The 72,089-nt window shown below is 39.8% G+C and overlaps 4 protein-coding genes across 13 annotated transcripts in view; 1 reads left to right on the forward strand and 3 right to left on the reverse strand.

The window, feature by feature from the left end:
- Positions 1–5,718, reverse strand: part of ehbp1 (EH domain binding protein 1) — a 103,371-nt gene extending 97,653 nt beyond the window's left edge. For 5 of the 7 annotated variants that reach the window (XM_068326705.1, XM_068326702.1, XM_068326706.1 and 2 more), the window contains exons 1-2: positions 5,368–5,716; positions 4,397–4,847 (exon numbers count right to left, since the gene is read on the reverse strand). In XM_068326705.1, coding sequence (XP_068182806.1) covers positions 4,397–4,500 — 104 coding nt within the window. In that variant the 5' untranslated portion in view covers positions 4,501–4,847; positions 5,368–5,716. Of the gene's footprint in view, positions 1–4,396; positions 4,848–5,367 lie in introns of all 7 variants that reach the window. The other 2 variants (XM_068326704.1, XM_068326703.1) reach the window with 2 other exon arrangements.
- A 10,169-nt stretch (positions 5,719–15,887) lies between these two features.
- On the reverse strand, positions 15,888–37,451 carry b3gnt2b (UDP-GlcNAc:betaGal beta-1,3-N-acetylglucosaminyltransferase 2b). Of its 4 annotated transcripts, none has more exons than XM_068327486.1 (4): positions 37,298–37,451; positions 25,344–25,421; positions 24,954–25,132; positions 15,888–20,168 (listed from the first exon to the last, which is right to left on the reverse strand). In XM_068327486.1, exon 4 carries the CDS (start codon positions 20,151–20,153, stop codon positions 18,957–18,959), a length of 1,197 nt encoding a protein of 398 aa, XP_068183587.1. In that variant the 5' UTR covers positions 20,154–20,168; positions 24,954–25,132; positions 25,344–25,421; positions 37,298–37,451; the 3' UTR covers positions 15,888–18,956. The 4 variants fall into 4 exon arrangements, with proteins under 4 accessions (XP_068183587.1, XP_068183585.1, XP_068183586.1 ...); XM_068327484.1 differs by having other exon boundaries at positions 25,344–25,494; XM_068327485.1 differs by lacking the exon at positions 24,954–25,132.
- A 15,801-nt stretch (positions 37,452–53,252) lies between these two features.
- Positions 53,253–55,827, forward strand: LOC137604145 (protein FAM161A-like). Its single transcript, XM_068328091.1, has 4 exons — positions 53,253–53,434; positions 54,145–54,371; positions 54,459–54,614; positions 54,699–55,827. The coding sequence occupies exons 1-4, from the start codon at positions 53,327–53,329 to the stop codon at positions 55,555–55,557; spliced, it is 1,350 nt and encodes a 449-aa protein (XP_068184192.1). The 5' UTR covers positions 53,253–53,326; the 3' UTR covers positions 55,558–55,827.
- Positions 55,828–65,072: 9,245 nt separating this feature from the next.
- Positions 65,073–72,089, reverse strand: part of LOC137603547 (contactin-associated protein-like 4) — a 32,668-nt gene continuing 25,651 nt past the window's right edge. Inside the window, exons 18-24 of the mRNA XM_068327115.1 lie at positions 71,825–72,064; positions 70,703–70,936; positions 69,491–69,624; positions 69,183–69,270; positions 68,513–68,728; positions 67,638–67,709; positions 65,073–66,321 (exon numbers count right to left, since the gene is read on the reverse strand). Coding sequence (XP_068183216.1) covers positions 66,134–66,321; positions 67,638–67,709; positions 68,513–68,728; positions 69,183–69,270; positions 69,491–69,624; positions 70,703–70,936; positions 71,825–72,064 — 1,172 coding nt within the window. The 3' untranslated portion in view covers positions 65,073–66,133. The remainder of the gene's footprint in view (positions 66,322–67,637; positions 67,710–68,512; positions 68,729–69,182; positions 69,271–69,490; positions 69,625–70,702; positions 70,937–71,824; positions 72,065–72,089) is intronic.

The following is a 72,089-nucleotide window of genomic DNA, read 5'->3' on the forward strand; positions in this document are numbered from 1 at the left end:
AAAACCATTGTGTTTGCTTAGGTTCTGAAAAAGACACTGTAGATCAGTGCTGCTTTATAAAGCTGCTAGATTTAGATTATTATAGTATTACAAGATGCAGATTTTGTTAGGTTTAAGCACTTTAAACTATGAACTTGAAAAACAGAAGTATCAAAAATCAATCATTATTTATTGACTTCCTGAACATGGAATTACCAAAAAGCAAAAAGATTTCAGCTAAAATCTTGTATTGATTCAATTGAAATATTTTTGAACAACCAACAAAATCAATTATTAATTTAGATAACTTGTAATCATTCTGGTAATTCTTTTGGACAAGTTGATCAAAGATTTGAGCCCCAAGAACGTGTTTCCGAACTTCAGTTCCATCAGAATTGCCGAGAAATTTTCATTTTGATTCCACATATTGGTTGCTAAATAACATTCCATTGTGCTCAAGCTAGTAATAATAAATTTTATTTATAGGTACATTTCTCGGCACTCCAGGACACCGCACAGACATGTTAGGTCTGAAAAGATAAAACAGAACAGGTTCTGTTCCACCCAAATGCCATGGCACTCAAAAGCTGCAGCTTCATTTCATTTTTAACACCTTTCCTGAATGTATCTCATGCAAGAGATGAAGCACACCTAACATGATTCAACACATTCACATACACAATGTACAAATCACCGACATTTGGCGTGCTGCCCTGGTCTCCATCGTCCTCACCCTCCTTCTCTGTCAAGGACTTAAATGGTTGCAATGGCGGGACACAGAACGCCAATCCAAGTTCATCTGTTCTTTTGTGAACAGTAACTGCTGACGTGTTTCTTGTCACACTAAGTTTGGATTATACTTAACAAAATTGAACCTGAATGACAGAATATATTGCAAGCTACGTGTCGGACCATGTGACTGAAACTAACCAACCAATTTAGGCTCTTTTGGTGCACACCCGCAGGCTTGAATAAAAACTGCAGGAGAAGCCTGCAGCGATAACTCAAATCGTGAGGTTTCATGCAAAATTTGTGCGCAAAAGAAAATATTGAACCATACTCAATCGGTGCCATGATTTCACTCAAAAAACAACAGGAAAAAAAACCCATTTCAAGGTCTTGAAATTTGAACAGATCGGAGAGACACATCAAACAGGTTTGGGGGAAGATGTTTCTCCGGCAGACGTGATGGATGCTTTTCAAAATGCACACATGTTCGACAGAAGACGGCATGTCACAGCCTGACACATGCTGTTCAAAAAAACAGTGAGACATTACCCAATAGACTGATGCCTGCCCTATTTTCCAGGATTGACATCAGTTTACATGCTTTAGCAAATTTGGTGTTGAGTATATTAATTCTGTGACGATATGATAAGTAGGCAACCAAGAGAGCTATCGTTGAGCTTATGGAAAATTGATAGAATCATATGGATGAATGCTAATCTTCTGTCAATTGTAGAAATCAACCTTGGACCGAAGCATTACAGTATATATACAGTGCACTGTTTGGCATGGATTAGTCCTGATGCACAATGCTGTCTCCTCCCATCCCGCCCCAAGAAAGAAAGGCATAATATATATTTTATTCATGGAATTTACACAATTCACTTTCCAACAGAGCATGAATATCTTTTATACATTGGAATCCATACAATGGACTTGACTTGACCCTGGTGTGGGCGTCTCTTATCCATGCTTGTCACACAGGCAGGCAGAGTGAAGCAGAGGAAATGGTCAAGTGACATTAACCTGGGTCGAGGGCAAAGTCGGCATGTTACAGGTACAAAACAAATAACACACACAAAAAAAAAACGGTTAAATATCAACACCAAAGTACAAACTAGGCAAGAATATCTGTATTTCTCAAACGCGTCTCTATTCCACTTGCCGCTATCCAACCTGAACCTGGATGTGGCGAGGACGCTAATAGCTCACCTTCTGCTGAGGGGACGGAAGCTAGCCCTGTTCAGAGCACTGACACAGCTTTTATGGGCATGTATTGGAAAAACATGAGCTTTACAGTATATTTCAATTTAGTAATAGATCAATATACAAAAATCAACTGGTTGGATAGCTTTCTGATGCAGCCAAGCTTCTTGAAATTCTCTCTGTATGTCTTTATTTATTCGTCATACAGTTGGTTTTGTCACATTTCTTATGAACTACCAAGAAAAACACTTTTCCTGTCTCCTGAAATGGCTTACCCTCTATAAACACTGATGTTTCATTCTGCCTTCAAGCTGTGTCAGTTGTTCACGATGCTTTAAATCACATACAGCACAATAAGAACAATTAGACCAGTGTAAAACGTTTTACCCTTTCAGAATTCAGGAAAAGCTGCAGGTTTTCTAACGTCACCCCTGAAGGCTTTGAGACTTCAGATCCATTTTAGCTCTAGGGACTGTTTCCAGTCTCCATGGATGGAAACTTTCCACTCTAACAATAACATACCGTACCGATGAAGTCCAAGGATGGCTGAAACTGAACGGTAACACTTTCTCATATGCGTTGAGCAAGGCGTTGCTCACTTAAGCACATTTGCTTGAACACAAGCTGAGGAAACAGGCTTGTATTCGGCCTACACACACACACACACACACACACACACACAGGATGGAACGTCTTGCTTCAGCAGATATGTAAATACCAAGTTATGCAGTATCACCTAAAATTCAAATGAGTGTTAGTGCCGCAAACAAGCAAGAGGCTGACGAATGACAAGATGGACCGCTTATGATCTAAATCTGACAGAATGACAAATATAAAGCCGACTAGCGCCAAGCACCATTTCAACTTATTACGATCAGCAAAGGCTGACTTGATTTAGATTTTATGTTCTTTTCACATTTAACAAAAACTAGTCGTGAAGTAGATATAACTAAATTATTAACCAAATGGTCATGTGAATATCTCTTCCGCTTAACAAGATAAAAGATCCCTGCTCCAATTGCAAAACAAAAATGTATTACTAACTGCATTCTGAGCCCACCCACCCTTTGCTCGAGGAAGAGATGTACATTTTTGTCATTCCATTCTTCAACACGTTAACATCTGTCCCAGGTCTAACCTTAACGGGGGCCTGGATAGTCACGTCTCCAACTGCTTGAGAATCCATGTCTGCAGGCATTACATGTGTAAAGTCTTTTCTCTCTACAGCGTTTCTTCAAATGTCCACGGTTTCACTCATTAAATGACAGTCCTGCAGGCTGAAGTGTAGAATATAACCGCCTCTCTCCACTTAAGACTTCTGAAGACACATTATCCAGCCCCTCAACAACCTTGTTGCTGTATACATTGTTCATTCATTACTACACCGATGTACTTGGACGGTACCTTCATACGGCGAGGCTGAAGCCACGAGAAAATCAGCTGCACTGAAACAAATCAATTCCAAGGGACAACATTTTTCATGATGTAGAGCTGTGAATTGATCTCGACTGTTCTGTTGATAACAGAAAACACGAATCAACTACTGGATGAGAGGTTTTATTCTTGTAATATGAGAATAGCACATTCTGTTTAATGCAGCGATGAAGTCAGTGAAGAAAGTTCAATAATGAAAGGGTTCTACGTGAAACTGATCTGAGCAAGGTATGTGGATCATTGAGAGGAACCTGGTCATGATTTATGGAAAGAGAAACTGGTGTCGAATTCCCTAAATACAGCCCTTTGGCATCTTCAAAACGAAGCAACTCACACCAAGCTAATCTGCATGAATAAACACACCTACAAGTTAGAAAAATGTGTTATTCATTCTAGAATTAACCACCTCTTTATAACATAACGTATGTATTTTTGTACACTACGGCTGCAAATGTTTCTAGCAGTGGTCACATTTTATTTAGGGTGGAAAAATGTGAAACAGTTCCAAATTTTAACTTAGAGGAAAGAATATTTTGCTAATAACAGGTAATAGACTAAGTGCTAAGTGTGTCTTTTTTTCCACACAGCAGCTTAAGTTTTAAATGAGTGAATATGCAAAAAAGCTTTAGCAACGTGGGATCTAAAACGAAAAAAATAGTTATCAACTTTACTAAAGGACATTTCAGCAGATCCAACATGAGCTCAATTCAGGCCTTTAGGTCACGGGAGACACAGAATTTCTCTCACTGCCAACTCACGACGCAAGCAAAACAAATCCAACATCAGTGCAAGCAAAAAAAAAAAAAATGTTGCAATTTTACAAGGCAGTCGGCCCCTCCTAGCTGCAGACATGCCTGCACACCAAGAAGACTGTGTGTATGTGTGCGTGTGTAAATTATGGCCACCAGAAATGAGCTCAGCATTCCAACACACACACACACACACACACACAAACACACACACACACACACACACACACACACACACACTTTTCATGGGACTTAAATGACAGCACTATGGTTGTCGACGATCCAACCCTAAAAAGACTCACCATTTCTTTGTACATTCCACTATCAGCTCCTGATATGAAGCCACAAACTGGAATTTGGAAGCATGCTTCCCCACACGCTGCAGTCTCTTCCAAACCGAAGCCATGTTTCTTTGGGAAAGGGGTAGTTTCTGTGCACCTATCCCACTCTGGACTTCCTTCTTTGGGCTTCGTTCAGACGAATTCTCGCTAGTATTCAGAAGCTCTGGTGGATATCTAACCAGTGCAGATGCATAGCAAATGTTTTACCGGAAGCACATTGAAAACAACCAGATAAAGCAGCACACCCAGTCGTGGCGGTCGAGCTTTTAAATGCTGCTTGATAAATCCACATGAAAGGACGCAGAGTCTCTGGAGAAGTGATCGAGCTTTGATTTCGCGGCGCCCATGATGAAAATTAATCCATTATTTCGACAGAGACAGGGAGTAGCCCAGTGGGTAGGAACACATCTTCCTGTAAATAGAAAAAAATAAAAAAAACACACGATCAGCAGAGATTCAAACTGCAAAGCTCCGGTACTAAGGAGAATCTCTCTTAACACCAAGTAAATGTTGAACGTCCCGGTGAGGAGATGCTTTGTCCGTTTAGCAGTTATCCCATTACTGCCTCGTACAGCGGTGTAAATGTTAATGTTATCAGTGCTCGTTGTCGGCTATTTGCTGGCGTCACATGCTAACCTGTGATGTCAGATTTGGAAAAAATATGAATTTATGTGTAGGGACAGTAACTGAGATGTGATGACATTACATTAGAAATAGCCTCGGGAAGGACACCATTTATAAAATTTGCATTCAGGAGCACAACTAGAAACCCGGACTAAAATAAACAAGTTGTAAACATTGAATATTTGATGGAATGTCTCTCAATCCAGGGTATAGTCAGAGCCGCTGCGCTCCGCTAACCGGAACGATTCAGCTGCTAAGCTAACGACTTAACATGTGAAAGTAGGTTAACTGTGACTGTTAACATTCACCTTACTGTGATATCCACGGCATTATCATCGGCGTTGACAGACGGCGAATTGTGCAGCAAACTACGCCGAGCGAACGCAGCCCTCTTGCAAGCTAATTACTGTATCACCTTCTTTGCGGCAGTACCGAAGACAACCATACACCTAGCTAGGCTGCTAGCGACGACGGCTAATCACATCACACGAGCGCTGACACATTTGTTCCACAGGTAGTTTCTGGACTTTAGGACTGAGACGGAAACTATATTTACTTGAGTTTGTCCCATAAGTTGGTAAAGTAAAATATTCCAACCCCCAGTCAGGAGTTCCCACAGGAAAGTCGTCCAATTGTTATTGATAGTTTAACGCTCTGTACCTTTGATGTAGGTAAAGTGTAATAACATTTAAAGCACTTCCTTTTGTTGCTCTTCAAAATAAAATGTTCTTGACCAGCCACACAAGAATAACGATGGAACTTAGACTCAAATATGTGATTATTATGAATACTTTGGGAATTATATTCACAATTTCATTTTCTCTCTTCAAAATAATGAATGGTAAACTGACGCAAAGTTTTCTTTCGAAGTAGGGTATTTTGTTTTGAAGGCCAATGCCGTGTTTTCCGATCTGGAGCGTGGTTCATGCTGTTGCCTTGACGGAGATATGCCTCTCCATCGTCTCGCTTGCAGGACGACGGAAGCCTGAAGAAACGCCTCCAGATTTCAGCCATTGGTGGGATTCTTGTCTGTTTACATATTGTACAGATTCATGAGGGATTTCTGGGTTGTTGACATTAGTCTGGTCAAACCCAACATCCGCTCAAGACAATTCTTACGTGGGAAAGTAGATAAGTACTAACTTGGAGTTTTCATTGGATTGATTTTCACTGTCCTAAGGATTGAACATTTATCAGTCCTGTATTGTGCAGGAATTGGAATGAGTTTACGAAAGTGACGTCACGGCCCACGTTGTCTCTTGTGGTGGTTTCAAATCAGCAGCGATGGTCGGTTATAGTAAAACCAAATACAAACACAAATCTGCCATTAACGTGGGTGTCACAAAAGAAGTGGAGCACTTCACTAAGGCCCCCGCCGCTATTTGACAGGGTTTGGTTTTGAATATTTTTTAATCAAAAATCTGATTAGAATATTAACATAAATCACAGGAAAAAAAAATAAAAGCATACAGAGGAATTCCACATTGGGCTGGATTAATTCACATTTCTGTCTCTAAAATCATTCTGAAAATTTTGAGTTTTGTCTGCATAATCAATTAAATTCAGCTCTTCATCGATGATTTTAAATGTCACTCAGGTACTGTCTGTGAATGTCTGTCACACCCAAAAACCATGCAGGATTGTGCCATCTTTTATCACCAATTCTTACGGTAGCACAAATGTGCCTCAGCAGTTGACATCAAATAAACTCAATAATATGTTATTTCTGAAAGATGTGTGCATGAATGTGAGGGAGAGGGAAGCCACTGGTTAAACGGGATGAACACAAAACATCTGGTTCACCCATGACACTGTAGGATCAGAGCTCACCCCTCAGGCTTGCACTAATGAGGATCAGACTTCCATTTCCTGGTTCTGTCCCATTAATAAGTGAGTGTTAACCTTGAAGCCCTGGATGCCTGGGGTGGGGTCTATTTTACATGTAGAGAAGACCTAAAATACCTACCTTCCATCTTGCAAAACTTCCAGATAGCAGGGGAGGCAAGAAAAATGACAGCACCACAGAGGAGTAGACAATATGTGGCCGATTAACTTAAACTCCAAGAAAGATATGGGTGTAATAACAGGAAATTGGCGCTGTATCCATTTATATGTTGCTTAATGTGATATGCTGCCAAGAAGCTGCTGGCTTAACTTCCTTTATCTACTTATTTTGAAGGGGCTGGATGGTTGAGATCTAACTTGACTGCAAACAAGCCCAGTATGATTCTTATCATGAGAGCAACAGAATTTAATATAACTAAAAGCCAGCAATTTTAACTTTCTTTTTTAAAAAAGAAAGAAAGAAAGAAAATAAACTAAGCTGTTTTTAAGTACCTTTTTTTGCTATTATTTTGAGATAAATCACAAAAGTATTATGATTTTTTTAAATTTATTTTTTTAATATTTAATATAGTCCTGATGAAAATGAAATAAAAAGAATCAACCACTTCCACTTCCAAATCAGCTTTCATAAAGGGACTGTAGATGGATGTTTTGACACCCCTCATGTCTATCTTAGCATCACAAAGCGGTTTGTCAGGCCGCCTTTCCCCGGGATATTGTTTGTCATTTGAAAACCTTTCAGGGTTGAGGGCCTGAGCTGATGTGACGGCGGGGGGCCGGCTGATCCTGCTGCTCTGTGTTGCCTGTTTACATTTTACTCTGACAGATTACAGGGAGCCCCCCTTTATGTGTCAAGGAATGCTTTGATGTGACAAATGACCCGGTCCTAAATGACGCTTTGTGTGTCTGTCCACATGTCAGCAACGGTGTCAATTCATTCATAAGACAGGAGGAGGCCAGGCCTGCCAGTGTGTGCCTGTGTGAAAAAACTGGTATATTATATTGCTGTATTGTAGGACAGTGAGAGAGAGTGGCAAAGGTCAAGTGGAGCCCCGAATGCTCCACCCAAACGCCTCCCCTCTCCTCCTTGTCTCCTGTCTGATTTATGAAAACAAATTATCATCTGCATCCCGTTCCCAGATGAGGATTTTGTAATAAAATTTGTATTCAGTTGGAATGTCTTAATTACTGGGAAACTACAGAGACGGTACATCAAAAGCTACGTTGTAATCACTACAGGAACATGAATGCAACACAGGGGACATTTTTATTCTTCTCATCCTAAAACATGAGCAACAGAGATGAGTGCAACCCATTCTACATCTCCACCCCCCCCCCGCAAACTGAAATTTGCCTTTTTCTGGATAGAATATTTCTTGATATATTTCTCAGTACTGTTGCTCTTCTAGCCAAAGAAAAAAGTCTCTCCAGGATTAGTAGTTATGTGATTTATGGGTGTCAAAAACAGATTAGCTCCACTGTTCATGCAGTCATTTGGCCAAATTCTGACACTTGCTTTGTGTGCGTGTGTGTGTGTGTGTGTGTGTGTGTGTGTGTGTGCGCGTGTGTGTGTGTGTGTGTGTGTTCTGATTTGTTTTGTCTTGTTCCACAAAAAATTTCATCACTCAACAGAAGTCTAGTCCATACACCAAAATTATTGCTCCTGCAATAGCCCGCAACAGATGTTTAACGCTTAGCAAATGCTTTGAAGAGTATTGCAGCTCTGATTTTGTAGGCCTGTTGCATGGTGGGCATTTATGAGTGGTCGTACAGTGGCTTTTTTTTAATTGATTGTCATATTGTCTCTCACTGTGCAGACAGTGGAAGTTTTACACTTGACAATTCGGTCTATTTTCCAGCGTGGAGAGCCAACCCAAACATGTCCTCTAGAACCTAAGCTGGCTCTTCAAACACAGATACCAGCGGTTGGTTTTAGCCCACTTGAAAAGACCTGTTGACAAAGCAGAGTCCTTTAGATACAAGCCAAGTGAGTCCAAAGCACTTCAGCGCAGTACAGATAGCCAACAACATCACTGCTGAATACTGTTGAATAAAAAAACAAAACAAAAAACCTCCAGCTCTCTGGAAGAATTTGTTCTTGATATTCAATTTTATTTTAAACAAAGAATTCCTTTGAGAATAAGAATGTTATTTTGGTATTAAAAGTAGAAAATAAGAAACACACGTGAAGAAATTCCTTAAAAGTGAAAGGGTTGCTTGACCAAACTTATTGCTCCCGGGCACATCGCTTCAAGGATAAGCCTGCTGACATCCTTATTCTTTCTACTGTCAACAGGTCCTATGTAAAGACCAAAATTGACAAAGAAGTGATTCTGCTTCATAATCTGTCCGGTCAAAGCCTGACTCTAAGCCATGGAGCCCCGCTGGAGGCCAAAAGCTTTCAAAACACACCAGTAAGTCACAAGTTTACATGGGTGACGGCACAACTGTAGTTTAAGGCCCAATATACAGGGGAGGAATATACGGGTGTCCTGTAAGCAGGCAAACACAACTCTGTCTTAAAATGATGACAACACTGTCAGGTTTAACAAATGCCTTTCATGACTTCTGCACATCAGACTTTTTTGGGGGGTTTATTCACACTCCTCGAGTACAGATTTGCTGAACTACAATCATTTGTTCATCTTCTCTCCACAGTTTCCTCTTTGTGGAGCCAGATAAGCATCTCTTGCTTTGAACTGCACCATCCTGACTCACGTATGTTGGTGCTCTGTCTGTCGGGTGCTCGGCCACAGGAAGCCTCTGTGTTTATGGAAGGATGGTTAGATTTGGAGATGGATGAAGGGAGTGGTCGTTTGCTGCCATTAAAGCCACAACTGGGTCAGATCTGATTCAGTTTCAAATTTCACTTCAAATTTAACCAAAATACTGATTTCCTCTTCCTCTTGTCACCTCTTCTTATAAGATGTTCGACCAATCCTTGTTGTTGGATAGCCGTTCTTCAGTGTATCGTACACTTTGGGAAACACACTTTGTGAAACACACTTTGGGAAACAAGAGAGTTCATTTCATGCTGCAAAGTCAACTAACCTATTAGATGTTTGATAGAAAATACAACAAGTGCTTCAACTAATCGCTTAGAACATTGTTGGGGTGCTGGTTGGACAAAAGACCTCGGAACAAAATGTTAATTCTGCATTTACTAACAATAATTCCAAGAGATCAGTTTGTGTATACGATTGAAAACAGGAAACAGATGCAATCATAACAACATAAAAATTTTCTCATGGTTTACTGACAGCTGCAAGCTCACACCTGCTCTCTCTGTGTTGCCAAATCTCCTCCTGGGAAACAGGTATTTCATCAAATGAAGTATTGTTAGACGAGTGGACAGGAATGGAGTACAAGCATGATGAATGTCAGATTTAAAGTGAATCAGAGGGTAAACTTGTGCCTTTTAAAGACGACTGAAGATTTCTAGAATAGATGATGCCTCTATTACCGAAGGGAAGTCACACAAATGCAGTCAGAGCGTCTCTTTTGCTATCTCTATATCGCTCTGAAATTTGGATTTAAATTAATCTGTTTTGCCTCTGCTGAGGAATCTTTTTTTTTTTTTTTTTTTCCAGGAGGCACAAATTACTCATTTACACTCATCCAGGCGGTTATCAGATCCACGCCTGTGTGAAATTAAACCCACATTCAAGTGGGGGGATCTGGTCTGTGCACAAACTGCACAATGATTCCAGGGTCTGAAGAATCACTCTTCCTCAGGAGATACACGGAGCTGATTACATAAGGCCTGCTGGCTGCTGATAGACGCGGCCGGTACATCTCATTCCCATTTTACGCTGACGGTGAGAGCAGTGCAGATACACTCCGGCCTGTATTGCTTCACAATGATTACAAAATAAATGTTTACTCAAGCGGTCATGGTTTGAAATCCAATGATCTGCTGAGACCCGCAGTGATGAGTTAAAGGAGCTCGTGATGAGTTTTCTGAAACTAGCAATGATAAAAAAAAATATCCATTCAAGCTCATCGTATTTTAGGACACCAGTTTAAAGCATATAATAATTGTGTTTTCATTTGAATCAATCAGGGAGGACAAACACAAGACAGAAAGAAATCCACCTTTAATTTGACTTGAAGATATTCAGGTAAAAAAAAGAAGTATGGGCTGAAAATATGGATGGAAAAGTGTGGATGGTGGTTTTAAATCAACTCTCTGGATGGACAGGTTTATTCACACACCCTGAACAAAGGATAAATGACTCCCCGATAGCCTTCTGGGGGCTTTTTTGGAACTTGGTCTACAAGGTCGAGTTCAGAATGACTTCCTTGTGAGCTCCACCACCACCAGTCTAAAGTAAAGTCCATTTGCTCTTCTAAATGCATTACTAATTAGCATCCGGGTGGCTGGATGAAACTATGAAGGAATCCATCAGAGAAGTAATTAATCAACCCCCCTGAGGCTGAAGCTTGATGTTTTAAGTAAAGTGTCTCAAAGACTGTTTGAGAAATACACACAAGATTTACTAGAAGAAACAGAAGCATACAGAAACTTTCAATCCAAGATGAATGAGAAGCAAATGCTTGGAAACTAAACTAAAAGCAATGAGTTGTTAGTGTTTCACATGTCACCAAAGGCATAAAATAAAGCACACTCTTACTGTAATCTAAGGAAGAGTTGTTTAAAGTCATTCAAAGGCTCTGAGTCTGTTCTGTTGGTACAGGTCGGCCTCTTAGAGCATGAATAAGACTACATTTTGGGGCAGAAACTCTTGACACGTTGACGGATCGCCTGCATTAAAGCAGAGATTAAGGGCTGATCTGAAAATGCATCCAGATGTGAAGACCGCTCGACACCACCGTGGGCTTCACCGCCTGTTAATGACTTCTTGTCTGAAGCTGCTGATTGTGAGGGATGGCTGAGAACTCACGACATTGGAGGGAGATGAAGACTTGCATACGTTCAGAAGTTGTTAGCCATCTTGAAGTGGAGCAGTATTTAGACCACATTTCTTTTCTATCAACATAACAGGGTGCAAACCATTAGAGGATCTCCAGTCAGCAGTTTTCTTGTAATGAGCTCTGACGCTGCAGAGCAAGGTTTTTTTTTTTGCAACAGTAGCTTGTCGGCATAGAAGTTAAATATCCCACGAGAGTCTGCGCATTTCACAGAGATGAAACTCTACTCTGATGTTTATTCTTCAAACGGCGGTTTGTCAGAAAAACACACAGAAAAAAGAAATTGTATCTTCAGGTATTATGTTTAGCTGAGGAAACAAATCCTATTTGAGCTGCAAATTTTAAATCAAATGGCTCATGAACAGATTTTTATCAAATAAACCTGTCCCTCATTTAATAACAGTTGTGAAATATGTCAACATGAGCTGCTGCAGCATCTTCCTAAGGCCAAGTTAAACATTATATGAAGTTTCTATCAGTAATAATAATCATATAATTACGTAGATTCAAAAATAATCATTGATCATCCTTGAGTGCTTTTATGAGCGGTTTGGACTGAAGTTAAATTTTGCCTTCATTATGGAACAATCTGCAGATTATTGTCTTGATATGTAAAAATCCAAAGCTCCAGAAATCTGAAGGTCAGACTGAGGGTTTCAAATATGTTGCTTCGAACCACCATCGGTCCACACCCAAAGGTTTACAGTTAAGTTTTTAATAAGAGAAAGAAAAGCACCAAATCCTCTCATTTAAGAAGATAAACATAGACATGTTTTAGTCATCGCACACAAATGTTATGTTTTTGTAGATGCAGATTTCAACCTGTAAAACCTGTTAGAGCTTGAATGTTGGGTTAAAGATATGAGCTTTTGGTCATGTGGATGTTTCATAAACTTGACACCTGGCTGACTGGCTTCATGAAGCACTGCAAACATTGGCGAAGGGATGATCGATTTGTTCTGGAGTTTATTATAAGGATATTCCCTCCTTGCCTGTCCAAACATATTGCAGCCAGGAGTGTGTGTGTGTGGGAGGTGTCTTAATAAGTCCTGGCCGTCTTTCCATCAGGACAAAGCACAAACTCGGTTTATTCATTAATTTGAGAATCAGAGAGATACAAGAAAAGAGACGAAAGAAGGATGTAATATGATCCAATTTGATTTTGATTGAAGACGGATATAAAAGTAGAAAATATGCATTTGGCTACGATCAAAGAAGCCCAAAGTGAGAATCAGAGAATCCAAGAGCATCCATCTTCCTCTGATGAGGATTTAAGTAAGAAGCAGAAGAATGAAACCAGTTGGAGGAAGAGTAGCTGAACGATGAAGAAAAAGAAGATGAAGAGTTGGAGCGCAGCAGTGGGAAGTCTGGTATGTTCCCCCGGTTGATCTCCAGTGCATCAGATCTTGCCGGCACCCCTCATTGCTTGCAGGTGTAATAACATGGGCTGATCCAGCGCTGGGGTGGGTTGGGGTGAAGGGGTTCAGTGCCCCGCAGACAAGATATTTCTGCTTCTCTCTCTCCCTCCTCTTCCATGAAAACCAGCAGCTCGTCTGCGGTCAATGGTTTGAGAAAGTGAGTCGTTCCAGGCGTGTCGTTTAGTTTTTTTTTAGTTTTTTGCCTTTGACACCAGTGATTAGGAGTCGAGCTGAGATCCAGCCTCCGCTCCAGCGCTGCTTTATCACCACTTTTATGGCTGTATTATATCATCTTCATGGTTCTGTCCTGAAGCCATAAAAGTGAAAGCAAATGATCTTTCTATGCGCTGCGAGGGCCCGGGTTTAAACTAACAATGTTAAATGCAATATTAGTAGAGCTGCGATTTGAAATGAAGATGTATTTTGGCGTTATTGATCTCCTGAGGAGGGTTAGGGTCCCTGTTGCAGGTCAGAGGTCAAACGTCACCTTTAAGGGTGGTTTTTCCATGCTTTTAATACATGGCTGCAGTGGCAGCGTTCTGGATAACAAGTTTCTCCTGTCTGGTAAAGATGATTACTTGACTTGTGTGCCTGGGGTTATTGAGCTATTGCACATTATAATGCACACACCGATCATAGATTGTGACTCGGTGGATGCGATCACTGCTTTGGTTTTGATTATTCCCTGTGTTGTTTTGTAGTAAAGTCCTCTTGTAATAGTTCTTTCTTCCACTCTGATTGTTTCCTACTGGCTGCAGTTGCCTCCTCCTCATCCTCCTCCTCCTCCACCTATCACCTGTCACCTGTCTCCAGGCTCTGAAGTGTTGTTCCTCCTCGGTTTCATGCATGCTTTCCTACCTGCAATCTGTGATACGCTTGTGTAAGAGCCAACGACTCCCTCTGTGCTCCTTCTGAAGCTCTGCAAACAGACAATCAACAGTATTTAGCTCAGTAAACAGAAGCTTCCCTGGTAACTTCATCAGGGTAATTTAATTTATTATGTTCCCCTCAATAGACGGCTCTGTTCTAAGTGGCTTTATAAGTTTACTCAGCATCAGTAACAGACAGCTGACTCAGAAGCGGTCTGTGCAAAAGCGGATGGAATAGAAATTAGGACACTTTAAAAAAGGGGGGATATTCTGTCTGTTTAAGGGAGGAAGGAGCGTGATATGATCAAGACGGCATGGAGAGGAAATTAAAGATGCTGGCATAAGATAACTGATCTGAGATTAAGAGATGATTAAACATTTTTTACATCATGAACACAATGCTGGAAGTTATTTTTTAAATCTTTTTCCAAACTGGCATCATAAACATTATTCTACATAGGTTGCTCAGAGGTCAAAGACCCTTTTAATTCTTCATCAGAAAACAGTGGAGTTCCGATGAAACCCCTGAACAGAGGTTTGCAGAGTGTTGTTGAAAGAGTACGCACATTTTTTTCATTTATTTATTTTTCTGTATCTGATCAGAAACACGAGGAACAACCTGTCACATGGTGGCATTTAAACACCATCTAATAGACATTTCCTGCAAGTTGGTGATTTAGCTGGAAAAGTGGAGATTTGAATCAGGGTGGTGACTCACTCCTTCCATGTCACATCCTTCACCGAGGAAACCTCCACGCTCACTGTGACCGGCTGTTTCCTCCACTTCACTCATTCCAGGTTGGAAAATCTAGGACTTTTTTTTTATTGGAGGAGACCCAGTTTGTTCATTGAGTAGAAATGAATCAGCATTTCCCCCAAACTTTTATTGTGGCATTCATGATATATGCAGACATATAATTCAATCTGTGCACCAGCAATATTATTCATACTTCTGTTTTGGTGTGTAAAGATGTAGAAATTTATACAGTGTATATATATATATATATATATATATATACACACAGTGTATATAAATTGCATAATTGCATTCATCATAATGACAGATGAGGATCTGCTGAAGTCCGGCGGGATCCTCCACACACAGATCTGCTCATCACGGTGTGTGTGCGCAGAGAAGAGGATGACATTTATCATCAGCTTCCCAGAACTCAAGCTCCGGTTTATCATCTTTGCTTCCTGGCAGCGTGCTGGTGACGTCATCCCCATAGTCAGGATGGGGTCAGCTTCCCATCTTTAACTCGTCATCCGCCCTGGTAACATGTCCTTCAGGGTGAAGCCACTAGATGTTGCACTAGAGTTTAAAATAATTAATAGTGTGCGCTGCATAAAATCTAAAGACCACCATATTATTAAGCCATTTCATGTTAGGTTGAGCTTATTCTGGGTTCAATGTTTTTTTCCTACACTAGGACTGCCCGGTAAATTATAAAAACCTGGGTGTGTGTTCAGTCTTCACCCTACAAACGAATGAACATACCTTACTGTACCTAAAACCACATCTACAGAAGGGAACGCCGTATTCCCCTCGCAACTGCTGCCCTCTGTTGGTCACACGCGTTCACTGCATGATCCAACAAAACATTAGATGTTTGAAGTTGGTGAAACAATGTTTTTCTCCCTTTAAAATCTGTCAGATTACAAGTCAAATATGCTGGAGAAAAGGTTTAGCATCTATCATTTTTACCCTGACTTTGATTGTAGTTTTACCTGATAATGTGACACAAATAACACATAGGACAGACATACAAGAACAGCAAAATACAACTTTATTGAGATAATCATCTTGTATGAAAACAGCAATCATGTCTCACCTGTTTGAAGGATAAACTTGAACATACAGTACAAACAAACATCAGGCACACATTTGGTAATCCTTTACTAGTGCAGGTGTGTAACACTAATGACACATTTCTGAAATACATTTTAAAAAAGAGGGGGTTAACACAGCAACGCACAACAAAATAAATTACTTAAGAACTGGTTCAAAAATGACTTTTTTCTCTCTAGGTAACAAAATACACATCTTTGATGCTGATTAATGCAATAAACTCAACCACAGTGACACAAAATAAAGTTTTTTGGGGGGAGAATTGAGAGGAAATTTGTCCTGAACATATTTGCATTTAGTCCAAACAACTAAGTTTTTAATGGATATGCATGTCAGTAATAATTTAACATCCTTAATCATGTTGACCAGTACGTTGCCTTGTGGACTGCAATTTCAAAGCAAGCATAAGAGTGACATTTCCTTCAATGCAGCAGGACTTTTCTTGAACCAACTTACATTTCTTCTTAAATAACCACCTTAAACTCTGAAAAAAAAATTAGATATGACACATCTTGGCTACTACTACTGTCAAAAGACAAAGCTGAGGTGCGTCTAGAAAAGAAACTCAGACGTGGGGACAAGGGTAATCACAAAATGCAAAGCGAGAGAAGAACGACAGATGTCAAGATTTAGAGGAAGCTTGAGAATATTTAAAACATGTAAACATTTCAAGTAGCCACATACTGTGTAGAGTGAGAATGGGGTGAAAACAGAGAATATATCTGACCCCAGAAGTGAATAGGTGACGTTTCTGTGATGTACAAAGATGAAATAACCCCAAATTGATCCTTGACTCTTTTTTTTATTAGCTCTTTTATCTGAGTTCTCCATATGAGGATATCCAGTCGATTGGTAAACCCCAGGGTAAATCCAGATCAATAAGCTCGCATTAACTTTCTTTACTGTGTGGCACACCAAACAAACACCGCTGTAGAAGAAGAGTAACCACACAAACTAGTCACATGACAGCGGCACAGAAATACAGCAGCTAAGCTGCCAATAAATGACATTTTGGAAGGACTGAACAAAGACCAAATATATAAATATATTAAATATGAAGTGATTGGGGTCATAGATTTCTCAGCGCCTCGATAGATCTGACTTTTGATCTCCCTGACCAGCAGGGGAGTTCTAACTGAGACACTTCTCTCGTAAAGACAAACGTCAATGTAACACTTCTCGGACTTTTTCCATCAAGCTTTGAGAGAAACAAAGAACTTCTCTGTAGTCATATTATTCTCTGAGACAAGTACAATCACACACACGCGTTTGAAAACTCCATGTTTCAAGCGTCAAACTCTGCCACATAAATGGAGCATATTCGGTACTTAAAAAACGTCGAGTATAAGATGCAGCATTTGCGTTAAAGCAATACAGTAGTGAGTATAGCAGTGACCTTCAAAGGGTAAAAGATTGACTGATTCCAAGATGAGTTATCCAACATTTTATACATTCATTAACAAGCGAGTCCTCGAAGGCATTAAAATAAATCAGAGTACATATCCGGAGCTTTGAATTCTCATACATTTGCAGTAAATTCTTATGGCAATATCACAAGACAACAGGGGGTTCAGACACTAAGAAAGCAGCTGCTACAAACTTTGCATGCATGTGTAACATAGCATAGCATTTTCAAGTGGAGCATTAAAAACGAGTAAATTTGTCAAGTAATTAAAGACTATGTATCTTTGAAATGATCCACTCTGCTCCATCTATGTTTCGCAGCATTGTAGACCCTGATATCACAGTAAAGCGACATTTAACAGCATTCAGGACGTCCAAACATCAGCTGCACACGCTGTATAAGGCAAGTAACATACAGTATTTCAGATCAAGGCTCTACTCTGGCACCTTGATGCGAAATATCTTTGAAAATACACTTTGGGTTTACAAAATACGTCAAAAAGCTTTTTAATTAAAGCGAGAACCTGAAGCGGAAATAAACAGCATTTGGATTTTTTTGCATCCATGACAAAACCAAACCCAGACCTGCTGAGCCGTCCAGAACTCTTCTATTTGTTTCCTGGAAGTATGTGCTCAAAATTCAAAACTCAGTTTAAAGGTGATACATCTACCAGTTTAAGCAGGTATTATGGGAGGAAAAAGAAGTCATCAAGTAAAAAGTGAAACCAACAGATTTGAGCTAAACTGAGAAAAGGAGAGAAAATTGAGAAAAACACCTTTTCGAGACATACAAATGATTTGTAGTAACTTGAAGTTAGTTAGACAAAGAGCTGTGAGAATCTCAGGAACCAGTCAAGTAAATACTTAAATGAGTATGGATGGAAATAGCAGCACAAACTAATCTCCAGCAACACATACTGGGGAGTGTTCACCAAAAAGCACTTTTTTAAAACTAGCAGCATTAAACGGCTGCATGTGGGAACCACTGGTTGTTACTGGTATCAGTAGGTGAAGTTCCAGAGCTTCACTCACAACGGTTTGAAATGTGATGAGTATTAAAAAAAAAGAAACAAAAAAACAAAACAAACCCACTACACTTTTAATGACTGTCTATTTCCTAAACACAACAAAAGAGTTCTGGGTGGACATCCCAGTTCTTAGTCTCCTCATTTACACAGTACAGCATCAGGAAGCTCCATCACAGAGCCGACACACAGTGTTAAAGCATATGAAAGGCCATATAAATAGTCAGAATATAAATACGTGCACACCAAGAAAGACACAGTCACTTTGGATGAAGCTCATCCGACAAATCAAGCAACGTCGACCCGACTGTGGAAATCTTACATCAAGTCAAAATACTCTGGTGGCCAGTTTGAACGACGCATCATTCCTCATTCTTCAGAGGTACGATAGATCATATCCTCCAAGGCGATGCGATAGAATATTATCTTAACTCAAAGCTGCCAGCTTGTAAGTCAAAGAATCCTGTTCAAAATAAACCATTCGTCACTCAACCTCTTTGGAACAACCTCATCATATAGTCTTCACTGGGCCTGACGGCCTGCTGCACCGCGGAGTCAGTGACAGTTCAGGGAAGGGCTACTGAGCCAGTCCCAGATCTGGATCATCTCCTGCGGCGTCCTCGAGTGAACCAGCATCAAACTCTTGTAGGCGCAGGCGTTTGACCTGTACTTCTCCTCGATGTCAAATGTCCTGAAGCCTTTGTGCTTCTCAGGTGCTAGCCCTAGCTTCCTGAGACACATGCCTGTGTAGACATCATCTATTGGGTAGAGCGTTACATGTTGGGACACATTGTGCAGACGAGCGGCGAGGTCACCAGAGTAAAGGTACCCGCCTCCTCCTGCGTATGGAGGGTACGGCCCAACGAACAAGCTCTCTGGGACAAAGTATTTGACCTTCTTGTCTCTATGTGGCCCAGCGTTCGTGATCACATCACCCACGAACAGGTCCTTGGCTTTGGGGTTGGAGAGGCCCTTGAGGAAGTCCAAGATGTGGTAGGTGTTGACGAAGACATCGTCGTCGCCTTTGAAGATGAAGCGAGCGCCAGGACAACGGGTCTGGATCCATTCGAGGAACAGAACTTCCTTGACAGTCAAGTTGAAAAATGAATCTCTGTAGTCCCACTGGATTATGTCTTTATGGCGAGCGCTCTCATAGTCCAAGATTTCAGACAGGTCTGGGTGGTGGTCGCCAGCTGTGGTGTCACCAAGAAGAAATATGGTAACCACCGTCTGGTTGGCTAGTACACCTGTCCGCCCCCAAGACTGACGGATGGCCTGGCGGCGGTCAAAGTGAGGAGCAAGGGATTTGACAGCCAAGAGCAGGAATGGTTGCTCCTTACAGATATCAGGCTGATCCACCAGTATTGGGTAGGAGCGGCAGTGCATATAAAGCAGGAAGTCCTTGAAGCGCTCTGGCAGGGAGTTGTAGTCTTTAACCTGAGTCATAACCCCGACGTTAGGTTGGCAGGGGTTGGCAGATGATAAAACGGTGTCGTTGAACCAATCCGGAGAGAAAGTGGTGTTGAAGTTAAGTGTCAGGATGGGATTGTTCTGAAGGTCCAAAATCTGCTGCTGGCGATTCCAGTACGCCGGGCTGGGAGCCAGTTTGGTCCAGAAGGGCTTGGAGGGGATTTTAAGCTTCAATTGTCCACTTTTGTCTCGGCCGCTGTTTCGAGAGATGAGGATGAAGATGAAGAGGTTTATCATCATCACTGTCACCACAAGCTTCAGCCTCATCCGCAGCACCGCCATGACAGTTTCCTGCACCTGTCACCACAAGAGCAGACGAACAAACACAAATAAAAATTATGATTGTACTGATATGATCCAGTTCAACACTGTGACACAAAATCACATGGAGAGACATGAGTATTTCATTTATCGTTATTAGTGGCAATAAATAAATGGATGAATGAAAATCTAGAGTGTGAACTCTGTCCTAGGAAGTTACATCAGTAGGTAGAACAGAAACTCTGTTCTAACCACTGCGAAGCCATTGCCCCATGTCTCAGTCGGATACACTTAGTTAGGACGGCCCTTGCCAACGGACTTAAACTCATTAACCACAAATCCTCCTATCAGCCCTTGCTGCATTCCTATCCTACCTACGCTGTGATTGTTTTCATTGGTTGTGGAACTTTAAAAACAATGAAGTCCTTCTACAAACCCTGCTAATCAGCAACCAAAAAGATGTTGTTCAGGTCAACCAGCAGGGTGTGCACGTGTGCTCATGCACGTTCAGTCTTGTACCAAAAGGAGAGACTTTCAACACAAAATAATTATTAAGCTGTATGAATGCCTGGAACTGACTTCAACAAGGTTCACTTCAGGTCAAGCTATACGATCAACCTGCGACAATGTATAATGTGAAACGTATAATTACAGCCATTATCCCTACACATTTTGAACAACTGTGTCCTTTGTTGGCCAATGCTGAAATGTCGCAATGGCTGAAACAATTGTGCAGGTAACTGGGGATATAGGGTCACCTGTAGTTGTGTCTAAGCTCTTATGCATGTCCAGTTTAGACCCATAATACTTCTGCTACTCATTTAACCACTCTTAATGAGGACAGTTTCATAATATGCATCATCTTAAAGGGACAGTAAAGTCAAAATGAACACGGGGTATTATTTGAAGTACCATAACTAAACAAACGTTTTGGTGGCATTATTATTTCTTTATGATCAATGAGAACCTTGAACAAACAAAATATATCATAAGTTGTGATGCGCTCCCTCACAGAGGAAGTGACACAATCGTAGACATCGGGGTGAATCCATATCAGCACCATTGTATAAATAAGCCCCAACATAGCAAGCCAACATTATCAGAACAATACAGAATATCTATATTGTTACCATGACATCACTACCATGTCATAGAAATAGCTGCTTCCTCGTTTTTTGTTATTTTTAATCGCATTTGTCTTGTGATTGTGAGTATATAAAGTTTTCAGTTATGGCTCAGAAAATAACCTTTCAGTCACTGTTAAATGGGAAAAAAATGACAATGACAGAAATTAGGACAACATGTGAATAGTGGGTGCAAACACACAATAAAGCCTTTCAGCAGGTTTTAGTTTCCTCGGGTTTCTACTTTGGCAGGCTGGAAACATTTTCTTTGTCTTACTTTCTTTTCTCTTCTACAATTAATGAGCTTTTATTTAAAATTATTTTTTCAATAATTTTCTTGGCCACATGATCAGAAAAAGTCGATGGAGAAAAAGAGGGCTTCTTTTGCTCATATCTCAAACTATTTGTTACTAATTTTGTTTTTCTGTGTTTTGTCTTTTGAGCAAATAGGTATTTGTCTAAAGGTATTACAGGATTTGAAGTACAACAAGATGTTGTGTTTAAAGAAAATCCTTCTTAATCCTTTCTCAAAGCGCTCATGAATAGGTGATAAAAACATAAAAGTACAAGCTAGCCTGTTGCTTTTGCTTAGACACTGAGCTAAAGCCAAAGGGGGACTCTGGAAGTCAAATGTGTCTGGAAACAGTCAACACTAGGGGACAAGGGTTGCAGGAGGCTACTGGTTTCACAGTATAAACTTAATAGGTATCATACTATGAAAATTTACTCTTTACACGCATTACTAAATGAAAGCAGTGTCGCAGTGGTGCCTCTCGGATGCCTGTCAAACTCAGCACAGAAGTGAGATAGATAACACTACAGAATGAAAGTAAAGTCAATAACGTGAGACAACTTTGGACACCTGAGAAACCACAACAATTTGGCCTTGACGATGACCAGAGTGTCAGAAATTTATGCCCAAATTTGAGGTGGAGTATCTGACTCAATAGCTGTCCTAAACTGAATTGTGATGATCAAAATGCAATAAAAAAGAAAACCAACATGAACACACACAAAAAAAAATCAACTGCCATGTAAGTTTTTGCTCTCTGATACTGTTAGAAATATAACACTAAGCATAAAAGTGCGCTGATGCTACCTGACGAGGTCAAACAAATAAAACCCCCTCACGCTTCAGTGGGTTTACCTTCCTCCAGACCACTGCCTATATCCTTCCTGCTGCTGTATCATGTTGCTCTCTGCCTCCTAGCAACAACTCTGCACCTCTTCTCCACTGTTTGCTCTCTTTCTTATTTTCACGTTGAGCCCTCTTCTGATCTCTCCCCCTCGGCCTGTCCGCTTTCAAAACTTCCGTTTTACTCGGGCTCAGAATCAAATGTTCAGGATTATCAGTGTTACATTTCTAAAAAGGACAAGCACAGACTTTGTCTTTCTTCCTTTTCATTAGAATGAATGCAGTCTTCTGGGGAAATGTGTGTGTGTGTGTGTGGGGTGGGTGGAGGTGGGGGAGTCCTGACTACAGAAAGAAAACAACATGTTGATGAAACCACAGCTTCCAGGTCTTGTAAACCATCAGTAGAGAGAGGCTAAACACACATCCACCTCCATCAGCCTGTAGGCGTTCCACTCCATTATTTAAATCCATCTATCACTGCTTTACTCTCATTTATGCATATACAGCATGTGGACACAGAGCACACACTGTTAACATGAAATAGACATGAGTTGACACACAGGAAGTACAGCATACTGGTACTTCACAGTGGTATAGACGCTCATAAATTCCAAACAGACAAGAGGGAGGGGGTGGGGGGTGTTTGAACGATCTAAAAGGCTCATTCCTCACAACAATCTGGCCTTTTCAAAATGTTTTCAAGCTAAAAAAAAGTCACATATTTGCATTAGCTTCATAACAGTAAGGTTTTGTTTTTTTGTCATTTATGAGGATGATAACATGTTAAACAAAAATTCTTTGTCTATGAAATCTACTTGAAAAGTACAAAGTATGAATCACAATAACGACAAATAACTATGACACTTCTGTCCACTGAGTTTAAGAGATGATTTCACTTTATGTTGAGTGTGCTGGGCATTTGTATTGGTTTGGTTTGATTTGGTGCATTTAACCTCTGGTAACCACGGAAATGAACAAGGCAGTCAGAGACTGCAACATCCCGTGAAGGGTAGGTCAGGGTACCCTGAAAATAGTACTTGACAAGTACATTGCTTTCAGGGTAGGTCAAAGCACTACCTTACGGTCTTACTCACACTGGCCTTCTCCCTTGTCTTTCTGTCTTGTCCGGTTCCTGAGTGTACAAAAGTTGAAATTTGAACTTGACCTAGTTTTCTCAAGGTCATAGTTTCATTTTCATCCCCTTTGCCGCCCGTGTCATGTGTTTTTTTTTTTTCATACTTCTATCTGCAATGATTGCGAAGATATTTGGTGGACATAAGAACGAATGAACGAACGGACGAACGAACGAACGAACGGATAAACACACAAACACTGAAAATTACAATACATCACCGCTTTGAAGCGGGATGTAATTACTTCCTGTTATGACATTATGACAAAGGTGACTTCTCACTTGGAGATGTGTCGAACTAACTTGTATTTAGTTAATTCAGTGTTGGGGTTGAAAAGCAGCATTGAATGTCCAGTTGTTTCATCACACAACCCGTCTTCATGCAACTTATCTTCCTTCACGTTGTACAGTATTAGATATGAGTATCATACGAAGGATACTCATTAACAAAAAGTCTGCTAATTTGGTGTAAAAATCAGATTGCCCGCCTATAAAAATGTAATTTTTTGTGTCTTTCTCTCTGATGTCCTGTACATGAACTTAGTCTCCAAAACTTGCTTTGTTTGGTTTGGAAGGGTTGGCCTCAGACTGGGACTGGGTACTGGTTCGGATTGGGTGCATCTTGGCCCCAATCAGGAAGTGGCCTATTGCAGATGAAACTTGGAGCTGTGAAACTAGAAATGTAAATGTAACTCTGTACAGCATGGTTGGAGTCAAAGAGACCAAAAGTGTAAGAAGCAATCAGTTTAAGTTTTTGCGGTCTAATCCAACACATTTTGTACAAATGTTGTGCTCTTTAATTCAGTAATAAGGATGAAAACCTATCTATATCCACAGCGCTTCCTTATGAACAGCCCACGCTTTCTCTCACAACTCAATCAACACAAATAATGCCATGGAAGTACACATTAAAAAAGTAATGATTCAACATCCTCTGTCGAAACTTAATTTAGCTAAAATTTAATCCTATTAAAATTCAGCGATCTCATCAATTTATGCTGCAGGGCCTTGTGTAATTCTAGATGATAAATAGGTAAATAAGACATAAAACATGAAATTTCCCGCTTTGTTTTTTCTTGCATGTGAGGTAATTGTCATCTGCATGTCCGTAAAATCCTGCCTACGAAATAGCCAGGTTGGTCATCAAGGAAATAATGAAAGTTTTTCATGACTACCTTATTCTATTTATTTCTTAATCCCCAGGTTATCCTAATAATAACAGAAGTGCAGCACCAGCAGACAAATGAAAACAACTTCTCGAGGTACGAAGAAATCTTGCAAAATCAAACATAAACTGGGAGATTGTATTTTGAAGTTAATATTTAGCATATCATCCCAAAAAAAATTAAACTGCATTAATCATTGAGTAATCCATTTAACCTGTCATTATTCACAGCTACAAACAAGAGAAACAACACTATAGGCCAGACCTTAGCAACAGCAGCAGGACAGATGGAGTCTGATGCTGTTTGTCTTCATTGATCAGAAGGTGTGTCCCACTGATTACATCTGCAGCTCACTGTCCTGAACAGTGCCTGTTTGTGTTTGACAATTGGTCTTCTTCTGATAAAACATTCACTCAGGTGAGGATTGTCACCTGAGGTGTCATCTGTGGGGGATGGGTGAGAGGCTGAAGAAAACAATGCCAGTTGTGGTTTGTGTGATTTTTTCGTTCCTTTTGAAATGGATCTTAATGACACTAACAATAAGCATAAGTGCTTTTACAGGTAAATTTTAAAAAATGCAAGCAGGCTAAAATTTGATTTACAATTAAATCTGAGTCACTTCTGAAGATGTGAGTGCACGGTGTGGCGTCTTACCTGCAGGTGAGAGTGACTCCTCAGCTTGTGTCGTCTTGGTGCCTCCACTCAGCTCTCCTGGCCATATTTAGCTCCCCCCTTTGGAGAACAAACCAATGAGGGAAAAGAATAGATAGGGAGGAAGGTGAGCTGGAGGGGAATGTGCTTTAACCTGAAAACATGTAGGGGAGAAAAAGGTGTGTCAGCTTTGAGGTGTTTTGTCTGAATAAAACGTTTTTTTTAAATATGTGAACCATTGCCTTAGCTATTTTTTTAGGAGAAAAACATTACAAACATGTGGGAGCTATGCTGTCTGTCATACATTACAATAAACTAAATATCATTGGATTTTACTGGATAAAAGAAAACAGTAAAAGATGACACATTGGGCTGTATTAATATATAAAACGCATTTTTCTTCCATTATCTAACCTCAGTCAATCAAAAAATAATCAACCAATCAATGTTGACAATAGATCATTACAGCTAAAAGTAAATGGTTGTGAACAGACAGGACAGTGTGTGAATGCTAAACACTGACTATAATTCAGCCAGAGGCTGACAGCGCTGTCTCAGCAGGATTAAAAGTGATTCAGACTGAACGAAATAAAACCACTCACACTGTCCACTTTTTAGTCTAACAGTGGTTATAAGTAGTTTATGCTAGCTACAGCTGGGAGCGGGCTTTGTCCGAAGAACACAAAACACAAAAGCTCAGTGTTCATTCAGCTACCGTAGACACTTAATGTTATGTCATCATAAGGTTGGAATTTACATAACCTGAATTTCCAGAGGAACATTTGTCAAGGCACAGTACTATGTCAATTTATAGAGGGTCAAGTGTCAGATGTTCCCATGTAAAAATATCAGTAAACTATGTCTTGATGATAGAAATCATGATAGAAACAGTTAAAAGAAGTATTCACTTAAAGGTCAACTCTTTTTCTTCAATGATTTCATTCCTCGTTTGATTGCTTTATTGTTTTATTACATAACGCTTAAAAATGGTGGTGTATTGTAATTGTCAGTGTTCGTCTGTTTGCTCGTCAATTCTTTTGTATGTCTAACGAATGGACGAACCCTTTTGGTCGTACCTGACTAAACCACCGAATATATTTGCGCTGCCGTTGCAGATAGAAAGATGAAACGAAAAGCAAATTACTCGGGCGGCAAAGGGGATGAAAATGAGATGGTGACCTTGACCTTGAGGAAACTAGGTCCAGCTCAAATTTTAACTTTTGTACACTCAGGAACTGGATAAGAAAGACGAGGGAGAAGGCCAGTGTGAGTAAGACCATAGATCAAAGCTAGTGTTTTGATCTATGAAAGTAGGTCAGAGCACTAGCTTTGATCTTTGACCTATGCAAGTAGGTCAGGGTAAAATTTTGAATTCAGGGGTGTTGCGGGATGTTGCAGTCTGTGGCTGCATTGGTTCTTGATATTATTTTTGTCTTTGTTAAGTAAAATAAATGAACTCATTCATTCTCATTCATTCATTCAATTCAATATTCAGGACATTCTGATTGGGTTCATGATTAGAATAGGGGTAAGTGCAGGTCTTTCTTACTGCCTAGCTTAAAAAGCATGAGGGATTGCTGCCTTTATCAGGAGATTCTGGTGGAATCACAAGTGGCCTTTTTAACACAAATATGTATTCTAATGGAAGCTTTCAAGGATTGTCATTAGCGGAGAGAGATTTGTACTTCCCCTAGTCATTTTCGCTCCATGGGCTTTCTTTTGTGTGCATGAGCTTCTCTCACCGTCATAGGCATGCTGCTGCATGCACATCTGCTGTGCTCCACTTCCACTGTACTGCACAGGGATTTCTAAATTAGTCCATGTATAATGGTTCTCAGCTATTTTCATGGGAATCATATCCAGAAAAGAAGCCCTATTATTTCTAAGGCCCTGCTTAAACATTGTATGGTGGGTATATATCTTAAAGCCCTCCATACATCAAAATAATCCATTTTCTCATATTTTTTTATGTGTGGAAAAACACAAAATAAAAATCTCCAATTAGTGGCCTTTAAGTACAGACTTAGAAAACCTTAATCAAGCCCTGTGGATAACCTGCTATTTTTAAGCACACGTGATCAAATAAAAACAAGGCACGTGAAAATGTTTCATTTTAACTGAGTTGAAATCAAATGCAGGATAAAACACCATGCTGGTAAAACCTGACTAAACCATGAATGCATTTCTTTTAGATGTTGACATATTGGGTGGCATGTGGCTCAGTGGCTAACGCTGTTGTCTCACAACAAGAAGGTTCCAGTTTTGATTCCATTCTGTGCAGTTTGCACGTTCTCCCCGTGCCCGAGGGGATTCTCTCCAGATTCTTCCCAGCTCCAGCAACACGCAGCTTAGGTGAATTAGTCATATCGAATTGTGTGAGTGTGAGCATAAGTGAATTTTATCTTGAAGGATTGTGATTAAGCAGGACCTGAACTGTCAATGTTAATTCTAACAAACAGTATGATGAACTATGGTGGGATAGAATAAAACTATGGAAATGCAATAATAATTACTGTGATGCTTTGATAAAGACACAATCAGAATCAGCATACTTTATTGATCCCCAAGAAGGAAATTGCCTTTTGTTATGGTTAAAGTGAATGTCAGAATAAGAAAGAATTTAAGAATCAAGGCCTAAAAAGAAATAGTGATAAATACAGAATAAAATAGGACCAATGCAGTCACAGACTGCAACATCCCGCGACACTCCTGAATACAAAATTTTACCCTGACCTACTTGCATTGGTCAAAGATCAAAGCTAGTGCTCTTACCTACTGTCATCGATCAAAACACTAACTTTGGTCTATGGTCTTACTCACACTGGCCTTCTCCCTTGTCAGTCAGTCATTTCCTTAACCCGCTTAATACGCTTACGCAGGTCGCGGGGGAGCCGGTGCCTATCCCGGCAGTCTCAGAGCGTGAGGCGGGGGACAGTCCGGGCACGACACCAGTGTACCACAGCTTCTCCCTTGTCCTTTATCTTATCCTGTTCCTGATGTGTACAAAAGTTGAAATTTGACATTGACTTAGTTTTCTCAAGGTCAAGTTCATCATCTCATTTTCGTCCCCTTTGCCACCCGAGTAATGTGCTTTTTGTTTCATCTTTCTATCTGCAACTGTTGCGAAGATATTTGGTGGACATACTAACATATCCTGCATTGAAAATTGATAATAAATAATAATGTGGATATTGTGGCCGGCTATAAGACACAAACTGGACTTGGGTTTGGACTTTTTACGAAATTTTTCTAACCGGACCTCCGTGACTTTTAATTGACCCTCTACACCCCTGGGGTAGAGGGTCCTCCTGAGGAGAACTTTGTTGCTGGGCCTTCATTGAAAAGGTGGATGAGAGAGGGACTGAGAGCCAGGAGACCCAACTAATGTTACAAACATGTTTACAAAAGTGTTGACGGTTCTGTGAATAAAATACATGCCATGTTACATATATTGTCTGTACGCCTTGCTTTTGGGTAAGTGCTCCTAAAGTCTTTGCTGGTGCTACTAACTTCTAAATAAACTTCTAAAGTTTATTTCAAGGTCTGCTAACTAGTCTGTTGGCATCCCACACCCTCAGACCACTGCCTCACCACAGCACGGAGGAACGCACTGGCCACTACAGACTGGTAGAACATCCTCAGCATGGTGTTGCAGATTTTTAAGGACCTCAGTCTCCTCAGGAAAAAGAAACGTTGTTGGCCTTTCCTGTCAAGGGCATAAATGATGTGGAAATCCCACTTTGTACACACACTCAGTAAGGTTTTGTTAATCATTAGAGCACTAGATCTCCTAGCAAATGAGAGGTCAGCAGGTAACACACATATCACCTTTCACAGCATACTGTTAATGTACAAACTGTCTGAAGAATTCCCTAAAAGATTACCCAAAATCTGTTAACGCAAATACGAGCAAATGAGTTAATCAATAACAGAATAACTCCGTAGTTTTAATGTGCACTTACTGAATCTACAGTAAATATGTTTTGTTTCCTTTACCTTTCACTTCGTTTGTGCTTCTTTTCCTTCACAAAAGAAAAATAGTTCTGAGACTAACAGCCTGTTTGACAAGTTCTGAAGCTTTCCACAATAATTAATAGCATATAATTCTATTTAAAAAAAAGAAACAATGACACCGGGATTTTTGACATAAAGCTATGGTAGCATTACCCCATTTTTAAAAACGCCTTTGTTAGTTTTTCCACCAAAGATTTTAATTTTCAAACCAGTTAACAGGAATTGTTTTTGCTTTTCATTGAAAAACTCGACATTTGTTGTTGTTTTTTCCACCAATGAAAGTCCATTCCAATTTCTAATTTCTAATTTAGTGTTTTGGCAATGCCAGTCTTAATAATAAAGGCATGTAAACTATGATAAACACAAAACCTTTAGTTATATTACAGAAGTAACTAAAATAACTAAAAAGAACTTTATCTACCAGTAATTTTTTAAACTGTCACGTTGACATGACCCTTAAAAATCTTGTTACTAATGACCGTACATGTTGCAGACTTTTTGCACCACTTCTGTAGCTACAGGGCACAAATAATTAAGTACAAATATCAAGGAAGGGCAAAGTTTTCTGGCACGTCAGACGATTTCTGGCTCATGACTGATAAGGAGGTGTTAGAGCAGAGAAGTGTAAGCCACTGAGGTCACATCAAGCCTCTTTAACTGACAGGGCTTTGAATAAATATGGAATAATGACTGACCAATCAACGAAGCGTTAGAAAGGAGAAACAATAACAAAAGTAAAGTCAAGAATTCAAATGAAATATTTCAGCTATGCACTGAATATTTGAAGCATTTTGCTTTTAACCATTTAGTTGTGGTTGCCTCCCACAAACCAAAAGTTGGATATCAAGATCTGGCTTTGAATTCAACAAGTCCCAAGTTACAGCCTCCCTTCAAGCTATAAAATGAGTCTCATGTTCTACTTCTTTCATTCAAAAACAGAGTTTGACGCAAATTCTTCAAACAAAGAGAAAGAAAGCTTCTGTCTGAACAAAATTCCATGAATAGTGCCAAAACTAATCAAAGTGAGGCCAATAACTACAAGATCTGGGCTTGTGCTAGCCATTAGCCACTTCGCCTATGGCGAAATGGCGTTCTTATTTTTACGGAAAAAAAGCTAAAACTTACAACTTTTTCGCTCACTAGCGCTAACGCCACTACTGCCGCTAGCGAGCGGCAGTAGAGGTGTTGGACACAGAGTGTGGCTTTTTGTGGCTTGCTCAATTCTTTTACACTGAGCCACAGTGGCGTAGTCATACTAGCTCCTAGTGCAAGCCCAGAAGATGTACAGTGTTAGGACCGCTAAAAACGTGTGAAATGTATTTGAATTGTGTCAATCAGTGTTTCCTTAGATAGTGACAGAAATTGCCTTCTGACTTGCTTTTAAGAAAAAACCAATGACCTTATTCATGTGATGTTTATTAAGGACAGTTATTCACTTTTTAGATAATTACTACAAAAGATATTTTGGGCACTACTTGGCTTGGCTAAATAAAAACAAAAACAAACACTAAAAAAACGGTGTGGCACGAGTAAATGTGAACTTTATAACATGATTCAAAGAAACTGCCACCAATAAAGGTGCAGTGTATGTGGGTGTGTTTCTGTGATAAAGGTCCCACTTTGTCCATTCCACGTGGTAAAGGTTTGTGGGCTCAACTGGTGATTTCTTTAGCTTTTTAAACTGGTTATAGTGGTTTTATGCTATTTAACAAGTAGACTATGAAGCACACAGCTCAGCAAGTCTGAGCATTCATCATAAAGTTGTACATTAAATTTAAAACAGTTGCTTTTTTTTCTGAAAGATGGTTATGTCCCTTTGCAATGTTTTTCATATGACAACTTTCAGTCACTCTGACAGCAAGCTGAACATGCAGGCCAAGACTCAAACGTGCCTGTGACTGATTGTGTTTGGCTCAGTGACAGTTTAACAACCTTTAGCGCTAGTCAGATGCGTGACAAGTTGGGTCACCTGGGACAGCCTGTTATGCTTCTTTCCTCTCCATATCATTGAAACGAGATCATTTTCTAAATAAATGGTTGACCTTTAGAGTAAAACCATTTTATAAAATGTAAAGAGAAATAAGGAGAACCTTCCATCAGCTGACAAAAATGTTAGGGCACACATACTTAAAATAGAAAGGAATTTTGAATTATCAGCAAATACTTGTCACAGACTCTGTAAGATAAAGGTCATCTCTCTCTGTGGTGGGACTCATTCACTTGCACTCAATACAATCTAAACTTAAAGATATGTGTACATGTAAATGTTTGTGTACATACATGCCGATGCTTGGCGAATGCAATAAGCAAATACACCGACTGGGCTTGCACTAGGAGCTAGTATGACTAAGCCACTGTGGGTCAGTGTAAAAGAATTGAGCAAGCCACAAAAAGCCACAGTCTGTGTCCAAGACAGTGGTGCATGGGTGGACGACCAATGCTCATCACGGGGGGGTCCGGGGGGCCTCCCCCGGGAAATTTTTTAGAAAATGGGGTTGTTTTCCTGCATTCTGAGGGCAAAATCTTCTGTTTAGTTTACCTACAAAAATACACTAAAGTCAACAGTTCAAGCTGAACTATCTTTATTTCTGTCCTACTTTATGCTGGTATGAATGTGATATTCAACAATTGAAAACTTCCATTCACTATGTGAAGATACAGTCATACAAAATATTACTCAATGTTTACTTGTAAGTTTTACTTTACTTTCATTTACCTTCTGATTGGTCTGTCACCACTCCTCCCCCCTCTCAGCATTCTCCACTGTGGATACACAGTCTAAAAACCTTGTAGCCAATCTGGTATTTACTTCGCCTATGGCGAAGTGGCGAATGGTTAGCGCAAGCCCAGCACCAAGACTCAGTGTGATAATGAAATATTCTGAGAATATATTAAAAGATTAAAAGCTACAACGACTAACATTTTACAAGATTGATTACAGCATCATGTTTTATGATGATATACAAAAATAAGCACGATTAAAATGAGAGAAGATGGGACAGAGAGGAATCATTGTTCCTCTGACCATTGTAATGGCTCAACTCTTTAAATGTAAGAGTTAAATAAACTAAAACTGATCATCTCTATTGGTGGGTGAAAAAAACCCTCATAAACTGGCTGTATGGAGGGCAATTAGAAAACAGTGTGGAAATCTCAATAAAATGGGCCTCCTGTGGGAACATTTCACAATGTGTTAAGTGTATGCTTTAAACATAGTAGTTTAAAAAATATGTGACTTAATTATATTTGTAGAATTTCACCAAATTCCACGTGAAATTGATATTTTCACTTAATTTATGTACCTTTTACGCCAAGTATTTCAAGTATATTTGAAGTAATGGGTCTCCACTAGTTCTTGTTGCCATGCTTCAGAAATTTGTAGTGAAACACTGACTAGTACCCATTTTCCTGACCATTGACATGACACTATTGATGTGAAAAAATTCTTTTTTCAAAGCTTTGAAAATTCAGGAACAAAATTCACTTCAATTGTGTTGGCTAAATATTTCCTTAAACTACGTTACATATTCTATATTAAACACATGTACAGTATTTTAATTTGTCAGACACTTGGGGACAGAGGAACAAGTTGTTAATACATCACCTTTTAAATTGTTATGGCAAACATTTAAATGCTTCCATATCTACAAAATATTTTATAATACTATAATCACTGTCATGAAGTTCCATCTGTCTGCCATCTGGTGCTGAGCACATAGACATATAGATGATAAGAAGGTAAAAGTTTAAAAAGATTTTGAGAGCAATAAGAATGACAACACCGTAAAATATGGAGACAAAAGACAACTGAGTGCTTAATGGGCAACTAAAAGAAGTATCAAGGTGTGCAAAAAAACTGGCAAATGTTCATAAGTCAATGTCATTACACTGAATAAAGCAAACCAACCTTTCTCCTTACAAAACACAATGAGCAGCATCCAGACCACATTTCAAAACAGGGTAATAAAAGGTCTATATGGTGCAGCTAGAGTCCATCCCACTGTGTCAATGAAACTGCACTTAATCTCAACTAAGATCCACATTACATTATGATAATGAGGTTATAATTTCCCTGTGTATTGAGTGCATGTTGGTAATCAAGTAAAAAGGAAATTCACCATAACTCATAGATAATGAAGCTGTAGCCTTGGGTAACCTTACAACAACAAGCCTCTACTGTACAGCTTTTATCAGAAATAAAGATACTGACCTCAAACAGTGTGCAAGTAAAGAACAATTTGGGAACAAGTTAAGGTTAGGGTTGAACAAGTTTGAGTTGTTTTTTTTACAACACTTAATAGTGAACTACAAACAGATGAGTATGTTTCATATCCTCAAGTGGTGAAGGCAGGAAGAGGGTATAGGGCAGAGAGGAAGAGTGCAGACAATGGTGCAAGCAAGGTTTCAACAGACTCACAGAGTCTGCCCCAGATACATTTTAACTCTCGTTATTCTGGTAAGGACTTAGTTAGCCTGATGGAAAAACACCAGCTTCCTCTGGTGTTAAATATACAACACGAGCAAGTGAGGCTTTCTATTTGCTAACAGAAGAGAAAGTTATCTGAGGCCTATTTACACAACCTATTCTGGTCTGACTGATGCAACTTTATTTCATCCTGATATTTTATATGAATGCAATAAAGGCGTAATGAGGGGCTAGGTCATTCCACCTGAGATGCCACTAGAGGTTCTGAACTGCACATGGTAGAAACTCCAGAAACTCGAGTAGCTGTAGCTAGCATCAGTTAACAGCTAACTCTCAGAGAGGAAAAATATCCACACCTATCTTCAAATTTCACAAGATGTAATAAAACTTTGAAGCTTCTTCCATTTACACTATGATCAGAGGACAGGCTCAACCACGTTACATGAAGGGAAAACATTTTTTTCCCATGTTAATCAATTTGTTACAGAGCACTTCTAGATGTACATATTAGTCACATTAGATGTTACACATCAAACCTCTTTTGCTTGTGAAATCTAAGCTTCCTGTTTGAAATCACACACTAGAGTAGCATTGTTCCACCATTCCCTTATATTGTGTAATCAAGCAAAAGGTGTTGTGTGGTCTACGATGTGCTGCTGTTCCACAGTCTCAGTGTAAAAAAGGCTGATGACCTGGTCTGGAGTTCCCTAGTAATCAGTAAAGCATATGAACAAGGCTGCACTCGACAAACCAATTGATGGCTGGCTCATGTATGCAATGTATGCTATATTGCTATAAAAAATCTTCCATAAGCACAAGCACAAATAAACACTATTACTTTCCCGTAGTTTGTGAAAAACAAGGGGACTTACAAGTTAAAAACAACAACACAAATAGGTCCATGTTAAACTGGAGAGGAATACATTCTAAAATGGGTTGCCAAAAATACTTGTCGGCTGTTCATATACCTCAGTGGTTTGAGTAAAGCCTATGTGTAGAAAACACATGATATGTTTGTGTGTCAGAGGGAGAGCGAGCCAGGGGGGTGCATGGCTCCTAAAATAGAAAGTTAATAGGGAGGTGGGCAATGTTGGTATTGTGATAAGTGAACTAAAATTGTAACAACAGAACGAGTAATAGAACAAAATTATTTCAACACCTGAAGCAATAGTGCACGGTTTATTAAAAAAGAAATCTTGCTGGAGGGCTCCACAGCAATTGCAAGTATTTATCTTTAAGAATATCTTTACTTCAGAAACACTAGGACCATTCACCCACCTCTATGTGATAGTGTCTCAGAACAGTGCAGAATCACGTCAGCATGCAATGACAATGATGGGATTGTAGTACAGACCTCATGGGATACCCTTATAATTAGTATCACTCCTGGGTATATCCACTTCTCATTTTGAGATGTGCTAAAAAAATTGACCCAGAAATTACACTTTTAATGTGACTGACACCTTACATTCACTCATCTACATAAATGGACACACGCCTTTCAGAAAGACAGGCTACTTTTACCAGTGAACCCTCTGAAGGACTAGTTAAAATTATGATTTCTCTTGCATCTGGCATGGCACACCAGAGTCCCTCATCCTCTCTGCAACACTAAAAGTCATCTTAATAAAGAATCTCTGGAATGCTTTGGACAAAAGATGGTAGATAGAGAAAAACACTTTCAAAATATTTGATTTAATCAACAGATGGATGCATGTCCAGTGAGTGAGGGTGTCCTTGAACAGGAAACTGGAGCTCCTGTCTGCTCTTTAGAGCTGGAGGAGAACATCAGCCAAAAGGAAGCACTCTGCAGAGAATTACTGGTAATTTATTTAGAGTGCTCCCTGTACTTGACTGGTGTAATGTTGTTCAGATGACAAAAGAACAGATGTTAAAAAATATGACCAGCACAACCTAACCTAACAATACAGTAAAGCTGTTGCTACTGTTTGAGGTCTTGGATCATGAAATACTACAGCTCTCACAAAGTAGATGTCCAAAATCTCTGAATTTGAATTTAAGTTGCTAACAAAATGCACGCAGCACATGAAATCAATGTTTAGATACAGCTCTATTTAGGACTACTTCTATCCAAATAATACGTCATGCAGGCAGATAACTTGATTAACTGCACATCAAATCAAAAGAAAATAAGGGGCTCCTTATCACGACTAAGAAATAATGAACAGAGCAGGATGTCCTGCAGCCTGTACCACATGTATGAATATGATTTGAAAACTGTTATGTAAAAACAGAGCTAAACTACCAAGTATATTATTATTTTTCAAGATCTTTAATTTTTTACATGTTAGAAAAAGGAACTCACAAGTAGAAAAACAGCTTTTGTAACTTCTTTGTGGAATTAAACATGAGTCTTTTCTTCTCTTCATTTTGCCAGTAGTTTCATAATACAGTATTCACGTCTTATTATCATTTTGAGTCATCTCCATTTAACAGCAGTAGAGACACAGGACCACTTATCCTGAGTGGTTCCAAGTTTTCTGTCTCGGTACTAGAAGACAGACACACACACACACACAGACACACACAGACACACACACAGACACACACAGACACACACACAGACACACACACACACACACACACACACACACACACACACACACACACACACACACACACACACACACACACACACACACACACACACACACAATCTCTGGAAAATGTTGCTCATGTGATTGGAAATTTATCTTGCAGATATCAGAGGCAACCGGATCGACAGTAGAAAATTACGTTCTGAGCATGTGGGGTTAAAAACCCCGATTAGCAAACATGAATGTGAAGTAACACACACACAAACGCACCTTTCAGTTTATATTCTCCCCGTTACCCCGTTCAAATATTGGAGTAGCATTAGTCATTTGTTTGGTTCTCTAGGGTTTCAGTTTCTTGTCAACTCAGTGTTTGCGTTGACTAGGGCGGCAACTAATGGTTATTTCATCTCTGATCCATCTATTAGCTTCAAAAACCTGAAGGTACTCAATATACACAGGAAATTTAGATAAGAGACAACGCAAAAACTATCCCTAATCCAGACAATATTTGAATTTGAGAAAAAAACACCTTGACATATTTGACATTTTATTGGTTTTAATGTATATTAAGTAACTCCAGTCTATTAATCCATGTCCAGCTAGTGACTTCTATGGGATAATGACAGCTTTTATACTGCTAATGTTATAGCATATCGTGTTATCCCACACTGCATTATGAAATTTATATTCAATAGTTATTTTTGAGTTTTTCTGACTGTCAGTAACCTTTCTAATGACAGGTATGACCTTAAAAAAAAAAGACTATCCTTGTTCCTTAAACACAAACATGCTTTATCTGTAAATCGAGTCGCACACACAGGAAGGTAAGTGAGCTAACTTACTCGACAGGTTAGCTAACTACTGAGGGTTTGATCGTCAACAAAGATAGAAGCATTAGTTCACATTACTCAGCCTTACGATACTGCCTGGAAACTCTTCCGCGCTTCGGGTGAACTCACTTGTTTTTAGCCGTCCTGGTAAGACAAAAGTCACTCCAACAACCTAGGACAAGTTAATCCATCCATACGTCCTTCTAGGCGTCCCAGAAGACGTTGATTTACCGTGGGTTTCCCTTGTTTTCACACGGAGACAACTCCGCTCTGACGGACTGACTTCGCCTATCAACGAGAATGACGCTGCACTGCTGCGGTGGGCGGGGTCAGGCGCGTAAGCGCTCCAATCAGCACCTGAGGAGCAGAGGCCAGATAAGGCGGCGTCGCCGCTTCCACGCGGTGGCTTCACGGGACAGAAAAGATTCCGTGATCGGTTTGTTTATTAAACATTTTTGTAAACGAGACAACACTCAAACTCCCACCAACTCTTTCGTGTTTCTCCACTATGTCACTGCGCCCAAAAAGAAGTCCCATGATGGCTGTACAGTCACATTATGAGTCATTAACCACCAAAACCCGCTGATGTCAACTATAGTTTAATGACTGATTAATAAAAATTTCATTGATGTCTATTATCTTGAGGATCTGGTTCAGTACGGAATGTACAACAAATTTAACACCTCATCCAAGCTGTAAGACAATATAATTTATTTCACAGTGGAAACTTCATGACTCATGTACCAGACCTGGGATTCAAAATAGATCATGATCAAACATTTCCCCCGGTATTGGGTGCTTTATCCAAGAGTTTGGAAGCAAATATCTTGCTATTGCCTCTATCCCACAAAGGTGAAGAAGAATAATTGAAAAATAATTCAGATGCTGGCCACACAGGATCTATCGGGATATATGAAATCCATCCACACAACACAAACAAACCAATACTGGGAGGAGGAAATAACTGACTCTAACATAGTCTATATTGTCAATATGGGTAGCACAATGTTTACAATGAGATCAAATAGCTCATGTGTGCGCTCCAGTGTCAAGGTGACTCAATGACAAACAATTGAACTATCTTAGTGCCTGCATAAAAAAAAAAATCATCATCTGAGTGATCTCTGATACTACCATGTTTTAACTCTTAATAATAATAGAATGAGTTCTGCTTGCTGTGGTAATACCTGTTCCATGTAGTCTCAAGAGAGGTGGGGCACTCAAGTCACGTGACTTGATCCAAGTACCAAATTTCAGGGGCTTCAGCTTCACTGACAAACACAGATAAGACTCAATCATAAGGAATATACTGTATTACTATACTACTGGTACCACAGTCTGAAGCTCAGAAATTAGTGATACTTCTGCAGCAGTTTGTTAAAGTTGGAAATAAAACATCTAACTTTATTTTTATTTAGAAACTTTGGGTAGCTGACTTGATATGTGACTTGTTTGATTCATTGCTTGACTCAACATTTTCCTGCCGTATTTTCCCACAGTAACATACTTGTGACCTACTTGTTCATGTGTATCAACTCCCACTCTTGCCATTAGAAGCAACAGTACCTTCCTGACATAATATTAGTCCAGTTTCTGTACAAAAATATAGTTAATCAGAAATTCTTCTTAGTCGTTAGCATTTAATTAATTTGAATGGGTCACAAAATGTAAATTGTTATGTTTTTGAAAGGATTAAAAAAATTCAGCCTAATACAAAATGCTACTTCCTGACATAAAACTAGGACTGAAGCCTTGCTTTTATTCCAAATGAAACTATACAACTATACAGGTATTAAGACAGCATTTGGAGTCTTAATAGCCATGAATCTCTTCAAGCTAGTCCTTCAATAAAATGGAAGATCCTGAAAATCTAACAGATAATAAATTTGAACATCTTATTTTCACCAAATTAATTGAATTAATTGGATATATCTTGGTTCTAAATTGTCTATCCACAGTATAGAAGGTTGACGCGGACCCCATATCAATACATTAACTGTGGAACTAAAAACAGGGAGGCAATGAAAGGTAGAAAGAAGGATATCCTTAAATTCATCCCAGGTTACTTGTCCTCACAATGTGTTTATCATGTATTGTTTACTCTATTACAAGAACAAGGAGTTCAGGTTTATCTTGTTTTATCTATGAGCTAATAAGCACCTGGAGACTTCTCAGATGACACTCAAGCTGCACTACCATTAATATTCAACTGTATTGTCTGTCTTTTGCTTGAGTTTCATGTTTTCTTCTTTATTTTTATACCCAGCACCAGTACTGGAGGGTATAAAGAACGCACTAAGACAGCAGCTGGAAGTTGGAGTTATGGGATCTCTAAACAGCAGGGAGCCAGTCACCATTCTGTCCTCCTCTAACAGCCCCAGTCAGGACAAAAGAGGTCTGTTGTCTGACAGCTTCATGTCTTTTTGTGTTGTAGACCAACAGCTGCTCCCACAAACAAAGCGACTGATAACCAACCTGTGCTCATAAATAATAACTCAGAGATTAACATATGATATCATGCAATACTGTATATGTTTTGGTCAAAAACTGAGAGTACATTTCAATATTTCAAAACCTGTTGTGGTTCTGTAGATTTAGTTTTAGTTGTTGGTTGTGCCAACATTAACAGAATAAAAGTGGGGCTTGTTTACAGCCAAGCTGACCAGCGTCTACATCCAAAATGAATCAATTTGATGAAACTGAAGTTTACTGTAAACTAATAAAGTGGTCAAAACTGCCATGTCATGTATGGCTCCAAGTGATCTCCATAAGGGCCTGTGAAACCAGACATAGAAACAATAGAAATAAACTTATGATGGTAACAAAACTGTATCCTAGTCCCCTGTGCAGGCTCCTCTGGGCATCAACCTCCAAGAGCTGCAATAAATACACATAAACACTTTGTATTTACACTAATTTTGCATTTGATGTAATTTTAAGAACATCTAAAAGCTGGTTGTGTTTGCTCCATATATATTTTTTATTGTTATCAAATCTCATGAAAAGATACAACTCAACAGACCTAAGCAGATCTAATTAGCTTAAACCAGCTGAATTACTTTAAGATGAGTAGTATTACAGCCTCAGATATTTCAATTGGCTCCGTGTTCAATAGGGTGTTAGTTTGTTACCGATAGAGCCTTGTGGTTCCGACTTCCTCATTTTTTTTTCACAGATGACAATGAATGGTTAGTGCCCTGTTGTGAGTTGCTGTTGATTGTTTCATGCACATTAGAGGCAACCCCCCCCCCCCCATCGTGTCACCAGAGAAGAGGGCAAGGTGTTAATCCTGGCTCCATTAATGAAACAGGATAGAATGACCACAGTGTCCAGAGTGTGTGAAAGAGCTCACTGACAGCCAGGACTCAGGTGTCTCTTCCAGTCACCTCCCAGAGTCAGTCTCAGGTGGTCAATGAAGTGTTGATTACTCCCTATGTATATACCTGTATGTGTGTTATATTCCCTGTGCATGCTGTGTGCACACACAGACGTAGACATAGACTGCTAGACAAAAGTACAGTTTTGAACTATCTAAACTAACACTAAACTGTTTATTTGTCTTGTCTTGTAACTATTTTTTTCTCGTTCCTATGAGACTTTCAATGAAAGCTATCAGTGTAAACGCAAAGGGCACGGCGCTTCTTTGTTCTGTTGTTGTCATGATAGCAGGGCAATGGAACACAACAAAATTTTGATGCAAGTTTGTGTAGCCTAGTTAACAACCAGGGAAGCATATATGCATTGACATGCACATGCATGCACATATGCACACATGCTTGCGCACGCACACACACATACACACGCACACAACATAGAAATAGTGGAAATGGCTCAAAACTGAAACACTATCTATCTGCACAATCAAACTAATTTTACAAGCAAACAGCATTTTGACCAATGTGCATTTTTCACTGACTTCCAAACTGATCTATTCAGATTCAGATGATCACTATCTCATCCTTAAATGGAATGTTTTCATCTTTAGATACCACATGTGAGATGTTTATTTGCATGAAACACCATTTTTTTGTGATAACATGTGATAACAATATAATTTTTTTTGTGTTTTTCAGTGCAGACACCACCATCATTCTCATCAAGTCATTATGCAACTGTTTTCATCTTAAATCGATGTGAAAGTGCTGAGAAATGAAACTGAAAGAAATGAATGAATCAATTTTAACACAAAAAACACACACACATTTTGAGCACTTGGTAATCTCCTAATGTACAAAGTTCACATTTACCATGTCTTGCTCATATTTGCCACAGTAGTCTCTTGCATTAAAAGGTTATTGCATTTAATTTGATTTTTTTATCTTTAGAAGATGGGAATATTTCATTTCATATTTCATATTTCACACAGCCTAATATTATAATTTAAAAATGTTCATTGATTTCAGATTTAACACAGTCAGGCTCATGGGTGTGTGCCTCGGTTTCATCTTTAGAATTAGTTTCTAATGGATGCCTTTGTATGATCTGTAGATGCATCCCATGCAGAGTGAGGTCATCTAAACAAACACCCACAAAGAAGAGACCCCCAGCAGACAGACCCTCCCAGAGGCAATAAATAAATGAAGAGTACCGGTAGTTGCTGCAGGCTTCTTTTGAGGCAGAGAGGAGGAGTAGCAAATTGGTATCAGCACACAGGAAATGCTCCGGTTTAAATGACAATCGCTAAACCTTAAAAAGGCAATCATTCAACAGTTTGACATGAAGGGCTGGCTGAAGTTCTTTGTCATTTGTCTGTTGGTAGTTTCTGTTGGGAGAACAATAGTAACTTTGTAGTTCTAACCCGGAACCTGGCAGTGATATCCTTGGGTCCTGTGACTCTGGGTCCCGAGTGTCCATCAGTTTGTTCCCCCAACACAACCAAAAAAACATTTTTCATCCACTTGGCGCCAACAGATCAGAAGGCGATGTGACCACAGACAGCTCAAATACACATTGGACTGTTAGATCAGAAAGCAAATACAAACAAGAATCCAATGACAGCAAAATTACTACCAGATATCTGCCATACATCAATATAGGTGCATTTAATTATTCAGGAAACAGAATTCTACTCAGAATCAAAGAAACAATCATCATTACTAGAAACACTATTTTCTACCACAGCAAGTCTTTTGACCGGTAAATTATTAATAGGCAATCAGACAAAATGAGTGACCACTAAATACAGTAGCTGTTATTGGTATGCACCCTCATTATCACCACACACCTTGAATATACAAGTATCTCTGAGCCATCATCACCTATGAAAACCTGTCCATGTTTATCTGATCTATGCTAGATATGCTGTGCTGAGTGAGCGCTAAGGCATTTTCATCAAATGTTTTTCAAATCCTGCTTAATCCTGATTAACACAGACAAGGACAAGGTCACAGACAATGTCACAAAGATAATAAGAGACAACAAAATGTGTCGGGGATTATTGAGAAGACAAGACTCTAAATTTTTATGTATGTAGTAGCTGGTTGTTTGTGGTTTCAAGATCCTTACTGAAATTCCAGACCTTTATTGACTATACTAAAACACAAATAACCAAAACTCAATACACTCCAGCAGGCAACAATTCACCTTCTACATAACATTTGTGTAAATTCTGTGCTTACTAGCTACTTTGACATTAGATTTTAAAAAAAAGCACAAGCTCAGCTTTTTAAATAAGCCATGCTGTTGCAGGATTTAGGTTTCAACTGCTCTTAGGGGTTTTTTTTGGAGCTGATTAGATGCACTCAGGTTAGAGTTTGCTAGGAATTATGAGGTCATTATGTACCTTTATATGTAATAAAATAATAGTAAAATGAAACCAACACACCAGTAAAGAAGTCCAAATCAATGTCCTGTTTCATCTTCTGCATTTAAGATTCTCTGTCTCAGTGAACAGTGTCAGCATAGCTGCAGGTGATGGGATTAGATAACAGTATTTAATTACACAACAAAAAAAACATTGGCTTTCCTGTTTCTTGCCAGATGTGTCCTTGACGTCTCCAGTCTCACACAGACTCTAGGTAGAACCTCTTGCCAGGTCCAGTACCCTGCAAAATAAAAGAGAGAGCAATAAGTTCAATACAAAATACCTGGTGTAGTCAGCTCTGACCATATCCACTTGTTCTGATTGGTTTAAAGAATAAACATTTGACTTCTCTGTGAAAGACAGAACTTTTCACAGTTTAGGAAAGTAGAGAAGACAGGAATTTTTTCTCCTAAACGTTATAAATTAAATGAGGAAGGCTAAAGCAACCACCAACAGAGTACTGAAGGGTAGGGCACACTTCAAATTCCAATTTTCTTTAAAAAAATATTGATTTGAAACCCCCAAATGCCACATTTATCATCTGAATCCTACATGTGTGACTCCATTAAAGTTTTGTTATTGTTTATCATGTTGGCATTATTACAAAGGAACAATGTTTAATCCATTATTGGACACAAGCACATGTATTTGGCTGTAAAAGACTGTCATAGTTTACTAATACATTGTTTTTACATTCTTAAATGTAAAGGTTTATTTTTGTTCTTGTTGGATTGTAGCTTCTTTGGTAACATTGTCTTTCAATGGAAGTTCTCTCATGTGAATGAACATTTTGCTCAGCTGTGTGTTAATGGTGAAGAGATTATTACCCAAAGTCAATACGAGAAAGCAAAAGGGTGATCTTTATTCTGGCTGGACAGTTAATCATTACATATCCGCAGCTACTGTACATAGTTACAGCACTAACGATCTGCACAGGATGTTTCTTTGCTGGTTAAAAAATTGGGTAGCTACAACACCAGGATCATTTGATAGATAAACACATCCTATAGATTTCATAGTGATTTTTGCCTTCCTGTATTTGCCAGTTATTTTTATTCCCACCCTTGACACTAGTTTATGATCTCTAGATGGTGAGATCCAATAGTGTACTGTAAATCCACGAGGGAAAACTCGGCAGGATGTGTCACTTATGTTTGACCCACGGGGTCATGGGATGCGATCTGATGCCTTCCACTATGTAACTTCTCATGACTTCAGTTTTGAAAAGTAGCACGCAGAAGTTTGTCTTTCCTAATATTGCCACTCTCTGCTGAAACCACGGGATACATCATGTGGAAAGCAGAAGTGAAAGTCCAATTTTTCTGTTTATTAAGACGGATATAAATCATCTTTACAAGCATTTTGTTGCTGAATGAACCACTGATGTCATTCTGCTAATGCCTGCCTGTGACGTAGCTGGATACCGTGTTGGAATTGGTTGAGTTGTGTTACAATTGAAATAAATACTTAAGAAGGTTAATGCTACATCACAAGCTTGACCTCCTAACTTTATGAAGCTCTCGCAGCCCCAGATCCACTTTTGTGTCCGGCCCGTTGCCCGGTCACACTGTGTCTAGACCATAGCTGTCAAGTAAGCATAGCACTTGCGTGTTGACAGCATTCATGTGACACTGAAGTGTCTGCATTGGTTCTGCCACATCCACAAATCTCAGCAGACATGAAGAAGTTAAATCCTCTCTTCAGTGTGCAGATTTAGGTTGAAATATGTGAAATATGTGTATCCTGACCTATTTTTTTGAAATAGGTTACAAGTTTTGGTCAAATTGAGAATTTCTTGAGTCTGTAAATATACAACGTACAGTCTACATTCTGAGACACCAACAATTCTATAGAAAAGTACACTATCAAGACGATTTAGAAGCTGCTAAATTAAAATAAAATAGATACTCTACATAATAATTTTATGATTCCTGTCTCAATAATTCTGCAGGCTAACAGATATTTTATGTTAACTTCCGTTCTCTCTTCCAGAGGAGAAAAAATTGTTGCTTTGGACTCAAAGAAATCTAAATAGTTTATTCTGTTTCATTTGCAACCAATTTAGCATTTGAACTGATGACTAAAGGATATAAATTTGAATGCAGTCAACAAGCTTGTTGACTGTTGGGTGAGAGTACCAGACCGACTGGTTCGTGATTCAAACATGAGATTTACGGCTCATTTCTTCATGGGTATTGACATTCAAATACAGCACACACTGTGAAACAGCAGGGCAAAATATCTGAATTCATTCGATTTAATCACAACAGCTTTTATCAATAAAACCACACACCTAACTGAACAGGAAACAGCTCAGAACATCGACTTTCTCTTGTGAACCTAATGACACTTTTCCCTTGTGTCTTAGGTATTTTATCCCGTTAGATGTTGGATATTACCATTTTAAAAGTATAATTTGAAATTTGGTTTAGTTAGAGTTTGGCTTCAACTAAGGCCCGATTTGAGAACGCAGACTGGAAAGTTTTTAGGGAAACAGCTCCTAACGTCTGTCACTTATGAACTGAGATATACGACATAGCAACTGTGACCATGAGGAAGTGAGTTGGCAATGTCATTATTTAAAACCACGTGTCCCAACCAGAAACCATGTCTGGAGAAATAAATCCACGCACTGCTGAGGGCACAAGACTCTCGGGATGTCACAAGCTGAGCTTCCTCTCACCTTAACGGTTAAAAAAAAAGGGGCGACGTGCCCAAAAAGATTCCAAACTTTTTCTGTGATGCCAGACACTCGAGGACATATACATTATTGTTTGGATTTTCTTGATACATTACCGAATTCCTCAGTCTGTGCAAAACTCAGACAACCATGAATTCGAAGAATGTAGATTTCCAACCTTATCAATTACCCGATCATTAGTCTCTGAAAATTTTTCCACATATTTTGTTTATTGGTGTCTCATCCCTATCACGAGGTTAATATGGCTAACATGTGGAAATGTGATGGTAATTGAATAAAAATAAAATCAGAAACATTTTTTAAAAAAAAGGTTTTTAATCTTTCTTTAATAAGAATGTGGAGTAATGTTAGCTGGTTGTAGAGATATAAAAGAGAGAATGCTATTGGAAAATAAAAAAAAATAAAAAAACCCACCAAAAAGCTATTCATGGTTCCTCCTTGTGCTCCGTCGATGGCTTTTTGTAACTTTATCTGCCTGACTCCATATTGGAAATTTGAAACTGCCCTGAGGTGCAGAGAGGGACTGCATATCTTACAAAAAAATGCTGAGTCTGTGGGAACAGGGCAATGCCAGAGAGAAGCGTCTTCGGTGCTGGCTAATGTTGTGTAGTAAAATGTCCATTTGCTAATGGATCCTACCAGTGTTGTTCTGCCTGTCCTTGACTGAAAAACTCTGGCATGTTGTCAACTCAGATCATGGAGTCTGAAGTTGTCCACACCCTGCAGGGAAGACACGGACCTGAATAAGTCCCTGAACAAGGGTGATGGCGTCTTTTCAGTGGACGCCCATCACCTTTTTTCCACCAGTAGTGAGCATTTAGCAGGCTAACTTGAAACAAAGTAAGCATGGCCATTGTGACTATGTAATAATGCTAATGTTAATAGAACTGAGAGAATTATCTGTTTGCAGACAATCTGTTTTTCTGCAATGCAATTATTAGCGTCACAACCAGCAAGCGAGGTCTTCCTGCATTTTCCTTCAAATGGGAACTTAATAAAACACGTGTTAAAAGTTCTGTGTGAAAATCATTTGACACATCAGTTGCACTTGGTGTGTGTGTGCGTGTGTGTTTATAGAACTCTACTGCAAATGTCTTTACTTCTCTTGAAACGGAAACCAGAGCAGTGCCTGAGAAATGAAACCGGTTCATTCTGAAAGTTACACACGTTCACTTTTATTCACTGTAAATGTGTCTGTGTGTACAGTGTGTGTGCGTGTGTGTGTGTGTGTGTGTGTGTGTGTGTGTGTGTGTTTGTTTGTTTGTTTCATGTATGGCATAAATGATTGAGTTTTTGTTGACAATTAATTTTATGGTTGCTCAGCAGCACTCATAAAGTTAAAGCAGCAGGATGAATGCTTTTAGTATCATGTTACTTGCTTTAATTCCTCTCTCAGTCTCATGCTACTGAGCCTTCAGCGCCTCACATTTCACTGAAGTGTTGGATCTCATGCATCTTGAATTTTACACGCTCTGCTAATTTTAAACAACTGTTTGAGCTACTGATGCTGGATTTTGAGCTTAAAAACTGTCCCCAGTGAAAAATTGGACAATTTAGAATTATCTGGGGTGTTTTAAGTTGAAAACGATCATCTTTCAGGGTAAACACTTTCAAAAACACAGAGTTTGTCTCATGCATTTAATAAGAATCTTCTTGACGGTCATTTTAAGATGACCTCCGCTGTCAACACGGACCAGCGTAATAGCGTCCGGCCCAGACTTTGTGGCTTCGCCAGCGACACGTAGCGAGGAGCCAAGTGGTCTAATCAGGGCAGAAAGAGATCAGCCAGATACTGCCTGAGAGATCAGGGGAAGAGATGAGAGGAGCAGCACGACTGAACCACAGCGTGAAACCCTGCTGGAACAGCATCAAGGCTCTTTTGTCAAGGGCCAGAAACACAACAGAGCTGCAGGCACATATTCTACACACACACATAGACACACATAGACACACACACACACACACACACACACACACACACACACACACACACACACACACACACACACACACACACACACACACACACACACACACACACACACACACACACACACACACACACACACACACACAGGAAAACATGAGCCTTCTCAACAGAGACACACAAAACCGCTCAAAAGTGCATTCTGGAATATTTACACACAAACAATTTGAAACCATCACCTCTAATAGTCCACTTCCTCTACAGCACCCCCCACCCCCCTCCTCTCCCTCTTCTCAGGCTTCTATCAACATTTCAATGGGTGTGTATCTGAACAGCATACATCTTGGAGGGACTCCTCATAGAACATCACACTCATTGTCACAAGACGATGTCGCCTTTCGTCAATAAAGCAATTTACTAAAAGAAACAGAACAGGATATGCAGGACACGGTCACTTCAAAGGGTCAAAATCCATTTGATTCTGATCGGCTGTTGGTGTAGCTTAAAGGAATATTATCAGATTATAGAAACATGCTCATTCACATTGTTGTGAATATCATATAAAATTCCTTTCCTTTCTCAGCCTATTCCTTTACGATATGCTAAGCTAACCTGCTTTGACTCAGTTCACATTCGCGCCATGAACAAGAGAGGCATCATTTTCTCATTTCAGAGTGTGTGAGTGTGATCTGTTTGATGATCAGATTATTAGAAAATATAACAGTAAAAAACCGATTGCTCAAGCTGAAATGAATGTTTATGCATCTCAGTTAAAGGATGTTGTTCTGTTAGTTCCTCAGTGAGAAACAAAATCACACTCAAAGAGACAAAACTAACAGAAAAGTGTTCAGCAACACCAACATGTGTTGTCAAATGTAGATTTCATCCTGTTCGTGTGATTATCTGATCAGACGCAAAATAGAGAATCACATCCGCCTCAAGTACTTGTTTAAATAAAAGAGGAAAATATTATCAATGCCGCCTGACTGAATATGTGTAATAGTTACGGCTTTCATGCGGTCTAATTTTTTGGGCTGAAAAGAAAAGAAGAAGAAGAAGAAGAATGTTGTTCATATTTGAACTCAAACTGGTCTTTGATTCGATGCCTTGAGGGCCGTTTGAGGACAAGACCGGATAGATGTCATGTAAACAAAGGCGGCGCAGAGCAAACCTCTTTATGAAATATAGAGAAGAGAAAGTACAAGCATAAACTGAGAGAATACACCATACAACAGCCTGGAGTTTGTATGTGAGTCCCATTTGTTTGGAGGAGCTCCCGCCATGCCTATAAATGGGAATCCCTCTCTTGGAGCTGCTCTATCTCTTTCTCTCTGCACCTAAAAGCCTTTGTCTCTCTGTTTCATTTGTTTGAGATGTCTGCTAAACAGAGATTTAACACTGGTGGCAGAGCCGGTAAACACTAAAGTATTTGGAAACACCCCCCCACCCCCATGGCTGCACACATCTGAACTTTTTTTTTTTTTTTTTTTACATACCACAGTTTGAATCAGGCAAACCCAAAATCACTTCGACAACCTCTCAATAATTCAATTAAAAGAAAGTCCTTGTTGAGACATTGCGGGCTCTCTTTTAGTCCTAGTTAACCTTTTGGCCTCTGGATGAAAATCTGCTTAGACAGATCAGCCTCTTTAAATGTAATATAACGACTCTACTTCCAAGTTAGCTTCCACATTTCACCTGCTGAAGTTTGGCACATAGAGCTTATGTGCAGTGGGTTTTTACAGCTTTGATGATGGGAATATCAGGCAAGCAGTAATTACAGTGTGAAAACAGTTAAGTTGTTGCATGAAAGGAGCACAAAGAAGCTGTCAGGCTCCGTAAGGCACGGCTTATACCATGAGTGACTTAACAACACACATCAGATCTACTGTTGTTGTAAAAATATTCATTAAAGAGTGTAAATGTTATCTACTCAGGTTACATTCGCTGCTGGAATGGCTCACTGTTCTGTCACTTCTCCACTTCAGCACCGTGCTTCCCCTTTGGCGGTTAGCTCAACGCACAGAATTCAAAAGCCGCCTCTGTTTCCTCACTTGAAAGGTCATTTAACTCCGGCAGCTTCTGAGAGCTCCGTCTGTGTGACTTTCAGAAATAATTATCCGGTTCACCCTCATATAATCTGTGAGTGAAGTTTGCTGGATACGCAAGTAAGGCGGAAAAATACCAGCGCATATTCTGTAAGGTTTAAAGTATGAGGTAAGAATGTTTGACAAAAGGAACTCTAAGAGCTGCAAAGGATTCAGCACTGCGTGTCAAAGCTGAGTATGTGATGTTAAATATTTACTTGTCTCTATGAAGGACGGTCAAACACTTTGCTGAGATGACATAAGCCTAGAAATAAAACATTCCAGTTCTACAAATGTAGAAAAAATGTAAGCGGCCTGACTCTTCGTCTGCAGAGGAAGTGACGACTCACCGCAGTGAACAGAAAAACGCATCTGTACATAGAGCTGCTTTTACACTCGATGATGCAATTTAGCTCTAAATACGTGACTGAAGAGGGTCTGCTTCCACGTTCGCCCCTCAATGCTGTGGTAAATCAGTACGAGAAGGAGGACACAAAGAAATTTGAAAGCTTGCAGAACACGCTGTTGTGTAATTACTCAAACTTGCTAAACTGGAATGCAAGGTCAAGACGTAAAGAATTTTCACACTGCAAATATTTAACTGTGCTCCTTCACGAGGGTTGTCAAAAGACATTCTGGGAGATGTAAGGTAAAGCCATCAAAGCTGCTGAACCAGATTTTTGCCTCAAATGCATTTACTCTCACAGATACGTATATCCATTTTTTTTTTTTTTTACTACATCCAATTTATTCAGTGTCTCTTTCGTGTACACGACGTCAGTGTTGTGATGTTAAATTGATTAATACATTAGAATAAATGCGCTTTACTTTAAATTGTTGATGTTTCTGGCTTGATTTAAAGAATGTGCATCTAATTATCTTGCAGAAACTAAAAGCTGCTTGTTTAATTTGTTTTCTGACATGTTCTTCTGCAGGGGTTTTCCTACATATAACATATGCGTCTTGTTGGTTGAGGTGAGGCGAGGTGAGGGAGATTTCCTCCTCACCACAAGCCTCTTTCTGAAAGTGGTGGTAGTGCTACATTCTGGAAATAGGTGAAGTTGGTTTAACGGTCTTGACACACACACACACACGCACACACACACACACACACACACACACACACACACACACACACACACACACACACACACACACACACACACACACACACACACACACACACACACACACACACACACACATTAACTGATAGAACAAATAAAATGGGAAGTTTGAATTTTGCAACAACTTTAAAAAGGAAAGACGAGGGTGTGTGAGTAATCCACTGTTAAGCAAATCCTCATCTCTGCTCTCTCTGAAGGAAGATTTCACAACCAAGGTGACAGTTATGCCAAACTGATTCTGCTGCTAAACCATCATGAAGATCTCATATGATATGATGTTTGTCATTTCCAGCATCTGGTCGACGACATCAAAACTGTACTCATTGAATAACAGTCGCACTGGATCATAAACCCTTCAGTTATTTGTTGGTTTAGTAAACAACTATTTACTGAAGTTGCAGCAGGACTCTGTTCAGTCACAACGCTCCGTGTGGAGGCGGCTGGCCTTGCTTGTGATAACTGTTTATTCAGCCCCCTCTCCAACCGAACACTACCGCCATTCATCCCACGCCAGCACACTGAGGACCCTGCTGGAAAACTGAACACACACATACAACAGACATTCACAAATACTAGATGTCTGTACTGTAGACTGCTGTGTGTTTGTGGGACATGTAAGGATAAAAAGCAGCTAATATTTAATCATCAAACAAATGAACTTGATATGATTCTTTGTTCTCTTTCCAGCATTTTGAAGAATGAAGAGTTTCTGAATTGTATTTTTATTAAACTCATATTCCTTTTTTATCCTCTGTGATTTGCCTGCATTCCTTTTTTTGCCCAATGCATGCTGGGATATGTTTTATTCCATAATCTGTTGCAAGCGATGGGATTTTTTTCCAACGCTTGCAACTTTCAACTTTGTTCAGTTATTTTCAGACTGGAATCTGAGAGGATGTAAAATATTTTTCTTAGAACTGCAGGTATAAAATACAGATAATATATAAAATACTACAATTCTCTTACAGTAAATTGAGAAGGAAACAACATAAGCCATACAATAATACATGGAAAATAACCTTATTTTAACCAAACTATAAACTTTTTCTAACGTGATGCATACACATCAACGTTAAATCAATATTACCGGTAACATGAAAATGAAAAGTTTCACATTCGTGCGTCTAATGTCTTCACGCTAAAATGCAACAGCACCACCGTATGGACAGATGGTGAATCACATTCATACTTATTCGTTATGCAGTTAATTGTTATTTGTCTTGACTTAAGGTCGGACTTGTTGTTTGTTTGCGGCTGCTGGAAGAACAAATCCACGAAGTAAATCCACCTCCAATTGATCAATATATCCACATTACAATAAGCAGCGAATACAAACAAATGCACAGTACACAAAATGAAATGACAGAAACATTTCTTAATTTTATGATGAGTAACACCTTGAACACTTGGCATAACTTTCAATATGTTACAATTTGCTTTAATGACTCTGAAACGTTACTTAGTCCCCTTTTCTCCTTCAGTTCCTGATCTCCACGGAGGCTGTTAGGTAGATGGACGGGAGATAAGATAGAGGCAGACAGGAGACAGATGGGGAGAAGAGTCGTGGCACGAGGGGAAGACTTGAACACTTGAGATGACAGTAATGAGAAGCCTCAGTAAACAGATTAACACAGTTGGCTCTTGGCTACATTTCTTCTCTATCCAACTTCATCTGTCAAATCCAAAAAGTCCTGCAGCTGAACTGAGGCCAGGTTTCTCGTAACTTAATCTCGGCAAAAACATTTAAGCAAAGGTTTGGGAGCTTTCTACCTATGCTCCTGGACCATAAAGGTTTGAAGTTCCAATGAACAAGTGGCTAGTCCTAAAGGATTCTGCGTCCATCCTCTTCCCCTGGAAGGAAAACAAATTTAGCTCACAGAACACCACAAAATAGTCCCAAAATAACTGTCTGCTTGTGAAATTCCACCCTTTACTAGGCTTTTTCAGGAAGATTTTCCATTACAAATCCTCTAGGAAATTGCTTATTATTCTCGAAATTACCTCAGAATCACTTTTGTTTAGACCCCAACTATTTTAGATCTGCCCCCTCCAAATTTTCACTTCCATTTTTTCATATTAACACAATAGAATAATTTCAGATATCCAATTCTGGGAAAATTAACATAAAAATGAAAAGAATTTATATTTTTTAAACAGATTTTGCTTTTGAACTATTACAATATGTGTGTAACTGTTAACACTTGTTGAAATTAAGGAAGTTAATCCTTAAATTAGATTGAGAGCATCCACGCAGACATCTCCTTGACTTTCAACCATGTCTTCAAGTGAAAAGCTTCAGGCCATATGGACCATCTGGCACCGGCCTGGCGAAAGCAGGACTCCTTCAGATTGTAAGAGGATAAAGCTTTCAGTGAAGAAGTATGTCAGTAAAGTTTGTGCTAATCTTCACCAGCATTCCTGCTCAGACCCCCATGTTGTTCGGTGAGGAGGTCAGTGTGCGGACCACCAACGTTTAGAAGAACCCCTCTGCTATACGCTGAATAAAGACAAAGATGACAGCTTTGTACCGATCAGCCTCTCTGGAAAATCAGGAACTGATAGCTCTGTATGGAAGAGAACGCGACTGTTTCTTTGTCAGAGACGATGACTACGCCGCTGAGGTGAGGCTCTGAGGGTCAAAGATTCATCAGTTCAAGTTTTAAATATAATAGAGGTTTCACAATTCTGCCTGCAAAATATTAAAACTTTATTGTGTGTAAAATCTGCTAGACTCTTGAATGATTTGCTGATCTTCAAGATATTGCAGGTAAACCTTTGTTAAAATTTCTAATCCAAGCAGCTGAGTCTTCAGTGAGGCTTAAATGTTATTTTAGACTTTCATGCAAGGCAGGTGTGGAACTTTACGTCTTTTTTAACATGGCAAATGAATGAAGGAGTGAAGTATATTTAAAGAATATCACACATTGTTTTTAATTGGATGAAGCTGTTAAAATATCAAATATTCTAATTTGATTTTAAGAGATTTTAATTTTATTTAGTTCAAACTATTTTAATAAATCCTTGCATGACATTTTGAGATGTTTAGAATTGTAATACAGCCACAACAGTGTTATGAATTAGATGCATGTAGTGCATTCAGAGCCCTGTGTTGGAAGCAAAACCACATAACGCACCGAGAGCATCTGCTGATCTCATGTCTGATAAATGGGACGGTCGTTTTGTCAAATCAAACATGCATCGATCATTATCTGGTGATACACAGAGGAAAAAAAACAACACTAATAAAGTGCAAACACATCTCCCATTTTTGGTACTTGACACCGGATGCGTCCGCTGGATGGATTAATGTTTACAACTTCCAACCTTTTAGGAATATGATCCGGATTTAGAGTGCAGCGCAAGTGGAAAATGTGACAGAAGTGTTCGCAGTTCCCTGTCCATGGAAATCTATGGCTTGCAGAGGGAGCAGAATGTTTACTTCTCTAACCTGGAGTACTACCGGAGGCTGGAGGAGCTGAAGAGCACTCACCTGAGGAACATGGCTGAGTTGGAGAGGATGTACATCAGCCAGGACAGAGAGGCCAGACAGCTCACTGGGTTGGACACAGCTTCTGATCCATTCAAAAATAGGATGTTTTATTTTATGTTTCCATGGATGACCTGATCTCTCCTCCTCTCCTGCAGTCGCGGTCCTACCAGAAAACTACAGAGGATCAATTCCCAGGAAGAGCTGGACTTCCATGACACATCAAGTGGTTCTGACCAATCAGAACTCTATGGAACCGACAGCATGGGAGAGCAGGAGCTGGAACCCCCCCAGAGGGAGCTAACCTTCAGGAAGTGTGTGAAGTACTAGCAGTTCTTTGTTATCTGTTCAAATTCATTGAGCTACACATTCACATTTAACTCTGTTTTTAATTCCAGAGACAGGTTTCTGAACCCAGATGAAATGATTCCTCAAAAGCAGATTCTTTTCCAGTCAAAGGCTTCCTCCAAGAAACCACAAGGAAGAAAATCCCCTCGGAGTGGATCCAGGGTCAGGACAAGCTTCAAGGTCACCGTGCCAAAACCCTTTCAAATGATGCTGAGAGAGGAAGAGAGGAAGAGGCACAAGGTGCGCACTCGCTCCGAGATCGAGTTGGAGAACACTCTTCTGAAACAGGAGCTGGAGGAACTCCGGGAATGTCAAAAAAAGTTCAAGGCATCTCCAGCACCGGCGCACATACACCTGCCTCTCTATGAAATGATCGGCCATCGCTCGGGTCTGCTATCCAGCAGAAACCGGGGTAACAACAGCAACAATAACTGTGATACCAAAAGATACCGGTCAGCTGCCACTGCTTCACCACAGCCTTTCCAGTTCTTGGAAAGAGAGAGGAGGAAAAGAGAGGCAAAGATTTTGGCCGAGTTGGGAAAACTGGGTCAGAAAGAGGAACGACAACGATTCAAGGCTCGACCTATGCCCAGCGCGGTGTACGGCACCAGACACAAGGCCAACACCAGGACCTTGACTCGCCAGGCTCAGCGTCTAACCCCTGGGGCAATGGAGAGGGAGGCCACGGAGGGCCAAAGTGATCCAAACTCTGACCTGGACCAGGATTCGCTTGAGACCAGCTCAGATGCCGTTCCTGAATCTTGCAGGAATCAGATGTGTCCGTGCTCCAAGTCGGTAAAGAAGCAGATAGAACTATCCATTGAGATGGTGAAGGAGAGGGCGTGGTCCTGCACGGACTTGTCTAAAAGCAATGCCTGCACTGATAAAGGCGACTACATCAGCGTATAACCAGCAGGAGGGGAGAATCTAGCAACATCTAAACAGCTTACCTTGCAGATCTTTGTGTTAGTGCTGTGGTTTTAGATTAAAAAAAACAAATGAAACACTTCATCACACGGGACGTGTCTATTACATGACAGTATAGCATTAGACTGACTAACTCCTGCGATGTATTTCTGGTGTTCCTTCTTGTAGATGAAAAAATCTGGTGTGTTAATCTTTATTTATTTGTCCCCATTAAGAGTCCATATGCATAGTGTGTCCTGTTGTGTTACACAGATAATAAAGCCACAAACCTCAGTTGGTCTGCTGTGTTTTTATTTCTCTAGATCAGCTGATTCTAATCTATTGGTTCATAACTACAGGTGATGATGGAATGAGGACTTGTTCTCTTTTAATCTGCAACATGAAGAGAGAGGATTTTAACCATGTGATGCAGTAATTTTTGCTGCCACAAGATGTCAGAAAAGTTTCATAATTTTCCACGAACAAGGAGTACTCCTACTTCCCGATGTTTGGAATCGTGACTTTTGAACTGGATTCAATTCTACATTGTTTTGAGATTTATTTTTTTTTTGAAGGGACAAGTAAAGTTCTGATTATATGAAATGTGGTTTCAGAACATTAATGATCACCAGCATTGAAATAAATTTTATAGTTAAACATAAAATTACAGAGTGAACCACTGCATATTTCTTCAGTTTTATCATTTTGTCTGTCTCAGCAGCATCATCAGCCACCACCACCATCAGTAATTAAACACCCGTGGGAGAGTCAAAGCAGAACTTCACTGTAGGGATGACCACTGACATATAGAGGCGCATCTTTGTGGACATACTGATAAATTTTGATAGCCAGATGTTCCGGAGACGTTGGAAAATTCCTGCAGCTTTCCGATTCTGGTCTGTACATCTTTTTCTGAGATGCTGCTTCCAAGATATGTGAACTTTTCAACGTATTCAATGCTAGATAGACTATGTAATATTCTAAATTATGTGTACTTTTAACCAAAGCAGTAGTGGGTGTCTTTCTGAAGCGACGAGTGAAATATCTCATGCCATGCGATGTTATCAGTTATGCATGAGTTTTGCATTTTGTTTGATCAGAAGTACACACACAAAGACACACACACACACACACACACACACACACACACACACACACACACACACACACACACACACACACACACACACACACACACACACACACACACACACTGCTGTAATTTAGCTGCTGCCACATCTCTACAGCTGTGCTCAGCTTTTATCTCGCCCGGACACAAACCGGTCCCGCGGATCCTTCTGTCAACTCCAGACCTTTCTCGCCGCTGCTTCTCCCCCATGTCAATCATCTGGAGCTTAGTTTGAGGCTCCATCTGTCTGACCCCTCACCGCCTCAGTTTACTCATCACCTTGCCTCAGGCAGCAAAACCAATTAGTGTCTCAAAGAAAAGGCAGAAACCCGTGCCCTAAACTTCTGAGCTCTGTTTTTTATCTTTGGATGTGGACCACAAAACAATCTTCACCAGCGGCCCCAACATCTCAGGTCAAGTGGGACACAGCTAATAACTTTTTTAGTGCACTGTTCACAAAAAAAGAAAAAGTAAGCCTTCTGCCGTTCTTCATATTCATATTCACTTCACATTTTCCATGTAAATGAACATAACATGGTTTTAATGCCCTCTAAATAGAGATGAAACTAAATCACATTTAAATTGTTATTATCAAAAAAATAAAATCCAACATAGTTTGTTGAAGCGTTACCCTCTAAAGCTTGAATAATCTCATCAAAAGTTCCTGCCCCTCTTATTACCAGAGGAGCCGGTAATTAAAGCTATTCTGTCTCAGCGCGTTATGCGAACATTTCATTTTCAAAAGGCTGCGTGGGAGTTTTGCTCACCTGCATGAGTCACACTGCACAGCCTAGCAGGATAGAAAGCCCACTGCTCTGGTGGGGCTGATCCTGAAAGTCAAACCTCATATAAGCTTCCTGTTGGGTCATAAAGGAAGAATGAGTCCACAAGAAGAAGAATCTCCTCTGTCCTGTTTAGTTCAATGCCATGCAGCAGAAATGGAAGAGAAAAAAAAATGACAAAGATTTTACAAAACGTCGCATCAAAATCAGTGGATCTGGACATATTTATGTTTCCCATGGGGGAAAAATACAATGATCTTGAAAGTATTTCAGGAGTTGAATGACTGAAAGTATAGGGCAGCCCTGCTGTTTCTGAATAGGAAATTGACTGGATGGAGCAAAACTGTAGAAAGTATACTCGTTCTCCTGGCTCCCTTTCTATAACCACAATTTTGTGAACAATTTGCACTTGAAAATGATTTATTTGAATTGATGTACCAGGTGAAGATGAAGATGATTTTTTTTTCTTTGACATGATTTAAGTCTGTTAACGCATAGCCCATCTCCTTTTTTTCATCTTTTACAGAAACAGAAATCCGTAATCCATCTGTTAAAAGAACAAGAGACACAACAAACCCACCTGAAACAATATTTTCACCTTAGTGACTATGATTGTTTCGAATATAGTGTCTGGTACTTTATCTGATTGTCACCTTGTCATCTGACATCCGCAAACTCTGTTCATTTTCAACACATCTGAAAACCATTTACGCAACTGATGCAAAACTTGAATTAAAAATGACCTCTTGAAGCAAAGGTCTCCAAACCCCCAACGCACAAACGGATACAAACGGACAGGACAAAATGAAGGAGAATTTGCAGCATGCAAAACAGAAGGTCAGCAATTTAAAGAGAGTCGGGAAGCTGAATCTGTCTGCGTTGAGATAAAAACAAAGAGAATTTAATGATGGAGAGAGAGAGAGACAGACGGAAGGCGACACAGAGCGACGGGAGATCAGAATAGTCAAAGTACACAAAGGAAGGGAGAACAAACAACCGTTTCTTCTCTCACCTTTACTGTCTGTCTCAGTCCTCCTTGTCACAGCTCCCCTTCTTCTGAAAACATGAAAAAGGAGGACGCTGACAGTTCTTTCAAGTGCACCAAAAAATGTATTCAGGTATTATACAGAGCTTCAGCCAGAATGCTCATTAGGGACCCAGGTGTCTAAAGGAATTAGGATCAGGACATGAAGTGTTTTATCACAGGGTGATATTTATTTCCCTTGCATTGTGTCATTTGTATCATTTTATTTCTCAACAGAGAAAATAAAATTTCAGCAATGAGGATTTCCACAATACAACTAATCATCAATAACTTCATGTGAGATGTGTGTGCGCTTAAAATTGTGGTCACCTCCGTTCCGGCTCAAACGTGGCACATCAGATATCCTCAGCAGCCAAAGCCCATTGATCACATTGATCCTTCGGTGTCGAATCTGATCCGCGCGGTCTTCAGGCCACCTCTGATTGCAGCTTTAGGAGGATATTTCTGAGATTGTCTTGTCGTGGTTTAAAACAACTAATCAGATCTCACTTGATCTTTCGGTGGGACGCCGTTACTCTTCAGCTGTATTTCCTGTGAACGCTCAAGTCTAGTTGTCAAGTTAATTACCATTGACTCCTGGAGATAATTACACTCTTCCCTCACACCTGCTGTAAACTGTTGGGAATTGCAGCGTTCTCTACGAATGGAGCTCCGCTATAAATACTTGACTTGGTTTATTTGAGGCTTCTTAGATCCATTTTTAATCAGAGCAGCGGAATGTTCCTGATGCTGGCATGGAACCTCAATAAAAATGTGGGTATTACATTCCGATGGCGGTCTAGGGAGTGTTTGCGGTTGTGTTCTACCACATATCCAGATGTCACTCAGTGCAGCTTCACAGTTCCACAACTTGGATTTGCGATGACTAATTGTATGTGAAAGCATCACAGCCGGTTTATGCGTTAAAAATGCGACTATTATGCTTTCATGCATCGCTTTATGGATGACACGTCATGCTTTAGTCAAACAAATGCATGAATCTGACCATGTTGAGACTGAGAAACGTCTTACTCCGCATCTGATTGGCTTTGCATGACATTGATCCTTATTGAGGAACTGGAGCTGGAACTGTGTGTGGTTTCTGAACCCTCAAGATTCCCTTTTGAATGCTTTGGGCCTCTTGTGTGGTCCAAGCACTTATAATACAAACTTATAAAAAAATATGCAAGATATATCTAATTAAAGTTGTTTCTGAGCCAAATTGGGATTGGCATAGAAATAGGTCAAAAAAGCTTGTCAGGACGTTTGAGGCTGGCAAATCATATCAATGAAAGCCTGATCATGGGACTTCTGTTTGCACGAACGCAGTGGAAGGAGGATTTCCCATGAGACCTTGGGACCGCACCCTGGCATGCAGGCGGCGTCTGTGGATTTGATAAAGTGGAGCTCTCAGCCGGCTGTCTACGAGCAGCAGTCCTTTGCAACGGACTGAATGCTAAGTAGGTCTCAGAGACTCAAACACACCTCAACACTTCAAATAATGATGTCCGAACAGATGCTGGTGGTGTGTTGGTATCACATCACACTGATTACTACAAATGGACTCTGTCTGCACAGAACCACACAACTGACATTTCATCCATCTGAACGCCCGCAGTTCTGAATAGAAGTGGTTCATTTGAAGTTCATTCCACTATTTCTGTGCTTCTCTGCTCTTTCATCTCTTTTACAATCTGCCTGACAGATCATATTTACTCAGATTACTTTTTGTGTGCTGCTATTGAAAGGATTTTCTGACACAAAGGAAACACATTTGAACGGCTGATGATGGTTTTAGCAGAATATACAACAAAACGCCACCAGTTGATCATAAAATGTGACACTGAACGGATGATGTACTCCCGTCCTCTGGTTGCGATGACCTGGTGGTGAACATGAGGGAAGAAGTTTGCGACAGCTTCACGGTGTAATGACAGCTGACTTCAGCAGTGAGGAGGCGTACAGGTAGATTCGAAGTTTGTGACCCACATGTTCTGAAATCAGGTCGGTTTATCCGAACGAGCGAACACCCACAGTCAGATTGAAAAGGAAACTGAAAGAGAAAAAGGAAATCATGTGTGAATGAGCCTGAAAATCACCCAGATTGACCTTTCGACCGAGCCTCATTTTGACAAGAAACGTAACTGCAGAGGGTCTTTCACCTCAGGAGAATCGAGGAGCCCAGCAGGACAGGCAGGCCGAGTGAGACGGTTCACGTGGAGACGGCGAGGAGGAGTGGCCCGAGGAGGAGCGCGTACAATACGCACTGATGATGTTCAGACAGGGATGAAGAATCATCTAGATTAGTGTTCCTACAGACAACTTCATGCCTGAGACGGTAGAACTGTGTGGGCGTGCATAACTGTGCAGCTCTCTTTGCAGCACAGTGGCACCCATTTCATTTTTTTATTTGACTTTCTCCACCAGTAAAAGAGTCCATAGCCCGTGTTATTTCATATCCATGAGTCAGGAAGGGTGTGGAAATTTGGAAAACAATATCCTCTACAAAATGAGTTTCTTGTTGTATTGTGCTTGGAGGCATCGTGTTCTGTCGTTAATTTACGCCCTAAATCTTCCCACAATTTTTCCTCATGTAAGACATTTATTCCAGGTACATTTTAATGACTCATCATCTACCTGTGCATAAACTGATACAGTCATGACATACAAGTTAAGATATATCTGACGTTTTGTGATTAAAATATTCATTCGTCCCTCCTTTAGAAAATCATGGTATCAAAAGCAACCAACTTGTTTCAGGACATAAAGCTGAACTTTGGAACAAATGTTTTTAAACCACGTCTAGATGAGATATCCCACCAACCAAAAGACAGAAAAAAACCAAAAGCCCCCCAGAAATGGCTGGGAGTAAGGCACAGGAAACTCAATCTTCAGTGGAGAAAGTAATAAAAGTGTAAAATAGATTTATTTTTTTGTCTTTCAAGCCAAAAGTAGAGGACACGTGAAAACGTTCTGTGTTACTGACTGAGCCAACAGAGGTGATTGTTTATTCTCTCATCGCATAAAACTGATTAAAAACATGGCTAAACTCATTCTGACTAAAAATGAAATGTTTTTCCAACATTGGAAAGTGATGAAATAAGTTTTTCACAGTACAAACTAGTTGCTGGCTGCAGTGGAGTAAACAAAGAACTGATGCACAGATTAAATGATTCAGATCTTGTTATAGCTACAGATGTCCTCTTCTGGCCGGGAATGAATTAATTTCGTGATTTCGCTTGGAAATACATAATGCCTTTAATTCGGGCTGGGTAATTTGTTTTGTGGGCTTTGGTCCTATTGCTGAGTCTAAAACGGGGAGCATATGGAATCGACAATAGAACAAAGTGAGGGTAATGCATGCTGAATCAGGCAGCTGTGTCCTGCCATGGCTGCAAAAGAGTTCTCTCATTTTAAAGTTTTATAGAAGCCAATAAAAGGAAGAATTCTTCTGAAAAAAATAAAAAAAATCTGTCTCTAGACGCCCACAGCCCTCAGCCCCCTGCCTCCCACTTGTGGCACTTATACAGTATGTTCATATCAAGATGTCATAGCGTATGGAAGCCCTGAGTTCTGAGTTGTTCTTGGTGAAAGCTCTGGAGATTTGAATAAAAAGGAAAGAGAAAGAAAACCGAGACCAACAGCAACTGGGAAACGGCGTGGGAGGGCAGTTGTTCTAACGACTGACCGTTCTCATTTAAAAGCTGCATTTACATCCGTTTTTGGCAAAAGAAAGGTGCAAAAGAAAATCCAGAATATATCAAGTTGATCATACACAGATCAAACATGATCAGACCTTAGAGGATTTGTTTATCATGGACGCTCTGCTACAGATTGAAACAGAATTGCCTAGGTTCTTTGTGTTGCTGTATAGCAAATATTGACTTGTATTTTCCTTAGCTTTGACAGCCTGTATAAAAAACACCTCAGACGTCTTGTTGAATCTGTCTGTACAGACTAAGTCACAGCATTCAGGCAGCTCTTCAAAGACGAGCAACCACGCAGACGTCTTTACTCAAAAGCAACAATCGTCGAGCTGAAACAGAGGATGGTAGATGAGGTTAACTCAGAGGAGGTGATCATTTCTTCTGAGAGAAAACCTGGCTTTTTCCCACAGGACGATGAGGGTCAGCGGGAGGCGCATCAGGAAAAGTCTGCAGCTATTTATCCTTCTTGCACCCTGAGACATGCACAATAAAGATACAACGTGGAGGGAAAAAAAGGAGTATTTCTCTTGATTTTCTGAAATCTGTCACTGTCCTGCAGAGCTTAAGGAGCTGGAAAACAGCAATCCATCACCAGGCAGGCTTTCTGGACACTTGGCTCTGACCTTGAGCCATAAACACCATTTCTGATGTATTACGGCAACTGAAAGTGAAGAATTGCACAGAAGAGCAAAAGGCCTTGAGCACACAGCTTGGATTTGCCATTGGTGGCTATAAATATGGATAGAGGTGATTTAAACAAAACATAATATATTCACAGTGAAATGCTCTGTGAAGCCGGGAGCATTGTGACTTTGCTGGAACATGTGGCTACCTTTGAGCTTTAACTCTCTACTGGCTGTCTATACAGAACACAAAATGACAGATATATAATCTTATGGAAGTCATGTGTAATATAATGATAACACAGTAATAAAAGGAAATACAGTACATACACATTAAAACCAAATGTTTCCTTTGTTAAGAATAATACTCAGCTCCTTCATGTGAAACTATTCTGCAGGGACCATTATGAACATCTCAACATTTCCTAAGTGTGGCTGCAGCAACCTGTGAGACATATTAATGCAGAACATTTCTCTGCACTGTCTTAAATGATTTATACTCACAGGTAACTACAAACATCTTAATGTAAACCGTGCTTCTCGCTTTTTACTGGCTGAGAGAGAAGATTGATAGTCAGGAAATATTTCATCAGTTTGGTAAGGAATTGATGTCGCAGGCAGGCTTAGTGTTTTGGGTTCAATCTTGTTGGTGATAAATAAATCATCAAGTCCTGTTTTTTAAATTTTTCTTTTCACCCAATAGTGACGAAGGATTTCTACAAGTTACGTCTGTGGATATTTAATGGTCATTTTGTGATATGATTAAAATTTGACAGGACTATTAACTTTCACTGATGAGAGACTTCTTTTTCCCGTCTCAGATTTGTTTTAAAAAAACTCAGACTGACATGTTTTCATTCTCTTAGGTTTTTTTGACAGTTTCACCAGATTATGATGAATTAGGAGGATGAAGCTGATGCGCCTGAGAAAGGAAAGAAATAAAAAAGTGGTGTGAAAATGAATATAAAAAGTTTTTCAAAGGAAAAGATTAATTCCACTTCATCTTCAGAGAGTCTGTGATTAAAAGCTGTACTCTGAAATGGTTATCATGCTACCACTGCGCAGATTAGTCCAACATCCTCTGGGTGGGTTTCCTCTCCATCATCATCTTCTGTATTATCTCAATAGAGGAGTTACAGAAAAACAGAACATCCTATGTCGAATGAAACGAAATTAATCTCATAAAAGTTCAGACCCGTGATGCTTTGGGACATTTAATCAACACTATAAAGATGGTTTTTTTTTTTAGAGTTTCAACTGAACTGCAGAATATATATATATTTGTTACATTCTGAGCACAATCAGAAACTCCTCATCTGAAGAAAAACAGCATCACCTGTGACCACCTCATGCTACTTTGGTCTTTTTGGCACAAGACCGGCAAGATCTGGACAGAGACACGTACGGCAGCAGCACACTGGTGAAATGTCTTCTCACACACATGGATGTGTGTGTCTTCTAACATAATGGATGATTCCGGGTCAGATGTGTGTGCTGTGGTCATCCTCAGGTGGGTTTTGGAGCCGTTTGTGTTGCTGCAGTGATATAAAAGCCCCAATCAGCTCATAGGTGGGTGATAATTATTTTCAACACAACCTGTTTGTTGGAGACGACAAAAAAGCCCCCCCCCCTTTTTTTTACTTCTGTTCAATGAATGCATCATTTTTGTCTATTTTTGCAGCTTTAAACATTATACAGTATAAATTCATCACCATTGACCTCCCTTGTCCTTTCATCTCTGCACATATAAGCACTGACCATGACAAATCAGACGCTAGACCATACACAAACCTCATGTCCCTACAGACCGCAGAATGATGCATTCACTGTGAACTGAACCACCAGCGGCAGATTTAACAGCTTTTATCAGGCTTTAGCTAACCATCAGACACACAAACCAAACCTTACGAACCTTACAACAACAACAGCCAACATTACGTCATGAAAAAAAGACTTGAGTTTACTGTACAGCGCTCGTATGAGATGTGATGTCAAATGGTAGATACACAAACCCTCTAAAAGTCCACAAAAATCCACAACACAAACCTGGTAAACTGGAAAATATCCAATCCAATGTGTGTATGTGTCCAGAGCATTGCACGTGTAATCAATCAAACTGATGACAAAACTATAGGTTTATAATCACTATTTATTTAATTTTAGTAATATCCAGTGTTTAACAATAAATACATTTCATCTCCAAACCGAACTCAGTGTGTGAAGACAGGAACTAAAACGGGCTTGGACACACACATATAATTTGTCGAACTTAAACATCTCAATGCATTTCCCCTTTTGGTGCTGCAGTCTTTGCCGTTGCAGCACAATGCATCCTGTCCTCGCTGTCCGTAATGAGGTGTCGTTGGAGGCATAGATTCATCCCTATCTGTAAACAACACCTGCTGACAGCTATCCAGTCATCTGGATCATCATCCTGTTTTGTGTGGGTCTGTGCGTGGGCGGCCTCACCGCATCTCCAAGCGTTGTATCTGTGTGTGTGTGTTATCGTTCCAGCGCAGGGAGACGTTAGGCCGTCCCGCCACAAGAACCGGCCTGACATCTCCAGCAGCTGAATGCTACACAAAAAGCAGCCGAGAGGACAGCCATCATTTCAGACATAAGCTCGATAATATCCTTTAGAAATGTGACGAGGAAACTGTGCTAATGGCAGCTGTGACACATTGGGTTGGTTCTGTTTGAATCAACCAAAGGGACGTTGCTTTGATGGTGTTTGTGCGACTCTTGTCTGAAAGGGGACAGCAGCTCAAAATATATATGAAAATAACATATGAGCTACGAATCGGCTCAAGGTGGAACGTTACAACGGAGAGACGCTGTAAATAAAATGCAAAGTCCTTCTGAGAAGATGAGAAATGATCAGTGTGACTGGATGCGTTCGGCTCTTACACACTTCATACAGTTTGTGCAAGCTAAGAAAAACATAAAGCACTGAAATAAGAAGCACTTAAATCAGACATTACTTCCTTCATGTCATCATTTCAATTGGACGGAAAAAGGACTCACTGATATAAAGTCAAAATTCTAGATCTATATCGTCAAATATTTACAATTTTCCCAACGGGACTGACAACTTATAAATTTAACACTTGTTTCTTGTCATTCTTTATGCAGCTTTTACAAAAAATACAACCACAAAAGAAGAAAAGGAGACTCAGGAGGAGTGGATTGTTTGTGTCTTCCCATCTTGTCTCAGATTTTAGTGGAAAGGGCCGAGGCTTGACGATCTGCCGACGCCTTTGTTTATCTCCTCATCTTTATCCCCGGGCAGTTCAACAGTTTTTCAGACCTCCACTCTAAATAAAATACTCCTTCTGGTTCTCTGTGGGACCGTTCTGCGATCGTCTGAAAGTCAGCTCTGGACAGTCTTCGGTTTTCACTGTTTTTACTTCCTGGCTCTGACACGTCCTTTTTCTCCTGTAGAGGACTCGGGCCATGATGGCCAATACAGACATGCTGACAAAGATCACAACCACTATCATACCTGCAGAAGGGAGATAGTAAAAGTTACTGCGTTCAGACACATGGACCTCCACTCACTATTCAGGCCGGTATTAAAGAAGATCTATAACAAGTAGGCTTGTTAAAGAACCAACAGAATCCTTATGGATTCACCTTTTAAAATCAATATCCACTGCAGAGCCAGCCCTTGTGGGGCTGTGTTGTGTTTATTTCAGGGCATTAAAATTTTTATTTAACACTCTTCAGCTTTTTTGTCGTGTTCTACTATATTTATCCCTCCCTAAACAGGTTCTAACAACATATTTAAATGACTCAGTGGTACAAATTGATTCTGGCCATATGGAGAGAGGCCTCAAAGCAGTTTCTTGACATTTAGAGTTAATGGCACGACTTCACTTCATTATTTTTCAGCGATAAAAGAGCGTGATGGAAACTAAAGTGTAACAACCGCTTTTCATTATAACAGCCGCGTGAAATGCAGAATATAAACCTCCCCATACAATGAAATGATGGCAGAGTCCTTAATATATGCCTGCTGCTATAAAAGGTTTGACCATAAAGCAACAATGGTGCTTTCTTTAGACAGGCAGAACGCTACAGTGACAGCTCTGTTGAATTTGCTAATTGCTATGAAACTGCCTTCATCCTGCAACTTCCACCACAGGATGCGACCTAGGATCAAAAATGTGCAGTGGGAACTCCTGAGAACAGAAGGTGTGAAGTTTATTTACGTCTGTGAACTTGTGAAAATGTCGTAAACCTCTTGATATTTAAGGAGTTATCTGCAGGTAGTAGATTATAAACCGAACGATCTGTGGTTTTATAATCCTTGTTTTTAAATGGAGCAGATTAGAACAGAGAAATTAATCTGGAGATAAAGTATTACACTTGGAAATAAAATGCCTACTTAAAGCTGCTGGTCAGTGTGCTAACAGGCAGGGAGAAAACATTAGATTGCTTTTGCTCCGTCATTAGTGTTGCAGTCAGCTCATTTCCCCTGGCAATTTTGTTTATTAGGAGGTTTCTGCATCAATATGAACAATAAAAAAATGTCATTTCTATGTGGAATACAAAGTCATTTGTATTCTAATTAGCTGTGATTTCATTTTGTGTGCAGACATAGTAACACTGTTGGAGGGACAACGCAGGGCTTTCATTTAAACTACTAGACGCTATGCAAATTTGATGAAATTGCTGTTGCCTGACAATTGATGAATATTTCAAAACAAAACACACCAAATTTTGTGTAGTTATATAAGGACCTGGCATTAGCACAAGCTTGAAAGATTATTTTAGGGATACTGATTGATGATATTGTCACAGTGAAGAATGTTTTACCTCCAATAAGTGCTGAGTCTCTCCTGATGGCGTTTACCTCAGGTTGACTCGCTCCCACTGATCCAGACTGGCCTGGAAGGGGAATAATGATATAGGAATGGTAGACAGTGATACAGAGAAGAAGAATAGAGAACATATGAATGGGAAGGAAAGAAATGATGAGAAATAAAGAGAAGAGATGAGAAGGGGGATAATTTTAAACATGAAAAGTAGAAATGGATGGAGTAGCTGCAGACAGACATCCTATAGATGCATGTAGAGTGAAAGCAAAATTAAATGTAGGCTGTGCATCAGTGCAGATAGAACTTATTGAACACTACCTCTCTGCAGAATCCATGATGAGTGACCTCAGCGTAAATACACGCACATTACATCATCAGAACCCGTAGAGAAAGAAAGTGAGGGAAAGAAAGAGGGAAAGCTGTGTCTTCCTCTAATCATTAAAATTAGTTTTTGTTGGTTTTTTTCTTTGCATTTATGCTGACCATTCTTGATCAGGACAACTTTTAGATTGATTTTATTAGGCCATCAAAGTTTTCTGTTCATCAATCAGTCATCCGTTGATTTTTATGCCATCGTTTTTCATAGATTTTAGTGTCGGCAGTGGAAAGGTCAGTTGAGATATTTGTTCACCAGACATTCTCGTCACTTTGCTATGGTGGAAATAGAAAAAATAAATCTTACTTGAGCTGAGTGTAGCAGAGAAAATTTAACCTTTGGGGTACTAATGAATAAAAGTTTCATCTTAGTGAAGAAGAACTGCAAAACTAAATACTATATAACTATACAATAACAATTATTAAACAACAGAATAGAATAAATTAGCTAAATCAACATTTTGACATGTTTTGTACATATATCTGTTTTCCTTGGACCTGATAGGTGGTGCGTGGCGTCCGCCGCGTATGGATTGGCTGGTGTCGAGCCACATGTGGACTGGACCAGTGGGCCAGTGACGGTGACGTAGCTATTATCGTGGTGGAGCAGAGCCGCTTTCAAAGGGCTGACAGAGTTAAAGAGGACGGCGGACAGACAGCCGGTGAAACCCAGAGAAGCGAGGTGAGACAGCTCCGGGTCCAGATCGCCAAAGTCTGGAGAAAAAGAGACAGAGACATGGTCAATTGAAGCTGACATAATTCTGATCAAGGCGTTACTTATTATAGTAGGTTGTGGAGGCAGCGCTCCCTGCCTTCCAGGAACCACATGCGAGTAATGAATTCTGCGATACAGCGACAAACTATTTATTTTATTATTTACGGTAATTAAAACATTTATTAACCGTCCCCATACTGATATTAACCCACCTTCTATCTCTATTACCTTTTACCACACTTTTATAGACTTGTTTAAAGCGCTGATTTCAGTTTCAGATTTCCTTACCACCCACAATGCACTCTGCTAACAACTCACCTGAACAATACCCCATATGCCTCATGTGTTATTTCATTATCTCTTTGCTTCTCTGCCTGCTCGAACTGAGACAATGGCAGCTGTTGAAGGGACTATCTAAGGTCTCGTTTGTGATTATGCCGTCGTGTCTCTTACTGTGCATTCTGCCGAGAATCAATGACTTGACGGCATTGAATTCGACATCGGATGTGATGTTAAAGTCCTCTTTGGAGTTTTGGTCAATCTGAAAGAACATTAAAAGTTCCTTTAGTGGTCATTATTGTTTAAACACAGTTGAAGATACAGTTGTGCATCATCAGCATACATTATCTACTGGAGGCTCTTCCAGTTTTCAACTGGAGGATCCAGTACTGAAAGCTAGCTAAGCACTATTCACTTTGATGGACTGATACCGACAATGCTGACAATGAAGCGTTTAAAATGGACTTATTTATGTCTGTTACCTGGACAGAGACGGTATCTGAACGTCTGCTGATGGTTACGGCATGCAGCTGTCCGTTGGCAAGGTTCCTCACTTTGCTCCTCAGGATGTCGGGGTTTTTGTTGCCGTCTAGTCTGTACCACACCTCCAGCTCGTCTGGATGCAACAAAAGAACAATGGTGTGTTTCTGTGTGACGACCAGACTTAAACAAGCTGTAAAATTAAATCTTTTATAAATGCGAATCAGATTATGTTCACCTATAACTTCACTGCTCAAGAGGAAACTGGACGCTCCCGGGCAACAACATTTAACAAGATTTTTATATTTATTTAAATCAGGATGATGAAACATAATTGAGAGAAGGCATTACAATTAACTAAAATTTCACATAAGCATACTTGGATGTGACATTGGCGAGACCTGAGTGACACAACGCGGCTACATTCACTTTCTTCATATATCTGCAAGTTCTAGCACAAAAGAAGAACAAAGAAAGTTTTCAAGTCATGCATTAACCATATATTTCAGCTGTGCTAATTACATTTCACGCTCTTCTTTTTATAACTCTCTCATTAGAGCCTTGCAGTGTGTTCACACAATAATGACCACAATTAACAAGTCTCAAGAGGTGATTGTGGAGGTTTTCAGCAGGCTTGACAGCTGCAAAAAACAATGTGATAATCAGTCAAAAGTAATCTTTGCTTTTTTATTTCATACACTGATGTAAAGGGGATGGACAAAAATAATAATTACAATGACAATGAGATAAATGAAGGTGTTTTGCTTTCAAATTATACAGTATGTTAAATTTTCATACAGTTTGAAATCCTGTTTAATCTTCCGTGTGATATCAATTATCAGCCAATTTTTCCAGAGCGTGTATTTCGTTATTTTGTATGATTTCATTACACAATTATTTATAATGAATGATCTTTTTGAGGATTCAGTGCGGATAAACCGAGCGAGACAAGAGTGAGTTGATTATCCAAATCAACATGATCTAAAGAGCTACAAATAAAATGGTGGCAATTAAAACCCTAATTATGACAGCACCACGCGCCATCAATAATGAGTCCTTATTAGAATATTTAGGGTCACCTGGGGGGAACCAAACATAATAAACAATATTATTTTTGCTTTTTATGTGCAGCTTTTTTTTTCCAGTTCAAAACAGAAACCCAAAAAGAGAAGGTAACAAAAATAGAACCCAAGCAGGAGGATCTGAACGCTCACTGTTCTTGTTGAGGAGCAGGGCCAGGTACTCCCTCCGATAGGAGCTGATGAAGAGGAGCAGAGCAGGACTCTGGCTGGTCCTGAAGCTCAGAGAGACATTTTCTGCACTCAGTGTCACATCGGAGTAGATGGAAGAGGGCAGAGAGTCGTGGAAACTCCTGTTCAGCTCATTCACCACCGGTTCTGTGAAGGTGTAGCTGACGGATGTCCCTGACTTGAAGATGGCGGACACCTCTTTAACAAAAGAAATACAGAGTTGTCTTACTTTTGTCTTTTGTGTTCTGTTGCTAATGTTCTACAAGTGCATATGACTTTTCCACCCTGACAACACCCAATTACAGAGCTGTAGAAAAAAACATGAAACGAGAAGTAGAAGAACAACCATATGTCTGTTTTCTAATTCCAACACAATCATGTATGAGATGTGTGATTTTCCTCCCACACATACCTGTGGAGCTCAACACCACAGATACCAGAGTACGGATTGTTAATTATAAAGGATGTAGAAGGTGAAGCTGATGACTCAGCATTCATAATATTTTAAAAGTTACTCAACTAAATCTTGAAAAAAACTTCAGGAGAAAATAGATTTCCACAGGATCAAAAGGGTGCAATCGCTGACATCTCTAGTTGTGTGTTTCATTAATAGACGGTCGCAGCATGCTTGAGGTCAGAAAGTGCTCTGCGTGTAGCCGGCAGCTAATTATTTCACCTCCACTTCCTTTTTTTATTCCTGATCATTACATTTCAGCTTAAGCTCTAAAGTAAAAATCACAAACTCTGTTTCTTTCTTCCCCCGATTTATAAAATATGAAAAATATGTAAAGAACCTTTTGATTAGAATAATTTACACTCGACATCAGATCCAGTTCATCCCACCACATATTTAAACTGGTTTCTAAACTGGTTTTTATTCCTTACATTTCCCACCTGCTCATTGACAAACGTAAAAAAAATAAATTTAAAAAAGTCAAGAGACATTAAAGCTTCTTTAAAGGAATGTTTCTAAAATGATCACTGTAACGAAAATCTTCAGCAGGGTCTTATTTTCTGATCATTCATCAGTGAACGCATTCTGCGTCTCCATGACGACGTGTGGTACTGATGACAGAGCCCCGGTACCTGCGTCGCAGAAGGCTCCGGTGTAAGCAGACGAGCCGCAGTCGCAGGAGAAGCTGTTGGCGTTCTCCACACAGCGACCCCGGTTCTGGCACAGGGAGCCATAGCTGCTGCAGTACCCGGGACATCCAGCCTGGACCCCGGGGGTGATCTTCGCCCTCTCCTCCAGGTCCAGGGTGACCCCGTTGAGCTGCAGGGAGCGAATGCAACCCCGAAAGCCCTTCTGTCTGGACGCCGTGCCTCCTGAAGACACACAGAAATGCATGTC

This window comes from Antennarius striatus, chromosome 11 (assembly GCF_040054535.1).
Source record: "Antennarius striatus isolate MH-2024 chromosome 11, ASM4005453v1, whole genome shotgun sequence".
NCBI lineage: Eukaryota > Metazoa > Chordata > Actinopteri > Lophiiformes > Antennariidae > Antennarius > Antennarius striatus.

Bases quoted from the DNA above. Each gene is read 5' to 3' on its own strand.
- b3gnt2b (XM_068327485.1), bottom strand. From the start codon at position 20,153: ATGGCGGTGCTGCGGATGAGGCTGAAGCTTGTGGTGACAGTGATGATG.
- LOC137604145 (XM_068328091.1), top strand. From the start codon at position 53,327: ATGACAGCTTTGTACCGATCAGCCTCTCTGGAAAATCAGGAACTGATA. The intron at 54,372-54,458 runs GTTGGACACAGC...CCTCTCCTGCAG, and splicing joins GAGGCCAGACAGCTCACTGG to TCGCGGTCCTACCAGAAAAC. The intron at 54,615-54,698 runs GTGTGTGAAGTA...TTTTAATTCCAG, and splicing joins AGGGAGCTAACCTTCAGGAA to AGACAGGTTTCTGAACCCAG.